Below are 60,948 nucleotides of genomic sequence, written 5' to 3'. Positions count from 1 at the left end.
CCCCTGCCCCCAGCCAACTCACCACTCCCCAATCTCCCAGAACACTTATCCCCATCCAACCTCTTCTGCTCCCCGCCCTCAACCACCCCAAGCCCCGGAATCCTCTACCTCTTATCCAACATCCTGTGCTACCTGCCACCTGACTGTATCCCTAGGATCACAGGTACTGGTGATACTGCACCTGCATTGACTGACCATAGCTGAAAATGCACCAATGGAAGCATTAGGGCTGGCAGTATAGCAATCATGCCACCCAGGCACTCGGCGGGAGGTGAGACTGTGCGGGGGAGGTTAGGCAGAAGTGGAGGGTCCGAGGGTAGCATCTTGCCACCCCGGCTGACAGCCTTGATCAGGAATTGGGCTGGTTCCTCCCGGCAAGGTTGTTCCTTTCCTCTCCCTAGTGGGGAACTCATGGGCTGGTCTTCATGTTATGATGGACAGGACATGACCAGCGGGCAGTAGTTTGACACACTCTGTGCTACATGGTCTATTGTGTTCTCCATTGATTACAAAACATTTTTTACCCTCCTTGAAGTTTGGCTTGCTTTGGAACAAGATCTGGGTTCTGTATTTGTTGGCAGCTTTGTTCAGGTGTTACCAATACAAATGTGCATATAAAGTGTAGGAATAAGAATATTTACTTAGATTGTCGCTGGCACCAAACTACTTGTTATTATCTAAATTTGACTTAATATATACACACACCTAATAAAATAATTAAATATTACCACATTCTTAGGCATTATATATTAAAATGCCTAATACTTTATAATAATAATATGAATTAAAGATAATTTCTTCCCAGTATACGAAAATAGCAGTGCATTATATCTATTAACAGCAAGTATAATATTAAAATTTCACTACTATGTATATACACACATATAAAATCAAATATATTCACATTTAAAATATATGATTAAAACATACTGTATAATTTCAACAATCACTATTATTACAAAATGATTATTATACTGATTAGCTATTTTTAATCAGTATACAAAATAGCAATGCATAATAGATATTACTAGCACATGCATTTTTAGTTTCACTAGTAAATATACCAAATAAATTAAAATTTCAAATATATTAGCAAATTTTGCGTGTGTGAGAGAGAAAGAGATAGTGACACACATACACGTGAGCATATTCTGATTTCAGTTCCAATATACGTATCCATTCTCTCTCTCTCACTCTTTCTTTCTCTCTTTGGATTTTACTATATAAAGCAGTTTTCACTCCTACAGAATTTTATAAGGATTAGACTTCTAATATAACAAAAACAATAATTATTTTAATCACATCACTGCCCCACAATTAATATGTATGAGTCCCTTAAAAATCAACCCTGTTACAACAATGCTAATATTGAATCATTGAATATGCAAAAGTCAGGAAACATTATGACCAATCAAGAGAAGCATGGGATGAGGTGAAGGAGGTTGCTTTTTACCATGTCTGATGTTTTTCAAATAACTAGAAGTGGGTTTTGGTAGGGTTACAGTAACAAAATGTCTCCAAGTTTGAACATTTAACTAAGTTGTCCTGCATAGTTTACCACACTTTCAACTTCAAAATGTTATAAAAATAAAGAGCAGTTTTTAAAGGATCAAACTATCAAATCCAAACCATTTTTCACAGCTATAGTCAAAGGCTACATCTATACTACAGTGATCTGTTGACAGGAGTTACTATCGGAAGAGATCTTCCGATGAAACCTCTGTTGACAGATCATGTCCACACACAAAAGCAGCAATCTACTCTGTCAACAGAAAAAGGCCAGACTGCCCAGCTACTCTCTCACCAGAGCAGCTAACCAGAAGCTCAGCAAACATGGCTGCCCTGTGAACAGGAAGCCCTGTCTGTCAAGAGAGGGCCTCCCAGAATGTCTACCCCGCTCTGTCAACAAAGGCATTATTCCTTACTGGGAAAAGGCAGAAGGCTGTCTGTAAAGTGCCGTGTTTTGTTGACAGTCTGCTGACAAAATGCATTTTGTGTGTGGACGTTCCCTGGGTTTTGTCAACAAAACATCCCCGACATTTTCTAGACAAAACTGTCTAGTGTAGACATAGCCAAAGGGTTTTATTCCAACTGAAAGATTCTCATTGATTTTGGTGAGGTTTGTATTAGGCCCACAGCCACAGAACCCTGAAAAATTGTAAGTTTCTACCAACTTCATTTTCAGAGAATACAAAAAGCCAAGATTTTTTATATGTAATTAAAATCTATTTCTGTCCCCCACTGTCAATCAAAAACTCAGGTGAACTACAGCTCTCTATGATACTGGGTTTTAAAGTTTGGATAAGATTCAAAGCAGCGAAACAGTTTGAATTATGTGATCCAAAATGTTCAAGAGGAATAAAGGCCAGTAAAATATCTCCTTTCATCATCGTGTATCTACATAGCAGCATTATTTCAAAATAAGCTATTCTGAGAGGCTGTGTCTATACTTGCATTCCTCTTTTGAAAGAGGAATGCAAATGAGGGAAATTGGAAATGCAAATGAGGCACTGATTTATATATCGCATGTTTCACGTGCATAATATATTTTTGGAAGAGATTCTTTCAAAAGAAAGAGGCAGTGTAGAAGGGGCTCTTTTGAAAATAAATGCCATCTTTGAAAGAACCCTTGTTCTTGAAACAAAATAGGAAGAAAGTTTTTTTCGAGATGGGGTTTGTTTTCGAAAGACCCCCATCTACATTAACTTTTTTTTGAAAGACTCTCTTTCAAAAAGAGATAATGCAAATGAAGCACAAGATATGTAAAGCAGAGCCTCATTTGAATGTTCAATTTCCCTCATTTGTGTTCCTCTTTTGAAAGACGAATGCAAGTATATACACAGCTGAAGAGATATTCCAGAATAGCTTATTTTGAAATGACACTTTTACACACAAAATGCATTGTGAAATAGTGCTTAGCTATTTCAAAATACATAGTGTAAACACAGAGACTGCATCTACACTTGCATTCCTCTTTTGAAAAAGGCATGCAAATGAGGGAAATCAAAATGCAAATGAGGTGCAGATTTACATCTCTGTCACCTCATTTGCATATCTTTCTTTTGAAAGAGCTTCTTTTGAAAGAAGAAAAGCAGTGCAGACACAGCTCTTCTGAAAGTAAACCCCAACTTTGAAAGAGCCCTCTTCCCCTTTTTATGGGAGGAAGGGTTCTTTCGAAGATGGGGTTTACTTTCAAAAAAGCAGTGTCTGCACTGCTTTTCTTCTTTCAAAAGAAGCTCTTGCAGTAGAAGGATATGCAAATGAGGTGCCAGATATATACATCTACCCCTCATTTACATTTTTGATTTCCCTCTTTTGCATGCTTCTTTTCAAAGAGGAACACAAGTGTAGAAGCAGCCATAGGCTGTGGTCACACTTGACCAAAACTCCGAAATGGCCATGCTAATGGCCAAATAGAAGAATACTAATGAGGTGCTGAACTGAATATTCAGCACCTCATTAGTATTCTCCGATTTGACCATTAACATGGCCATTTCGAAGTTTTGGCCAAGTGTGGCCGCAGCCATGGAGCCGATTTCAAAATAGAGCCATTGGACACACTAAGGCTCTGGCCACACTTGGCCAAAACTTTGAAATGGCCATGCAAATGGCCATTTCAAAGATTATTAATGAGGCGCTGAATTGAATATTCAGCACCTCATTAGCAATAAGACTCTTCCAGCCGCGGCACTTCGAAAGCACCACTTTCGAATGCGCGTGGCTCGGCGCGGCTACTCGGGGGTCCTTTTTGAAAGGACCCTGCACATTTTGAAATCCCCTTATTCCTCTCAGCTGAGGGGAACGAGGGGATTTTGAAATGCACGGGGTTCTTTCGAAAAAGACCCCGTGTAGCCACTCCGAGCCACACACACTTGAAAGTGGTGCTTTCGAAGCGCTGCGTTCAGACGCATCCTAATGCTAATGAGACACTGAATATTCAATTCAGCACCTCATTAGTAATCTTCAAAACGGCCATTTGCATGGCCATTTAGAAGTTTTGGCCAAGTGTGGCCACAGCCTAAGGCTATTACGAAATAAGTTCTCTTCCCTGTCTAAACAGCCCCTATTTTGAAATACCTATTTTAAAATAGGCACTATTCCTTATACAATGGGAGGTTTACTAATTTTGAAATAAGCCATCATCTATTTTGAAATTATTTTGAAATAGTGGTTATGTTTTATAGATGCTAGGAAAGTTATTTTGAAATAATTTTGCTGTGTAGACATGCCCTAAGAAATTACTGCAAAGAAACGCCTGATGTTTCTGCATGACATAGCAAGAGCAGTGGAAAGAGGAAAACGGTCTACTTCCTGACTCAGAAATCAAAGAAAATAGGGCAAGAAGATTTCAAATAATAAATAGTAAATAAAACCCGTACCAAGTTTAGTTTCATCTGCTCTGAACCAGGAAAGCACTTACGAACACAATGAACCCTAAACATTTACATAAGTACTTTGCTGGCTATACATGAATTTAAATGTGTTCAATACTGAGTACATGCCTAAATGTTTTTTTCAAGCAGGCAGAAGTGCTTAGAATTGTGCTTGTACCACTGTACGGCATTAAAGTTGTAGGCACTTTACTTGTTCGTAGTTGAAGGATAAGAATTCTATTTTTGTGTGTGTATATATTCTTTTAAGGTTAAATCCCAAAGCCTTTTACTTCTTTGCTTCCTTATTCAGGCAACTAAATTTCTTTCTCTCCCTCTTTTCTATAGTTTAATATATCCCAAAAGTTTGTATCACAATTTCAAACTGCAGCACAAGTGTTTTATATCTGAATATTGGCACCTGAAAATGAATTGCTGTAGGTTATTCACCATTAATCATTCTCTTGTTTAGAAATGTGCCAATCATTCAGTCAGGAAGCAGACTTAAACCATGTTACTTAGATAACCAAGTACATGCCACCAACAGTAAAGACTCAAAATGAACAGCTCAGGGACATGCTGAAAATCATTCATGAAAACAAATTCAGTGAACAGTTAAGAGTAAAGCAGGTTCAAAAATTCCTGTAACAATGACATTTCAGCAAAAAGCAAAAGTGAATTTTTTTTTCGTTCTGTGGGCTGTTTTTTGAGATCTAGTTAAAAGGCGCAACTGTGTTAGCATGCACATATTTTGAAGTGAATAATCCAACCACCTCTACTCCACCTGTACTCTAATCTCAGTAAAAGATCTGTAAGATCTGTTACACACAACATTAAAAATTAAAGCATACTAGGCAATCAGCATTCATTATGCTGTATTCTGCACCCATTGCCTCATTCATTTTACTTTGAATTAATACTTGTTTTAAATATTTAAATATCAATATACATATTTATAATTATGCATTATACAGCAGACTTTCTCTGTCTCCCCAGCTTTCATAACACTTCTTTGAAGATGCCCCAGCCGGCTTGGTGGAAACTGTTTCTGGTGTGTGCCGCTCCTTTCGGTGAGTTATAAATGGTAACTCCATCCTGGCTGTTCAGTGACCTGCTTGAGTTTGAATCCAAGTTTATGAGTTGGAGTTTAATCCTTTTACATTTTCTTTTTCTCAGCTGTTTCTCTTCCAATTAGTGAAACACCAGAGCTTGGCGCAAAAGCTGGAGAAGACATCACTTTTCATTGCAGATTCAAGACAACCCCAAGCTTTGAGCTGGGGAAAGTTCGTCTCTTCTGGCTCCTATTCACAAATGGAAGGAAAGAGAGAGTGCATAGTTACTATAATGGAGCAGATAGACCTGAAGATCAGGAAGAGGAGTTCAAAGGTCGAACTCAGCTCTTCCTTCAACAGCTTGGTCAAGGGGTGACTTCTCTGACTCTCAGCAACGTGAAACCTTCAGATAGTGGACTCTACAGGTGCATAATTGCAGATAGTCAGGATGCGACTATCAGAGAAACTCTTCTGCAAGTAGCAGGTAAATGTCATATGTTCAGGGGCTGGTGGGATATGTTGCTCTACATAGATTTCGTATTTGACAACAGGACAACGAACTAGCTTTGAAACTGAAATAAGCATAGATTTCAATGTTCTGTTCTAATCCTTATGTTTTGATGCCCTTTACCAAAGGCCTGTTCCTTTCATTTATTGCAAAGGGCTCTGTTGCAAAGCAAACAGCAGTGGGATAAGGGGCAACCCCTCTGCTACCTCTAGACAAATCAAATGCAGATTGGGGATCACTAACCAGAGGAGAGACTCAAGAATGACTATAAAAGGATATTATGCCCATAGAAATCTAATTTCCAAAACCAATCCATAGTAGAAAATATCTGCCGTACTTCCACTTCAACTGATCAAAAGATTTCTCAGCATCCAAAGAAAGCAGGACACAGGAGAAATTGCTAAAACTGCCATTATAAATCAAATTCAGAGTTCTTTGGCTCTTATTAGGTAAGTAGCTGCTAGCATTGAACCCAGAGTGGTCTGGGTGGACATATCAGGGCAAGATGAGATTCATTCTTTTGGCTTGTACCTGGGCATAATTTTTAGCTTCTACATTAATTAAATACATAAGTTTGAATGATACACGTTTTAAATATCTTTCCTTCTTGAGGAATGATGATGATATTTGCCTTTCATCATGAATTTGGAATCTCATTCCCCTGCACTATAACACGAAACAATGCTGTTAAAATAGGGACCAATGCTTGCTTTAGCGCTCCATAGTACGCTCTAGAAAATTCATATGAACCTAGAGCTTTATTGGATATTAAATTCTCAGTTACAGCTTCAACTTCCCCTGCTCCCATATTATCCTCTTAAAGCTGAGGTAGTATCATGCATCTCAGACTTCTGTTTATAGCATCAGGATTTGGATGATCTGAAGCATAGGAAGTATGGAAAAGTTAGCAGATGTTGGAGAAATTCTGGCTGATGCTAGTTATCAAAACATAATTTATTCTTATGTAGCGGGATGGCTGATTTTTCCTGTTTCTTTATTATATTGCTGTCTCAAAGCCTGTCAGCTTTATTTCCCTTTTCATAATATTTTTATTTACTGTACCTAAATATTTGCTCATCCACACCCCTTTGTAGCAGGTTAATCTTCCACTTTATTTAAATCATTTTATATGTATGCTTATAGAGTCTGCAGATTTATGTTGACATTCCAAGAAAGTGCAACAAATCCTTCTGCTATTAGCATACTCATGAGTGTTCCACTGTAGGTATGCTTGTGCCCCCTTGTGCCTTTGTTCTGGGATTTATCATAGTGGTGTCTGGCTAGTGCATGTGCTTTGTGCCTCATGCCATTGTAGAGTGGACCACCCTCCGGTCCTTCTCAGCTGCCTCAGCCTGAGACAGTGCTCCATCAGTTGCCCCCACTGAGATTACCTCAAATTCATTCCATTTCGGCTACGTCTACACGTGCACGATGTAGCGACATCGAAATAGTCTATTTCGATGAATAACGTCTACACGTCCTCCAGGGCCGGCAACGTCGACGTTCAACTTCGACGTTGGGCAGCATCACATCGAAATAGGCGCTGTGAGGGAACGTCTACACGCCAAAGTAGCACACATCGAAATAAGGGTGCCAGGAACAGCTGCAGACAGGGTCACAGGGCGGACTCAACAGCAAGCTGCTCCCTTAAAGGGTCCCTCCCAGACACAGTTGCACTAAACAACACAAGATCCACAGAGCCGACAACTGGTTGCAGACCCTGTGCATGCAGCATGGATCCCCAGCTGCAGCAGCAGCAGCCAGAAGCCCTGGGCTAAGGGCTGCTGCACATGGTGACCACAGAGCCCTGCAGGGGCTGGAGAGAGAGCGTCTCTCAACCCCTCAGCTGATGGCTGCCATGGTGGACCCCGCTATTTCGATGTTGTGGGACAGGGATCGTCTACATGTGCCCTACTTCGACGTTCAACTTCGAGGTAGGGCGCTATTCCCATCCCCTCATGGGGTTAGCGACTTCGATGTCTCGCCGCCTAACATCGATTTCAACTTCGAAATAGCACCCAACACGTGTAGCCGTGACAGGCGCTATTTTGAAGTTGGCGCCGCTACTTCGAAGTAGCGTGCACGTGTAGACGCGGCCTTCTTGTTGTAGTAGAGAGTCCCTAGTAGTTCATAGTATCAAGGTAATTAGTAAATATCCTTAGTTTCAACTTCCTAATTTCCAACTATTCATTACTGTATATTTAGGTAGGTATTAGTTAGCAGCTAAGGTAGTTCTTGTTCACTGGGAGGTTATGCTTGACTCTCCCAGTTTCAAACATTGTCTGTCATGTTGGAAGGCAACTCTGGTTAGTAATGGTCACCTCCAGTGCATTTGTTGCCTCACTATATCACACACTGCCCAGAAGTTTAATTTATGTCTGGCACTGAAATCCACAGTCAGAAAAAAAAGGAGATCATTATGAGGAGACAAAGTGTGGAGAGCTCACTATGCCCAGCTTCTGACCCAGGCCCAGGAACCACCCCATACATGGGTGTTCAAGCAAATAAACTGCCTCAGATATCTCTGAGTCACGCTCCATGGAGGAATCTAAGAGGAAGACACAAGTATCCTCTCGTGAGTCTTTAAAGACTGTGTCCTGAGTTTACCAGATGGGAATCTACCTCAAAAATCTGAGGTTGTTGGTTTCTTCAGCTACTTCAGAACTACGCATTCTCCAATATGGTACCTGCAAGATTGCTGGTTCCTCATGTACCAAGGGCATTGTTTGGCTGAAAGACAGAAAAGCGTTGGTCCTGGAGAGATCTTGCTACCATCAGCAGAGTGAAGCAGCAATGAGAGCTTTTGCTCTGCTGTCTCAGTACCCAAGAAGTCTACTTTGGCTCTGATTGCACTTCCCTCAGAGCAGCCAAAACTCCGTGCCATTATGCCTTTGATGACTAATACCTTAGTGCAGACCACAGATTCAGTACTGACAGCACGCATTGCACCTTTGGCTTTCCATGGGACTTGGTGGTATTAGAGATGCCCAAATCTCCGCTGCTCAGATCCTATGTATTTGTGGTAGAGGACATCAAGATCATTAGAAGCTCACCCAGTACCAAATATTTCACCTCAAATTTCTCCAGGCACTCCATCATTTTATAGTGAGTTTAAGGAAGAGGCTTCTAATGAAGGTCTTGTCTCAGTTTCCCAAACATCAACCCAGAGCTCTTACTCATATTTTTAAAGATGATCCTTACCAGAAACCTTTAATGAGCTTGTGACCATTCATGGCACATAATTGCAGTCATTACCCTGGTATGCACATTCACGGGTGCCCCAACCCATGCCTTATGCATCATCTCTTTGACCATACTGGGATCCTTGGGTAGCGTAATCTCAAAAATTGTACAGGGCTTTAAGCACCACTTGTAGCAAAGGTAAGCATCCTTCACTTCCTGCTCACACTGTATTTCCTGGCAATTATTATGGCAGGCCAGCTATGGCCAGAAATAGGCTGCCTTTCCTGAATGTGGGTGTTCTCTTGAATTGACTTCCATGGCTGCAGAAGTTTCATGAGATCTGTTCCTCAACTTGGGCCTACATAGAATATTCAAAATTCCACTTATCTCAAGCAAATCTTAGCCTCTAGATCAGCACATATACATCAGCTAAGATAAGAAGTTTAATTTTCAGGGTCCCCTTTGTTGAACTGTATCTGCTCACTGAGTTGTGCTGGAACGATAAAAGGGAAGTGGTTAGTCAAATGAATTGTCACCCATTTTAACTTATCAGAGAGGTAGCCATGTTATTCTGTATCTTCAAAAACAGCAAGAAGTCCTGTGGCACCTGGTAGACTAACAGATATTTTGGAGCATTAGCTTTCGTGGGCAAAGACCTGCTTCGTCATCTGATCGGGTATTTGCCCACGAAAGCTTATGCTCCAAAATATCTGTTAGTCTATCAGGTGCCACAGGACTTCTTGTTGCATTTTAAATTCGATTGCCCTGAAGAGTAAACAAAAAGTAGAGGTGGATTCTTCTCTATGGAATTGTATTTCCTTATTATGGAGATGGTAGAGGGTCTGGTATTGTAGTGTAACATTGGTAGCTTGCTGAATCATGTCTATGTTCTTGCCTTTCAGCACCATACGAATCCCCACAGATTACCGCCCTGTACCACAAAGAAGATCATGTTCTCCTCCAGTGCAAGTCACAGGGGGGCTACCCTGAGGCAAAATTAACATGGCAAGATTCGAATGGAAATGAATTGGAGCCATCGGGGCCTACAGAATTTCTGAGGATCAATGAGGGATACTTTCAGGCTCTCAGCAACCTGTCAGTGAACACTAATAATGATCTCATTGTCTGCTGTTCTGTTACCCACAAAGCCTTGAATCAACATGTGAGCAACTGCGAGAAGATTACAGGTAACTAAACAAATAAATCTTAACTTGGTAATGGCATTAGGAATAATTCCTTTGTGTATATTTATGTACATTTAGACATTCATACTGAGTTCATCACAGGGGTATATAAGTATTGCACAAAATTAAATATGGAAAATTGAACAGGGACGTATTTTTCTCTCCTTTTCTCCCCTCTTGATCACCATCTTTAATACTGATGTTTAACAAAAGCAGCAGATCTGTGTGGTGCTTTACAAAAGTTGTACAAATAAAGGTGAAGACACTGCACCAAAAAATTTATAATGTGAAGCCTTAGTCCTGCAAAAGGACCAGCTAGCTCTGATTGTTAGACCCATAAGTTAGTGAAATCCCTGCCATGTATAAGGGTCAATGTGACAGATTCACAGGCGAGGGGAGGGTTGGGTGCCAAATTGCACCATTAGGTGAGTAAGGCCAACATTTAGGTCTCACTGACAATCACAAAACCACTCAGCTGCCAGCTAACTCTGGAGGTGCCTGAAATCTCCCTGGCATATAAACTTCTGTCAGTGGACATGCACAAAGCCACCTGAATCCTGACAGCTGTTCTGCATCCAGCTAATGGCTATGCCTTTGCAGGATTCACAGACTAGGGATACGTCTACATTACAAGATGAATTTGAATTTCAGGCAGTTATCTCCAATGTACCAAGTGACTCTCTTCATTGTAAATACCATTAGCTCAATTTAGGGAGCATTAATGGTGATATAACATCAGTGAAACTGGCTGGGTGCAGCATCAAGTTCAAATTTAAAAGTTCGAATGAAGGCTGGTGTGGAAGAGCCATGTTTTTCAATTGAATTGATTAGCCTCCAGAGGCTGAGTGGCACTGCTGCACCTGGCTCCCTGCTGCACTTTGCTCCTGGCTCCCATGAGCCAGGCACAGCAGAGCTGTTCAGTTTCCCAGGTCCCCCAAGCTATGGGGACCCAGGAACCAGGCAGCAGCGTGAGCGCTGCCAGCAGTGGGGGTGCAGCAGGGCCGGGGGGAAGGCACAGAATGCGGCATTGAAGGAACTGTGGGATTGGTTCCCACAAGGCACTGTGCCAACAGTCAGTGTTTGGCCATTCAGCATGGCAGCACTAACTCAATTTTGTGGGAAGTGAGGATACTCAAAATCAAATTTTTAAAACCCAGTCTTATAAAATTGAATTTATTAAAATGTATGTAGCTTAATATTTCACACGTGAGGCATTTGGAGAAGCTGTGCTTATTAATGCACATAGAAGGCAATGGTGAGGAGGTGCTGGTGGTGATCTCCTTATACCCAATATGTCAGTGCCTAGGCTTCTTGAGTAGGATGTGAGAAATTCACATTTCAAAACCCTACTAACCTTGATTTGAAACAGGGATTGGTAAACTACATCACTGACAATTTTTAAGTGAAGAATGGAACTTTTTTTGTAAATGATCTTTTGGGGAAGTTCTCTGGCCTGTGTGGTGCAGGAGGTTGGATTAGATGATCCAAATTGCCCTTTCTGACTATAGAATCCATGAATCAGACAGAGAAAATGAGTTAGTTCTGGAGTTCTCTCTTCACCGCTGCACCCAGACATAGCCTTATACCCAGTCGGATTAAGTGGATGAAAGTTCTATCTGGCACTATCTGATGCATGGTTGTATAAAGTAGCTTGAGGCAGGAGAGTCCAAGAGTTATGTCCCAGATCTGCAGTCACACCACACTTGGAGGATTTTATTTCAGAACATCAGGTGTTTTTTATCTTGTGACCCATTAATTTTTTTTCCATTGTAGCCTACAACTCTGTCTCAACAGACGTCATGTTAGCATGTGGCCTGGTAATGGTTGCTGTGGTCTTGATACCAGCTGGATTAATTTACTGGAAGTTTAAATCAAAATTTAAGAAAGGTAAGTAACAGCAACACTATTAATTGACAGTACTGCACAGAATTTTGAGCAAAGCTAAGAACATGAGAACAACCACCCGGAGGTCAGACCAGTGATCTGTCTCACCCAGTATCCTGTCTTCAGACAATGACCAGTTTGAGATGCTGCAGAGTAAATAAACAGAACAGGGCAATTATCAAGTGACGAAACCTTTGGTGTCCAGTTCAAACATTTCACCTGTTATTTAAGGGTACAGGTATTAAGTGTGACATATATGACTGTAGGTATGCTTGAAAGAGAAGTGACTACTAAGATTATGGAGTCACAGAATCATAGAATCATAGGGCTGGAAGGGACCTCAGGAGGTCATCTAGTCCAGCCCCCTGCTTCAAGCAGGATCAACCCCTACTAAGTCATCCCAGCCAGGACCTTGTCCATCTGGGACTTAAAAACCTCAAGGGATGGAGAATCCACCACCTCTCTAGGCAACGCATTCCAATGTCTCACCACCCACCTGGTGAAGAAGTTTTTCCTAATATCTAACCTACACCTTTCCCTCTTCAACTTCTGACCATTACTCCTTGTTCTGCCATCTGACACCACTAAGAACAGTTTCTCGCCCTCCTCTTTAGAGCTCCCCTTCAGGAAGTTGAAGGCTGCTATTAAATCACCTCTAAGTCTTCTCTTCTGTAAGCTAAGCAAGCCCAAATCCCTCAGCCTATTCTCATAAGTCTTGTGCTCCAGACCCTTAATCATTTTTGTTGCCCCTCGCTGAACCTGCTCTAGCAAATCCACATCCTTTTTATACTGGGGGGCCCAAAACTGGACACAATATTCCAGATGTGGCCTCACCAGTGCCGAATAAAGAGGAGTAACTACTTCCCTAGATCTGCTTGAAATGCTCCTCCTAATGCACCCCAGTATGCTGTTAGCTTTCTTGGCTACAAGGGCACACTGTTTACTCATATCCAGCCTTTCATCCAACATAACCCCTAGGTCCCTTTCCATCGTACTGTTGCTGAGCCAGTCAGTCCCCAGCCTGTAACAATGTTTGGGATTCTTCCGCCCCAGGTGCAGGACTCTACACTTCTCCTTATTGAACCTCATCATATTTCTTTTGGCCCAGTCCTCCAATTTATCCAGGTCCTTCTGGATTCTCTCTCTATCCTCCAACGTATCTACCTCTCCCCCTAGCTTTGTGTCATCCGCAAACTTGCTGAGGGTGCAACCCAGTCCCTCATCCAGGTCATTAATAAAGATGTTGAATAACACCGGCACCAGAACCAAGCCTTGCGGCACTCTGCTTGAAACAGACCGCCATCCAGATATTGAGCCATTGACCACTACCCGTTGGGCCCGACCATCAAGCCAGCTTTCTATCCATCTTATAGTCCAAGGATCCAATCCATATTTCCTTAACTTATGGACAAGAATTTTGTGGGAGACTGTATCAAAAGCCTTGCTGAAGTCAAGGTATATCACATCCACTGACTTCCTCATGTCCACAGAGCTTGTTACATCGTCATACAAGCTGATCAGATTGGTGAGGCAGGACTTGCCCCCGGTGAATCCATGTTGTTTACTTTTGATCACTTTCCCCTCTTCCAAGTGCTTCAAAATGTATTCCTTGAGGATTCCCTCCATTATTTTCCCAGGGACTGAGGGAAGGCTGACGGGCCTATACTTCCCCGGATTGTCCTTCTTTCCTTTTTTAAAGATGGGCACTACGTTTGTCTTCTTCCAGTCATCCGGTATCTCCCCTGATCTCCAAGAGTCTTCAAGGATAATGGTCAAAGGTTCAGCAATGACCTCTGCCAATTCCCTCAGTACCCTGGGGTACATTAAATCCAGACCTATGGACTTGTGCACATCTAGTTTTTCTAGATAGCTCAGAGCTTGTTCCTTCCCAACAGATGGTTGCCCTCTACCTTCCCATACCGCATCATCTAGGACCATCATTGGGAAGTTGACTTTGTCTGTGAAGACTGAGGCAAAAAAAGCATTGAGTACTTCAGCTTTTCCTGCATCATCTGTCACTAGGTTACCTCACTCATCCAGTAATGGCCCCACACCTTCTCTGATAACCCATTTATTGTTCACATGCCTGTAGAAACCCTTCTTGTTACTCTTCATATCCCTTGCCACCTGCAGTTCAAACTGTGCTTTCGCTTTCCTGATTACTACCTGGCATTCTCCAGCCGTATGTTTATATACCTCCTTAATCAACTGTCCTCATTTCCATTTCTTGTATGCATCCTTTTTGAATTTAAGCTGACTAGGGATTTCCCTGTTAAGCCAAGCTGGTTGCCTACCATGTTTGCATTTCTTACTACGCAGTGGGATTGTTTGTTCCTGTGCCTTCAGTAAGGCTTCTTTAAAATACTGCCAGTTCTCTTCAACTCTTTTCCCCTTAATCTTCATTTCCCAAGGGATCCTGCTCATCCGGTCTCTTAGGGAGTCAAAGTCTGCTCTTCTGAAATCAAGGGTCTGTATGTTACTGCTCACCCTTCTTCCTTTCGTTCGGATCCTGAAATCTATGATCTCATGGTCGCTGCAGCCCAGGTTCCCTCCCACTTCTATTTCTTCTACTAGTTCTTCCCTGTTTGTGAGCAGCAGGTCAAGTTGCGCACGGCCCCTGGTCGGTTCCTTCAGCACTTGTACCAAGAAGTTATCTCCAGTAGTCTCCAAAAACTTCCTGGATTGTCTGTGTGCTGATGTATTGGTCTCCCAACAAATGTCCGGATGATTAAAGTCTCCCATGAGAACCAGAGCCTGTGATTTGGAAGCTTCACTAAGCTGCCTGAAGAAAGCCTCATCTATCTCCTCTCCCTGATCTGGCGGCCTATAACAGACACCAACTACAACATCACCTCTGTTACTTCCACCTCTAAGCTTAACCCAAAGACACTCAACTGGATTTTCTCCTTCCTCATACTGGAGCTCTGAGCAATCACACTGCTCCCTCACACAGAGCGCAACTCCTCCTCCTTCTCTCCCCGTCTGTCCTTCCTCAACAATTTATAACCTTCCATGACCGTGCTCCAGTTATGCGAATCGTCCCACCAAGTCTCCGTTATTCCAACCACCTCATACTTGTGTGACTGTGCCAGGGCCTCTAATTCTTCCTGTTTGTTCCCCAGGCTTCTGGCATTAGTGTACAAGCATCTTAGAGAAGGGGCCGATTGGCCCACTTTCTTCTCTTCACCCAGGAAACCCACCCACCCTTCCCCACTTACCTCCGGGCTTGTGTCACCTTTCCCCGACAAACCTAGTTTAAAGCCCTCCTCACTAGGTTTGCAAGCCTTCCCGCAAAGATGCTCTTCCCTCTTTTAGTGAGGTGGATCCCGTCTCTTCTCAGCAATCCCTGTTCACGAAACAGAATCCCATGGTCAAAGAAACCAAATCCTTCCCTGCTACACCACCTACGCAACCACGCATTTACCTCTGTGATTCGACAATCCCTCTGCGGACCCCTTCCTTCCACAGGGAGGATAGACGAGAAGACCACCTGTGCTCCGTATTCCTTGATCTGTCTCCCGAGGGTTACGTAGTCTGCCGTGATCTCATCAAAGTTGTTCTAGGCTGTATCATTGGTTCCTACGTGAAGTAGGAGGAAGGGGTAATAGTCTACCGGCTGGAGAATTTCTGGCAGCGACTCTGTAATATCCCAAATTCTAGCTCCAGGCAAACAGCAAACTTGCCTTGGATTCTAGGTCCGGGCGGCAGATGGATGCCTCCGTCCCTCTTAGGAGGGAGTCCCCGACCACCACCACTCGTCTTTTTCTCTTAGCGGTGGTGGTCATAGAACTCCCATCCCTAGGACTGCGCATCCCCTGCCTTCTAAACTGTGGGGACTCTTTCAGATACAATCCCTGGGAGGTATCAGCCCCAATTATCTCTGGGGTGTCACCTGTGGAGAGAGGCTCAAAGTGGTTGCTTAACTCCACTGGAATTGGAGCGACTGGAACTGGTTTTCTCCTCCTGGAGGTAACATGCTTCCAGTTCTCCTCCTTGTTTTGGGTAGCCTGCTGTTCCTGCAGTATCATCTGTTGCCTTCTATCCAGAAAGTCTTCACCCTTTCTGATGGACCTGAGGGTTGATATTTGTGCCTCAAGTCCTTTAACCTTCTCTCCCACATGCTTGTCAACAATTGATAAAAGGCATTTAAAACTCACACTTTAGGACTTCAATTGCTCCCTAATTATTTACAATCAAGAAAATTTGCAATTACCCACGTGTTACAGCAGCATTCTTACACATTTCTATGAAACATCTGGTGCTGTCACTACCAGAGACGGGGCACTGGACTAGATTGACCTGTTCCAGTTATGGCAAGTCCTATGTTCCTACAAAGCATGCAAAAATATATGTGCACTCAGAGAGCTGGCACATAGCGCCCTTGAAATGCAGGCAGGGGATCTAGCAGTAAGAGTGGCCTCACTGATGAGCCCTTTCTCATATCTAGGTGGGGACATGCATCTCCTCTGATCTGTTTTAAAAACCTAATAAACATTTCAGAAAAAAAAAGAATGCCAATTGGTTGACGTGTACAGTCCTATGTTGGTTATGTCACTGTGTAGACTGGACACACCACCCCACCCACCAAACTCTACCCTGCAGATGAAATTTTACTCCTAGTCTTTGAGACTGCATCTTCCAAACCATATTTTCATTCTCATCTACCTGCAGGCATGCCAATAGAGGAGGTGTAAAGGGGGCAGATGTTCCCAGGCCCAGAGATTCAAAGGGGCCCAAGGCGCCTTGTTACCGCTACTTCGACAGTAGCAGTGACTGGTGCTTCTGGTCCTTTAAACCACCACCAGAGCACTGGACAGCTGCTCTGTGTGGCTTTGAGAGCTGGTGGTGGGGCAGCACAGTGGCCCAGGAGATGCTGATGGCTGGATGCCCCAGCACCACCCCTTTCACCTGAGGCTCTGCCCCTTGCAGAGCAAAGAAACAGCCTTCCCACACCTTGCTACAGGGTCTGTGAAAGCTTTATGCCCCCTGTCTATCCTTTCCATCATCCTGAAATCAACTTAAAACTCAGTTACTTTAATCTTCTCCTTCCTTCCTTCCTTCCTTCCTTCTTGTTTCCCAAAAGGCTGTATCTTTTCCCTTGTCATCTGCACCAGCATCACCTAAACTATTTCCTCTACCTAAACAAATTTCACCCAGCTCAAACTGTGTCCCACTGCTATTGTGTAACTTCAAAATCCTTTCAAACAAAACCATTAGATCTTATTCTCTGAATTGTACAGTTTCATGACCCCCACTCCAAGTTTTCATGAAACTTGGGTGAGCCCTGCCCCTTTAATCCCTGCCCTACCACATCTATAGAGACTGTTGGTAGCATATAGTGTATGCAACACAGCCCACAGTCTTCAGAGACAAGTGCAAGTTTGTGAAATTTCCTTTCTAAGAACAACACAGAGGCTATGTCTGCACTAGCTCCCAGTTTTGAAGGGAGCATGGTAAGTAGGGTCTTGGGAGGTTTTTAAAGAAGTCCTGAGGTGCATATGCAGCACTTTATTAAGCTAATTCTCCCCCACAGCAACTTCAAAGTGTTGAAGTGTTTACTCCTCAGGAGTAAAGGGACTTCGAAATAGCCTGCGCACTTTGAAGTACTCGGGGGTTAGCTGTAGCTACATGCAAGTCGGCACTTCGATATTTAACACTTCAAAGTTGCTGCGGGGGGAGAATTAGCTTAATGAAGTGCTGCATGTGCACTGCAGCACTTCGTTAATAATCTCCCAACACCCTACTGACCATGCTCCCTTTGAAGTTGGGAGCTAGTGTAGACACAGCCAGAGAGAACACATGTTCCATGGATTGCCCAATCTCTGACTGATCACTATATCCCTCATTTCAGATCTACGTGGACCCCAATGTGAGGAAAATAAAGGGTTCTTGCAGCACCAATCTGATGGTAATTCTAATTATTTAGTCATATGAAGCTGGATTCTGTAAATCATTAGGGGCCATGTTTTCTGCTTTGCCCAGTTTATGTTGAGTGCAGTGGGGGTGGATGGGGGTTGGGGCGGGATACCTGATAGCTATAACTGGTTTTCTACCTGATTCCCAAGCCCAGTGTCTGGGTAGATTGTCCTGGGGCTGCTCTGAATTGTGCAACCTGGTACATTCAGACACACATAATCTCTTATGCCATGCCCATTGCCATTGTATCTGTCCTTCCCACCCCATCTGCCAGGACTGAGGGAGGATAGAGTAGGAATGCCTATGGCAGTGCTACTAAACATCTTGGGAAGTTGTCCACACAGGTGAGTCTCCCTCTGGGGAGTTATGGATGGTTTCAGCTCCATTTATGCTGTCTGAATGGAACGAACCAACTAATTTGAAAGATGTGATAGTACAGTGGTGTCCAATAGTAACTGAACGATTGCCACACCTGTGATTGTCATCCTTCGACATCTGCCACCGTCCCCTCCCCAGCTGTAACAATGCACTCCCCCTCCCCAGAGACAGGCACCACCAGACCTGCCTCCCCTCAACATACTGAATGTGGCAACTCACCAGAGTCGCTGTCACAGGAACTGCAGCAGCCACCCCAGGGCCTGAGCTTGGGCTGTGTGAGCCACTCTGAGGCCTGAGCTGTGGCCACAGGAGCCACCGCCTCTGTCTCCATGTGCTTGTCCCACCGAGTGGTGGGGCGCATGCAGGGAGTGGGCCATGGGCACTCATGCATGCAGTGTCAGAGCCTGGAATTGCCACACCACGGGGTCCTGTTTGCTACATGTGACAAGTGGTGAACATATTGGACACCTTGGTGATAGTGCATGAATTGTATGGTGTACCATTGATTTAACTGGTTGACAACTGTGTTCTTGATTTCAGCTCCATCTGGGTCAGAACTAGATGAGACAGAGAGTCTCCTACAAGGTTACTCTGAAGGTAAATCTATCTGTCTAGATAAGATATTTGTTTGTCCTCTGTTTCCACAGTATTTGCGTCCTGCACAATTTCTGATGTATTTATCATCCAAATGCCCTGGTGTGATAGGCACTGATATTACGCTCAGTGTACAAGCGGAAAATGAAGAAGAGAAAGACCATATTGTGTTTCTTGAAACTGGGGGTCCTGATCCCTCAGGGGGTACAAGGTGTCAGCATCCCCTCCAATTAAGCAAACAAGCTGTCAGCATCCAGCCCAAACTCTGCTTCACCTCTGACATTTATAATAGTGCTAAATATAGAAATGTGTTTTTATTTTAAAGGAAAGGGTTGACACTCAGAGGCTTGCTGTGTGAATAAGGTCACCAATACAAAAGTTTGAGAACCATTGCACTAAGTGAATTGCCCAAGGTCATAGAGGGAGTCTGTGGCAGGGAAATTATTTCAGATTTCCCAAATCTCAGGCTCATGTACTAACCCTTTCACCATCCCCAAAAACCTGCATTTTGTGTTATTCCTTGTAAGAAGAACATGATTAGAGTTTGCAAAAGACAAACAAATTTGTTCACATTTTATATTAATTTGCTTTAGCTGAGTTCATATGCTCTTTGAGTTTCCCTTCCTTAAATATTCATATGATAGTTTTATTATCACTAATGTTCACAGAAAGTGACTTTTAAGCTCATTCATTTGGATATTTCATTTGGGAAGCGTATTTTACTTGAGTTTCCCATGAACAGTTACCCTGGAAGCTGATTATGACTTATGTTCATACAATTAGAAAAAAAGATACAATATCACATGGCTGATACAGTCAGACAATCACAACTAAACAGAGCTTGAATAGTAGATAGCCAACTGAATGAGAGTGGCTGTGTCTACACTACAGCAATCCTTTGAAATAAGTTCTTCTGGAAGATCTCTTCTGAAAAAATGTCTTCCAAAAGATTTTATCCACACACAAAAAAGTGGATGGAAAGAACGACCTGCTCTTTCAAAAGAGAGTGCCCATATAGCCCCCGCTTTTTTGAAAGAACAGGTCAGGAATCGAAAAATCTGGAGCCATGAGAACTGCTATTTCAAAAGAAGGGCCCCCGTAGAGTCCACATATGCTTTTCCCAAAAGAATTTTTCAGAAAAAAGGTGCTCTTCCTCATCTGGGGCTGGGTACACGAGCTCTTTCCTTTCGAAAGGGGCAAGTTAATGAGCAGATTTGAAAGATGCTAATGAGGCGCTTCCATAAATATGCAGCGCCTCATTAGCATAATGGCAGCCGCAGCGATTCGAAAGTGCGGCTTTTCGAATTGCGCGTCGCCCGTGGAGATGGGACCTTCTGAAAGGACCTCCCCCAGTTTTCGAAAGCCCTTCTTCCGATCACCAGATAGGAAGAAGGGCTTTCGAAAACTGGGGGATCCTTTCGGAAGGCCCCGTCTCCATGGACGGTGCGCAATTCGAAAAGCCGCACGTTTGAATCACTGTGGCTGCCTTTATGCTAATGAGGTGCTGCATATTCATGGAAGCACCTCATTAGCATCTTTCTAACCCTCTCATTAACATGCCCCTTTCGAATGGAAAGGGCTCGCATAGACACAGGGTGGGAGAGGAAGAGGGACATTGGAAAAACTGCTGTGTTCTCTTGATTTAGTTTCAAAAGAGCGCATTTTGTGTGTAGACACTCTGCAGGATCTTTCAAAAGAGCCCCAGCTGTTTTGAAAGATTTTGCTAGTGTAGACATGGTTAGTAAGCCTACACAGAGACTTATTCCAAAATAAGCTATTCCAGAATATCTATTCTGAAATGTCTTATTTGAAATAAACATGTTACACACAAAAGCTGTGTTTACATAGTCCCTTCCTTTTGGAAGGAGCATGCAAATGTGGCTGATTGAAAATGCAAATGAAATGCAGATTTAAAAATCTCACACCTCATTTGCATACTCTCATGCAATTGTGTTTCCAAAAGTGATGTTTTTGGAAAAAAAAAACAAAAAGCAGCCATATAGGTGGGGTTCTTTTGAAAGCAAATCCCATTTTCTAAAGATTCCTTCCTATTTTGTTTCAGGAAGAAGGGATCTTTCAAAAATGAGGTTTGTTTTCAAAGGAATCATGTCTACATTCTTTCCCATAAGTTACAGAAGTACGGATTGGATACATGGACTGTGAGATGCATAGAAAACTGGCTTGATGGACAGGTCCAATGGGTAGTGGTCAATGGCTCAGTGTCTGGTTGGCAGTCAGTTTCAAGTGGCGTGCCCCAAGGATCAGTTGTAGGGCCAGTACTGTTCAACACCTTTATTAATGACCTGGATGAGGGGCAGCAAATTTGCAGATGACACTAAGGTAAGGGGTCAGGAAGATACATTGGAGGGTAGATATAGGGTCCAGAGTGACCAAGAGAAAATGGATGATTGGGCCAAAAGAAATCTGATGAAGTTCAACAAGAACAAGTGCAGAGTCCTGCACTTGGGACGATAGAATCCAAATCACTGTTACAGGCTGGGGACTGACTGGCCAAGCAGCAGTGCAGCACAAAAGGATTTGGGGATTACAGTGGATGAGAGGCTGGATATGAATAAACAGTGTGCCCTTGTAGCCAAGAAGGCTAATGGCATATTGGGGCGCATTTGGAGAAGCATTTCCAGCAGATCTAGAGAATGAAAGAAATGAAAGAATGAAAAAAATGCAAATAACAAAGAAAATTTGAAAAAAATCACCATATGATTATAGATATTCTGCCAATAGAAAATGCTAATTAAGTGGGTAATTAGTATTGAATTATCCAGTCAGTTCTGCCTGCAAGATACAGAATGGCTAGAGATATGTAGTATTGGTTCCATAAAGCTTACTGCTATATTCTTGATTTCAGGTTTGTGTGGCTATATACATTATGAAAATGAAGTCCCCTTACAAAGTGAACCACCAGGTAACTATCCTTAGATTAATTCAGTGTAGCTAAATGCTGTTACTGTCTAACACCATTCCCTACCAAGCAATGCTAAACAAAACCAATCTAGTTGACATTTCACATGCATTGCCTTATGCCAAAGTACATTTTGTTTCTCTGAGACTGTAGAAGGGAATTAAGAATTACATAATTTTAGCATGGGTTAGATATGGGCAATGCTTTTTTGTAAGAAAAGAGGATTTGGTACTCAGATGGTGCCCTGCCCCTGTTTCAGCCAATCCCATGACTGGAGCTGCTGTGGTGTCAGCACTCAGTACTGGTAAGTACCAGCACTCAAAAAGCACTTGACATAGGTATGACATATTCAAAAAGATCCAAGCAATATGTAGCTTTGGACAAACCACATCCTTCACAGGCCAGGTGTTCCTTCAGTTCAACTAACTGTCTTAATTTATTTACTGTGTGCCTTTTTTACCTTGCTGTTGCAGGAAAGCTACTCCCATAAAAATGCAAGGAAAAATAACAAAACAAAGAAATTTCAAGAAATATATACCCACATCCCTCTAATATTTTATTGGCAAAGTGTTGCGCCTCGTGAGATTTCATAGTGCAAACTGACTAACCTGTGAGAAATCTTTCAATGATCTTTTTGCTACAACAAAACTAACCTAAGATTCAGTAGTGCTCTAAATAATGTCTATTATTAATTATTATTATTTGTATTACCATATCCCCCAACCCAACCACAAAGCAAAACACCCCAAAACCCTGCCCCAAAGGGTTTATAAACTAAGTCTAAAATGAGACGAGATGGAAATAGAAAGACAGACATGGACCCCAATGAAACAATAAGGTTGTATTTATCATAAGAACATAAGAGCATAAGAACGGCCATACGGGGTCAGACCAAAGGTCCATCTAGCCCAGTATCCTGTCGGCCAACAGTAGCCAATGCCAGGTGCCCCAGAGGTGAACCGAAGACAATGATCAAGCGATTTGTCTCCTGCATCCATCTCCCGCCTTTGACAAAAGGCTAGGCACCATACCTTACCCCTTGCTAAGAGCCATCTATGGACCTAACCTCCAAACATTTATCGAGCTCTTTTTCAAACTCTGTTAGAGTCCTGGCCTTCACAGCATCCTTTGGTAAGGAGTTCCACAGGTTGACTGTGCGCTGTGTGAAGAAAAACTTTCTTTTATTAGTTTTGAACCTGCTACCCATTAATTTCATTTGGTGTCCTCTAGTTCTTATATTATGGGAAAAAGTAAATAACTTTTTTGTATTCACTTTCTCCACACCATTCATAATTTTATACACCTCTATCATATCACCCCTCAATCTCCTCTTTTCTAGACTGAAAAGTCCCAGTCTCTCTAGCCTGTCCTCCTATGGGACCCGTTCCAAACCCTTAATCATTTTAGTTGCCCTTTTCTGAACCTTTTCTAACACCAATATATCTTTTTTGAGGTGAGGAGACCACATCTGCATGCAGTACTCAAGATGTGGGCGTACCATAGTTTTATATAGGGGAAGTAAGATATTCTTCGTCTTATTTTCTATCCCTTTTTTAATTATTCCTAACATCCTATTTGCTTTACTGACTGTCACTGCACACTGCGTGGATGTTTTCAGAGAACTATCCACTATAATTCCAAGATCCCTCTCCTGATCTGCTGTAGCTAAATTTCCCCCCATCATATTATATGTATAATTGGAGTTATTTTTCCCAATGTGCATTACCTTACACTTACCCACATTAAATTTCATTTGCCATTTTGCTGCCCAATCACTCAGTTTGCTGAGATCTTTTTGAAGTTCTTCACAGTCTGCTTTGGTTTTGACTATCCTGAACAGTTTGGTGTCATCTGCAAACTTTGCCACCTCACTGCTTACCCCTTTCTCTAGATCATTGATGAATAAGTTGAACAAGATTGGTCCCAGGACTGACCCTTGGGGAACACCACTAGTTACCCCCTTCCATTGTGAAAATTTACCATTTATTCCTACCCTTTGTTTCCTGTCTTTTAACCAGTTCCCAGTCCATGAAAGGATCTTTCCTCCTATCCCATGACCACCTAATTTACATAAGAGCCTTTGATGAGGGACTGTTACAAAGGCTTTCTGGAAATCTAAGTATACTGTGTCTACTGGATCCCCCCTGTCCGCATGCTTGTTAACCCCTTCAAAGAACTCTAATGGATTAGTAAGACATGACTTCCCTTTACAGAAACCATGTTGACTTTTGCTCAACAAATCATGTTCTTCTATGTGTCTGACAATTTTATTCTTTACTATCGTTTCTACTAATTTGCCCGGTACTGACGTTAGACTTACTGGTCTATAATTGCCAGGGTCTCCTTTAGAGCCCTTTTTAAATATTGGTGTTATATTAGCTGTCTTCCAATCATTGGGTTGGAGCTGATTTAAAGGATAGGTTACAAACCACCATTAACAGTTCTGCAATTTCACATTTGAGTTATTTCAGAACCCTTGTATGAATACCATCCGGTCCCGGAGATTTGTGACTGTTTAGCTTATCAATTAGTTCCAAAACCTCCTCTAATGACACTTCAATCTGGGACAGTTTCTCAGATTTGTCACCTATAAAGGATGGCTCAGATTTGGGAATCTCTCTAACATTCTCAGCCACGAAGACTGAAGCAAAGAAATCATTTAGCTTTTCCGCAATGACATTATCTTCCATGATTGCTCCTTTTATGTCTCTATCGTCCAGGGGCCCCACTGCTTTTTTAGCAGGCTTCCTGCTTCTAATGTACTTAAAAAACATTTTACTATTGTTTTTTGAATTTATGGCTAACTGTTCCTCAAAATCTTTTTTAGCTTTTCTTATTATATTTTTACATTTAATTTGGCAGTGTTTATGTTCCTTTCTATTTTGATCACTAGGATTTGACTTCCACTTTTGAAAAGATGCCTTTTTATATCTCACTGCCTCTTTTACAAGGTTGTTAAGTCATGGTGGCTCTTTTTTAAGTCTCTTACTGTGTTTTTTAATTTGGGGTATACATTTAAGTTGGGCCTCTAATATGGTATCTTTGAAAAGTTTCCACGTAGCTTGCAGGGATTTTACTCTAGTTACTCTACCTTTTAATTTCTGTTTAACTAACCTCCCCATTTTTGTGTAATTCCCCTTTTTGAAATTAAATATCGGAGTGTTGGACTGTTGCGGTGTTCTTCCCAACACAGGAATATTAAATGTTATTATGTTATGGTCACTATTTGCAAGCGGTCCTGTAATAGTTACCTCTTGGACCAGATCCTGTGTTCCACTCAGTACTAAATCAAGAATTGCCTCTCCCCTTGTGGGTTCCTGTACCAGCTGCTCCAAGAAGCAGTCATTTAAGGCATCAAGAAATTTTGTCTCTGAATCCCTTCCTGAGGTGACAGGTACCCAGTCAATATGGGGATAATTGAAATCCCCCATTATTAGTGAGTTTTTTATTTTGATAGCCTCTCTTAGTCTCCCTTAGCATTTCAGCATCACTATCACTGTCCTGGTCAGGTCGATAATATATCCCTAGTGCTATATTCCCATCAGAGGAAGAAATTATTATCCATAGTGATTCTATGGAACATTTTGATTCATTTAGGATTTTTATTTCATTTGATTCTACATTATCTTTCACATACAGTACCACTCCGCCACCCGCTCGACCCATTCTGTCCTTCCAATATATTTTATATCCCGGTATGATATTGTCCCAATGATTATCCTTATTCCACCAGGTTTCCGTGCTGCCTATTATGTCAATCTCCTCCTTTGATATGAGGTACTCTAATTCACCCATCTTATTAGACAGACTTCTAGCATTTGTGTAGAAGCACTTAAAAAACTACCACTATTCATATGCCTGCCCTTCCCTGATGTATTGGATTCTTTTATATGTGATTTTTTCTCATCTGATCTGGCCCATACTTATCATCTCCCTTCTTCTCTTTCTGACTGAATTCTAGAGAATCTCTGTCCGATCCACGTGCTTGTCCACACCAATCGGCTTTCCCCCATCTCTTAGTTTAAACACTGCTCTACAACCTTTTTAATGTTCCATGCCAGCAGCCTGGATCCACCTTGGTTTAGGTGGAGCCCATCCTTCCTGTATAGGCTCCCCCATCCCAAAATTGTCCCCAGTTCCTAATAAATCTAAACCCTTCTTCCCATTGAGACTATGAAGTTCTGCCTGCCTACCTGGCCCTGCGCGTGGAACTGGAAGAGGCATGCAAATGCCTTTTGGAAAAGGCATGCAAATGTGACTGATTGGAAATGCAAATTAGGGCTGATGCAAATGAGGTTTATTTGAAAGAAAACCATGATTTCGAAAGCACCTTTCTTCCTATTTTTTTTCAGAAAGAAGGGTTTTTTCAAAATTGGGGTTTCCTTTCAAATGAACCTCGTCTACATAGCTGTTTTGGCTTTCGAAAACAGCTCTTCTGGAACAGCAAGTGCCGCCGTTATGTAAATGAGGTGCACAAGATGTAAATCAGAACCTCCTTTGCATTTCCAATTGGCCACATTTGCATGCACCTTCGAAAAGGGAGGGGCAGTATAGATGCAGCTTAAGTGACAGAGACCTATTCTTAATCAATAGACAAGTTCTGAGTTTGTGCAAATGTGTAAGAGAAAGAGAAAGCTGCCAGTTTCAGTGGTGAATATAAAGTTTTATTGCTTTTTTATTCCCTTAGCCCTTCAGAACCATCAAAGTTTTTGGAGTCAGAAATAGGTAGTCATGAGCCAAAACAACCAAAAAAACCACCAGGGTTCTCCCAGAGTCCAGGCTGAGCTTTTAGCACTGGCATTTTGAAAAATCTGTTGTTCCATTTGATTATAGGGTACAATAAATGTATAATGCAAAATGTCGCTTTCAAACAGTCTCTTCACATAGTGCAATCAAACTCAAGATATGCATCAGAAGTATGTTTAGGGAGTCAGACAACTCTACTAGAAAAGAGAAAGTTAGAGAGCAAGAATAAAATAAGCATTATTAGTAAATGTATCTATACCCTATTCTTTTTTCAGGGAAAGGGACACCACTTCACGAACTCCTAGAAAGGATGAAAATGGAGAAATATAGCAAGAGACAGCTTACCCTCAACCACGTCTTAGGAAGTGTCGAAGACCAGACACCTCGTGCATTAGAGGATTTACCTTGGCATTTTCTAAGAAAGGTCATAGCGCTGAATGGGACAGCCAGAAGTACAACCATAATGCCCAACACATCTGAGGAACTAGGAAGCAATCAAGAGAATGAACAGGGTATTGATGAATCAATTTTCTGTCCTAGTGACTTTGACACTACTGATTCTCTGCACCCCCTGGATGTTCTCTGTGCCGTTCTGTTTTGCTCAAACAGTTTCCTACAGCAGGAGCTACTGTCCAAAATGTCCATGTGCCAGTTTGCCCTGCCTCTGCTGCTGCCCGCCCTCGACACCCCCAGGTGCACCCTAATGCTGTGGGCCATGAAGGACATTGTGAGGAAGTGGAGGCCTCACTCCCTGGCAGAGAGCAGAGGGTTCAGGGAGGAGAGCCTTGTGCTCACCAAAATGCCGACCATTTCCTTTGTGCGGCTGGGGAGCTGCAGCCTCTCCAAGTCCCAGCTCCTCAACGAGGTTCTCAGCCCCTCCCAGCAGCACCACGATTTCTTCGTCCATCGGGACATGGAGTCTGGGAACATCCCTCGGGAAATGGCAGATGGGCTGGTTGAGATTGCCTGGTATTTCCCTGCTGGGAGGCAGAATTTGGATATTTTCCCAGAACCTGTCTCAGTTACAAACTTGCATGGAGATCTTGAGTCCCACTGGCCTCAGTTTCGCTTTTTAACAGAGGTCTCTTCTGCAGTATTCATCATTACAGAGAGCATAAGTGAAAAAGAATGCACACGGTTATCCAATCTGAAGGATCTGAACACTAAATTCTACTTCATTCTTACTCCTGTGGATGAGAAATGTTTTGAAACTCCCCCATTTCTTAAAAAGTTAGCCCCACTGCTAAACTTCAACACATCACACATATTGGTTAAAAAGAAAGCCACAAATAAGGCACAATTTGTGAGAAAGGTGCAATCCACCATAGGAAGCATAATGAGCTCCTCCCAGAAGAGAGTGAATGTGGAAGACATGGCCGTGACAGCACGTAAAGTAGGAATGCAAGTAGATGAGGACTGGGCCGAATGTCAGAAGGCAAAGGAGTGGATTGAAGAAATTACTGCAGAAATAAAAGATATTGCAAAGTACAAAAGGGAAATGCTCAGACTCCAGGGGAAACTCTGGAAAGATTTAGCTGAAGTGGAGAAACAGCTGTGCCAAGTGAATGGGCAAAATGACAGCCCTGTGGAGATCAGTCAAGGTGAACTGAAAAAGAAATGGTTGGAGCTACGCACAGAGCAGAATAAATGTGATTTTACTGATGGCCCAGCTAAATTTTCTGAAGGAGTTGTGCATCAAGCTGCAGTAGGGAAATGCTACTTCCTGAAGAGGTTTAAATTGAAGCTGGATTCCATTGTGAGGGGAAATCTTTATAAACTGCAGGAGGAATATGAGAAGGCATGTGATCCCATAAAACGAGCAGAATTAGATGAATCATTCTCTGCCAGCTCTTTAGGGGTAGAGCATTTCCTGCGTGAGTTGGGACAATTTTATGAGGCTGAATGTGCAATGGTCAAAGAAGGCAAAATGCTAGAAAGCCAAAGAAAATTCAACCAGTTTCCAAACATTGCGGCTGACCTGATGCGGGGAGGCTTGCCCATGGAGCTGCTCGATGGGGATGCAGCCAACATCCCCCTGCAGTGGGTGACAGATGTTCTGACTGAGCTCCACACCAAGCTGGGGGAAAGGTCCAGAATGCTGGTTCTATCAGTGCTGGGAGTGCAGGGCACTGGGAAATCCACCCTCCTCAACACCATGTTCGGGCTGCAGTTTGCAGTGAGCAGTGGCCAATGTACACGAGGAGCCTTCATGTCACTCACTGAAGTTACTGGAAACTTAAAGGAGGATCTTCATTGTGATTTCATTCTGGTGATAGATACACAAGGTTTAAAAGCTGCTCAGCTGGCCCACCTGGAGGATAGCTATCAACATGACAATGAACTGGCCACATTGGTGATTGGATTAAGTGACATAACCATCATTAATATTGTCATGAAAAACGCAACAGAAATGCAAGATATTCTGCAAATTGTGAGTCATGCATCTCGCAGGATGGAAGAAATAGGGCAGAAGCCTATCTGCCAATTTGTGCATCATAACATGAATGATGTCTCTGCAGAAGAACAGAACATGAGAGACAGGAAATATCTTGTGGAACAGCTGAATGAAATGAAAACACATACGAAAAAGAAAGAAAAAGAACTGAGAGAAGTGGCATCTTCTGATGTCATTGACTGTGTCCCAGGAAAGCACAGCTGGCACATTCCCAGCCTGTGGCACGGAGTCCCTCCAATGGCTCGAGTGAATATAGGGTACAGTGAGAGTGTAAGTGAACTGAAGAAACTCTTGGTTGATCATATGAAAATCCATTCACTTAAAAAGGTTCCCAAAGACATTCCACAATTTAATGAATGGATGACAAAGTTGTGGAACTTTGTGAAACATGGAAAATCCATATCCACCAAGAATCCTGTATCTGACCTCCTATAATCAACTGACTAAAAAGGATTCTGGGTAGCAACGGGACATTCCAGTTGGATTCATTTTAATGTTTTTCCATTTTTGGCACTCTTCCTTCCTACTCTTGAATTTTTATACTTTGAGAGAAATTCTTCCAGTATTTTTGTCTTGTGCTTATGACAAAGAATTAATTTGAAGCTTTTTACTCTAGGTTATCGTGTTATCCATACATTCATTCTGTAATCACATCTAGTCACTTTGGTTTCTGAAACATCTCAGAACTACATGCCTCTCTAAAATCTTAGGGTAAACCTTTGGCTCCACTCAAATCATCACCCCAAAAATCTTATCTCTCACAGAAGCTTATGTCCTCATAAATTTGTTAAAATGCTGTCAGTCTCTTTTTTTATTTTGAAACAGGCCAGCACTCCTACCCCTTTGAAATCTAGCTTTACTCTGGTTAGGATTAGTAATGATAGCAGTGCTGGAGACGTGGTATTACGGACATAAGTGTTTGGGTACGTCCCCAGTATCTCCATCCACTGGGCTTATACTGAGGCAGTAACGTGGTAAAGCCTGTGCTATTATGTCTTCACTGCGTTATATTATCATGCTTAGCACACTACAATAATACTTTCATCGCTGTGTAGAAATAACTTTAAATTATTGCTTGAGAACCTAAACTTGCATCCCTTTACTCCTCTAGAGACAAGACAAAATCTCTATGGAGGATTGTGTCAGGAGTGAGAATGTTGTATTAATAACAAATTTGGGTAATTACTGATTTAAATCTTTATTGTCCTAAAACAAAACACAGGTTGATTGTCTTCTCATGCCAGTTTCCTGCTAATGCATTTCCACTGACTCCACTGAAGCTACTACTGCTTTATGCCCAGACTTTCAACAGAGATGAAAAAACAGGAATGTCCCTTGTAATGTCCCTCTGGTAGTGGCAGTGGCTGGGGGACTGGGAAAAGCCTGAGACAAGATCTAGAGGTGGGCCTTGCTAAAGCTTCAAGGAGTCTGTCCTGGCCAGGGAAAGGACCCCACCCCATTTGATATGAGAGGAGAAAATGTCAGTGCCCCCTGCCAGCACTAGGTGCTGGGAAGCTGTCAGGGAGGCAGGAAAGTCCCTGCTGATCAGTGGATCTTGTTTGTGCCCCATGGCCTCGCCCTGGGGAGGGAGAGCTTAAATTATCTCTCAACTCTGCCTCCAAATTCCAGCCCTCTGACAAATTCTGAACCCCTCCTTCCCACGCCATCTTTGATTCACCCCCCTTCCCCCTGCCAACCCTTCTGGAACCTTCTGTGAGGTGACCGTTAAACCAGAGTAACTCTGGGCTGGCGCGGGGGGTGGGGGTGCGGAGAGTTCATGGGGTGACAGACAAAGTGACAGGGCCAGGGGGTGAAGGAAGGGCATGCTTCAGGGTCAGGGTGTGTGTAAACGAGGGGAAGAGATGGGATGTAGGGGTATGCGGGAGAGCAGCAGGGCGTGAGGATGAGAGACGGTCTGTTTGCAAGGAAGGGGAGTTCCCTGACTCAGGACCCTGGCAGCTGTCACTCTCCCCTGTGCCCCATAGAGGGTTGCCAAGCCTCCAGGACTGACCAGGAGTCTCCTGGAATCAGCACTGATCTCCTGGCAACCACTGAACTCAGACCTGGAGATTTTAATAAGACACTTTAAGAAAATGGCAGGGCGTCAGGTGAGGGGAATAAAAACCCTCCTGGAAGAGTGTCACTCAGAGCTGGCCACACAATTCTCAGCCCATCGGCCCCAGGCAGTGGCAGGACACTCAGGATGAGACTGTTTCTTATGCAGCCTCCACCCTGCTCAGCCCCTGCTGCAGGCGGCTGTTGTCCTGTCCCCCTCAGGCTGCTCTGGGGGAAGGAGGGAGCAACCCAAGAGAGGGAGGTTGGGGAGTCCCTGCCTCAACCACTCAGCAGCAGCAGCAGCAGCAGCAGCAGGAGAGGAGAATGACCCAGTGCTGAGACCCTAGGGGAGGTACATGGGAGCAATGGTGGGAGAAGGGCAGATGGACACTTGGTGAGAAGCTCATTCCTTAGCTCTGGTGTACCAGATGTGTCCAGATGTCACAGTGTGGGAACAGCTTCCCTCTGAGTCACCCTCCTGCAGGTCTAGCAGAGGCACTTGGCAGGGAAGAGCCCCCCAGGCCTGGGCTGAGGATAGATTCTTCGGGGAGAAGGGCCAGAAAGAGCTGGATGTGTCTTTTGATGGATTAGACAAGACCCCCCAAGATGAATTTTATAAAGCCCAACGGCCTTTCAATCTTGGTCCTTTGGGTTCTGGTCCTTCCCGTCATCTTCGCCAGCATCCCACACGCAGATAAGGGCACTCATGGTTGTGTTAGGCCCAGAGATGGATTTTGTAGCCGTGGTTATTCAATTGAACTAGACCTATACACTTTATTGCCCAGGCCGTGTCCCTGCACAGGGCTAGGACCTACCACGCGGTGTGAGGGGCAGCTGAGCATCTGGCACACAACTGCCCTGGCAGGAAGAATTGTGCAGGGATAGATGGTTGGTTCTGTGTGGTATTTATTAATGACCTGTCATAGAGAGTTGGGAAAAGTTGTGGATTCTCGGAGGGGGCTATAAGGGACTCCAGAAAGGGCTATATAAATAAGTCATTGGATGGCATAATAGGAGGCAATGTGCAGCATAGGAAGTGCAAGGTGCTGTATGTGGAAGGAACTATTGAAAGTGAGTGGCCTGGGGTAAGCCACTAAGCAGTTTAGATGATCAACTCTTTGGAGCAAGGAGCACCTCTGTTCTGTCCTAGCACCATGGAGCCCTGGTCCATTCCTGGAGCCTGTAGGTGTTACCACAGTTACACCTAACAACTGAATAACTGAGAGGAAACAGCATTTGAGAAAACAAAAAGCAGTCCTGTAACTCTCTAAAAACTAACGAAATACTTGATTAGGAATTTTCCAGATCTGAAGTGGGTCTGTCTCATGAAAGCTCATCACCTAATAAATTATTCTGTCCGTTTTTAAAGTTCTACAGGGCTGCTGGTTTGTTTTGTGAAGATACAGACTAACATGGCTACCTCTCTGTGACCATTCAGCATTTGCGAATACAGAAAAGACTCCTCCTTTAGGACACTAGAGGGAGCATTTGTCCTGTCCAGCCACAAGCTGTCCGAGAATACCACCGAGATGCCACTTTTATAACATGTTGGGATGATGGCATCACCTGCCACAGGTAGTCAGTACGGGATTTCCCCCTTGTCGCTTATTTGTATTTCCTCCCCTTACTAACGTTGGAGAGTCTTTTTCCTCTACAATCAGTATAGCGATGATAGCAACATATTCTTTTATACGTCAATCAGTAACAGAGAGGGAGCCGTGCTGGTCTATATACTATCAAAACAAAAAAGCAGTAAAGTAGCGCTTTAAAGACTAACAAAATAATTTATTAGGTGGGTCTGTCCCATGAAAGCTCTTATACGTCGGTTTGCTACCCTGCCCCTTTTGTGGTTAGGTATCACATTTGCCCTGTCTGTCCCACCTGGTTAGGTCAGCTCTTTCCAAGCTGTGGTACACCTGTTAAGTTTAAAAGGGAATGACCACAGGAAAGCCCCAATGTCAGCCTTCTTAAATGCATCCTCTGTACTGAAGGTCACAGATGTATATGGACCTTATGCATTAGTGTATCACCATCTGGGTGAAAGGTCCCAACCACTAACTTTGCCTTAGCCCAGTATACAGAATGTGACCTGCAGGTCCCTTGTGTTACAGCCAAAATGTACTCTAATATAAACAAATTATCGTAAAACAAATAAAGCAAGAAGAAATGTATTAGAAGAGATGTACAAACAGGCTAGTCTTACATGTATTTCATGAACTTACTATATATGACAGCTCATTGCCAGGACACTTGTGCGGTTGACTTACTTAGCTGCGGTCAGAATCTCCCCTTAAACATGTTGTTTTCAGCTCTGCAAATAGCTGGGGATTTCCAGTGGGTGGTTTACCTGGCAAAAGCTTATCTGTTCTGAGTTCAGAGCCCTCAGGCCTGATGCTGTGTCTCTGAAGCCAGTGTCTGACAGGAGGAACACCAGGAGGTTTCTTGCATTGGTGCTGCATATGAATGCAAAGCAATGAATATAATAAGGGCACGCTAGCCCACTGGGCTACACAGCTCAGGGCTCCTCAGAGCCTTCTCAAGGCACCAGCACTCCCTTGCTTGTGTCACTGGCCAGGCCTGGCTGCCCCTGTGACTTGGGACCAGCAGCTGTGGAAAGGGCAGGGGCTTCTCTCTGGGGCAGGATGGAGGGGTGGCTTGCCCCCAGGTGACGAACTTTCTGCTTTACTAACAGGCTTGCCAGGTCCCTGGGTAAGAGGGGGCAGGGGCCAAGCTTCAAGCTCCTGGGAGGGGTGGGACCTTGGGCAGAAGGGGTAAGGCTGGGGCACTGGCCCTCAGCACTGCCCAGACCATACCCAATCCCTTAGTCCTGTCTGGAGCACACCTCCCAGTGCTCCAGTGGTGATTTGAAGGGCCTGGGGCAGTGGCTGGGTCCCTTTCAATCACAAGGCCCCTGAGTAGTTGCCACCCTTGTCCCAGCTTGTCAGTGGGCCTGGTGAGAGGGCAGCACTGTGCATCTGGGGATGAGACCAGATTTCCTGGGCTTGGCTCTGTGCAGGGGGAGGGGTATTTGTGCATCTCTCCCATCCCTTCCCAAAGGTTTCCCTGGGGTCAGTATTATGTAAGTCACCGCTAGGGGGTGAGAGTTGGTTGCAGCCTGAGGGGCTCATCCTGTTTCACTGTGTTTTCTGTAGGGGAGTGGGAAACTGAGGCAGAGCTGCTGGCAGCTCCTTTTCCTCCCTGGAAAATTCCCCTGTAGCTTCTCAGCCTGACCTGTGTGTTACTGTGGTGAATCTGCTTGTTTGAGGTTGGGGGAAAAAGTACACAGCTAAAGTAACCAGAACTGATGAACTTCAGCCAGCAGAGACAGGCTGGCAGCCAAAAATAACAGAGAATGGGGGTCACGTCTGTAGGTGAGGCTTTGTGAAGGGCAGAACTAAGTCCCCTTATTAGCTTTGGGAAGGCTGGGAGGTCGGTGCACCTTGTTTGAAATAGGCAACAAGGTGAGGAGCTAGGGTGATTGACAAAGGGTAGCTCTCACAACCAGTCTTCCTACCAGTTTTGTTTCTGCAAATGGCGAGGGAACATTGCAAAAATAAACCCACCACCCAGGAAGACACTTTAGACTTTTATTTGGTTGTCTAAGGCCAGGTCTGCACTAGACCTTAACGTCGATCGTAGATATGCAATGCCAGCTACAGCAATTGGGTTGCTGGAATTGACTTACCTGCGATTGACTTACATGACCCTCCTCACAGAGGGAGGCCAATGGGAGACACTCTGCTGTCAACCTCCCTTATTCCTCACAAGATTGAGGTGCACTGGGGCTGACTGTCGACCCCTGATAGTTCAATTTCACATGTCCCCACTAGGTGCACCAAATCAAACCCTGGAAGATTGATCCTGCCTGGGTTGATCTGCTGGGTAGTGTAGCTGTACCCTAAGTAATAATTTTCTGTTGATTCTTATGTACATGTAAAAAAAGACCTAAACATCGCTGAGCACACAAGACAGAGAGCTATCAACAGACACTTTAATTTAATTACATCATTTGTTGGGATAAGACCAACCACCTGAGTACAATGGATAAATGCCATCGGTAGGATTTAAAATAAAAAATGGTATAGACAAAACATCTATGTTTAAATTACTGGCTTAGCTACTTATATATTATTATTTGTATTCTCAACCATGCCTCAAAGCCCCAGGCCCCAAGTCATGGCCTAAAACCCCTTGTGCTAGGGCCTGTACTGTCACAGAAAAAAAAGGATGACTTGCGACCCAAGAAGCTATCAAACTGAGTACAAAAGAAGATGGTGACAGACAGGTGAGGACAAGGAGGCATTTGTGGTACAATGTAAGTTTTTGTAATGTTCATATTACCATGTTTCTAATTAATACTAAGGATGCAGTAAAACCCAGCTTAAGTGCAGTAAGGGAGCAGTAAAAGCCAGCCTAATTTTCAAGTTTGAGCCTCTTGGATAGTCACAGAACATTTGTTTAGTAGAGAACCACTTAGCCACACTTTGAATATCAGCATCAAACTTTATTGAAAGATAAAAATGATGAGGTAAGCAAACAGGTCTGCAATTACCACATACTACAAAGCTACTGTTATAATTAAAGATGAAATAGTACATTAATGGCTGATTTGTCCACTCACAACAAACTATTGTGTTATAGTAGAGATTTCCTGAAGTTTAAGAAAACTAGTCCTTTTATACTGCATTATAATACAAATCAACATTAAACTGTCCTTTACCACAGTTTATAGTTTGCCATCTTTTTATTTGGTCTTGTACCTTGCATATTATTTAAACAGACATTTGCACCAATGCCCTTTCTATAATACTTCATACAGTTAGCATTTAACAGAATGGGGGTTCTCAGTCTTCATTGCACTGTGACCCCACTTTTGACAACAGAAATGACTACATGACCCTAGGAGGGAGGATCAAAGCCCAAGTGAGGTGGGAGTGAAGGGCTTATCACCTGAGCTCGGGTTTTGGCCATAGATGGATGGGCTTGAACTTCAGCCCCAGCCCCAAGGAGTCTAACATTTGGCCAACCTTACCCAGAAGCAGCATATGCAGTTGCACAGGGCACCTGAAAATCTGGGGGACCCCTGGGTCTTCATCTCCGTGCACCTCTTCCTAGCCATGCTCTGTGGCTCTCCTTCCTCCACAGAGCACCCAGTTAACTTATCAGTGTAAAAGCCTGTCACAGACATTGGCAGCACATTGAACCTGTGACAGGTCTTGCAAGTTGTAATGAACCCATTTAACAGGCATTTACCAGCCCCAGGGATGTGGAGTTTGTGCCTGCATTTACTGTGTTAGCCGAGGGGACCTTAGTTTAACATTTGCTTTAAAATATTTCCTGAAGATGATAAAATCATATCTCTAACAAATCATCATCGCCATCCTGGCTGCCCTCAGGCAAAGGGGCACCAGTTTAATACTACTATGTAGGGTCCAATAAATCCTAAGAACAGCCCTGGTCATGACCCCCTTTGGGTTCCTGACCCACAGTTTGAGAAATTCTGCAATAGAACATTCACTGTTCTGAAAAAACACTCATTAAAAACCTTGAATAACGCAGTTATAACAAAACCTTAGAGTAACCTAACTCCACACCATGTGTCTGTTAAATCTTATTTTCCCATTTCACTCTGGTTCCAACTTACCTCAGACTTTTTCATTATAGCAACTTAAATTTCCCATACTCCTCTAAACTTAGGTTTTGGGCCTACGTTATTCTAATGTCTACTTATTTCTTAAGGCAAACCATTTTGCCAGCTGCAACAAGGATATCCCAAGACTCACTCAGGCAGCTGCCAAGAGAACTGTAGTGTCTCAAAAGCATGTTTTATTGCTTTTTTGGTATTATTGTCCCTCCAATTTCACTTACGTATTATATGTTTTTGCTTTGCTTGAGAGATGGCTCAAGTTAAGCTTCTCCATTGGTGCCAAATGACTTGGAAATTCTCAGCACAGCTTCAAGCTCACTGATAGAGGGCAACTGCCCTGGGGCCCAGGCATCATGTAGGCTGTTGAGGTCCTACCTCTTCCTCCTCAGGTCCCACACCTTTAAGGATTATGGACACAGAGCCACACCCCCATTTTGCCCAGGGGGCCACCGAGATGCGCCAGTCAGAACACAGCAGTTGAAGTGGCCATTTAGAATAAAGAGATTTTGCATATTAATTCAATAAAAACAACTGTACTGTGATTGCACAAAGCCCTCAGACCATTTGGCTAGGGATGATTCTCAGCAAGAGCACCGGGACTTGCATATTGCATGGCTATCAAAATTATTAGTCAGCGATTATTCCGCAAGCTCTGAACTAATCTACATTCAAGGAACTGCTTAAATTAGAAACCATCCAGTTATGTTAGGGAGAAATTTCCCCTGGATATCAGCTTTCTTATAATTTCTATTGGATAGTTTCTTGAATTGTCACTGAGACACCTTGTAATGGTCATTGTCAGAGACCAGGTACCGGTCTGACACAAGAAAGGAGGGAGGTGGGGAACCAGGCTAGCTAGACCATTTGTCTGATTCACTGCAGCAGACAGATGGGGTTCCCAGGCTGGTTGGACTAGGGCAACGGGAGACAGGGTTCTGAGATAGAGGGAGTCAAACCTGAGACCTTTGGAGCTCAGTGCATAAACCTCTACAGTTTGAGCTAAAATCTCAAAGCTGGCTCTCAGCTAAGATTACAGAGGAGACACATTCTTTCTGTGTAAGTGACCTAAGCGCCACTACATGGGACAGTGACTCAGTATGGGTTACACTTGCAAGCCCCCTCACCTTGGTATCCCCCACAAGCGTTATAAGTATACCTCATGTCATTAGTTAAATCATGGATAAAAATATTGAACAGAACAGAACCCAGGACTGATTCCCGTGGGACCCACTCAATATAGCCTTCCAGCTTCACTGGAACCGGGGATAACTGCTCTATGGGAATACTTTTCCACCCAGTTACGAACCCCCCTCAGAGTAGCGTTATCTACATAGTATATCCTTAGATTGTTTATGAGACATTCATGTGAGACTGTATCAAAAACCTCATGGAAGTCAAAATATACATCTGTTTGTTTTCTGCCATCCACAAGGCTTTTACCCTGTCAAAGACAGCTATTCGATAGGTTCGACATGACTTGCTCATGACAAATCTATGCTTACTGCTACCTGTCACCTAGCTAACTTCTAGATGACTGCAGATCAATTATTTGCTCCATTCTCTTTCCATGTTCTGTAATTAACCCAAGTGGGCTGTAATTCCCAGGTTGTCCTCCTTTTTTTATGGATTGGAACTATATTTGTCCATGCCTAGTACCCTGGAATCTCTCCTGTTTTCCATGTCTGGTGCCTCAGATGTCTCCTCACTCAGTTCCTTGAGTGTTCTAGAATTATTTCATCACATCCTGGTGACTTAAAAATATCTAATCTGTCTAAGTAATTTTTAATTTGTTCTTTCTCTATTTCAGCCTCAGATTCTTTCTTTTTTTCACAGGCATGCATGATGGTAGCTGTCCATTCTGTGCTAAACTTTTTGGTGAAAACTTAAACCAAAATGTCATTTAGAACTTCTGGCATTTCCACATTTTCTTTTATGGGTCCCCCTGCCATGGTGTACACAAGTATTCCCTATTCTTAGTCTTCCGCTTGCTTCTAAAGTAATTGTAAAAAGGTTTTTTCTTTACCTTTATGTTTCTATTCTTGGCCTTGCTGATATTATGCATACCTGCATGTGTAACTGATATTCATCCTTTGTAAATTTCTACTTTTTAGGACTCTTTTTTTGAGTTTCAGATAATTGACAATCTCCTGGCTAAGCCAAGGTGGCTTCCTGCTATATTTCCTGTCTTTCCTTTGGATAATCGCTGAACTTCTGGAAGACAAATGTCCAGTAATCAGAAGCATTCATGCTGGGATGGGGCTGAATGCATCTGTCTCAGTGATGGTGAAAGTAATCTTTGAAGGGATGAAATGTCTCTGGTGTATCTGGAATACACAACTGGAATGCTCAATCTTTTGTGATGCCTGGTCTCCAAAGTTCGGTCAATGTGCTTCAGGGGACGTTATCAGATGGCCACTGCCGCCCAGTGTGAAACACTCTGCAAGATTTCATCCCAGGGCTTCACTGAGAAACTGGAGAGTTTGGCTTCAATTTCTAATCTGTCAGACTGGGAGAAGATTTGTTGTTCAAGTTCTGGAAGGAAGATTCAAATGTTATCAGAAAACACGCTCATTGATGACACTCTTATAAATATACACCAGCTAAGTTATCTCTGGAAATGACCACAGCCTGCTGCAGCCCTTTGCAGAAGTTTCTCTAAAAAGGCAGACAGTGCTTTGTCATTTTCATTTCTGGAGTTTTTCAAAACTTCCTTGATTTGATTTATTATTGTAGAGAGAATTTATTTAATCTCCCATACTAGTTGATCAGACACCTCTGTATCCAGGATTTGACAAACTGTTCTTAGTATTTCACGTGGTTATCAAAGTTAATCTTTTGTGAAAGCTTGTTTAGCACAGAGAACTGGAACAAACTTCACTGATGAATTCAATGGTCTGGTTGCCATTGAGAAAGTTGTCCACTGTTACTAATTCAAAACATTTGCTAATCAGGGCACGTTTGAGACACTGATCACAGAACTCACTGGGCCTTGTCTGGCTATCAACTTTTTCCAAGGAACGATCTGTAAATATGGAGAAATACTGAAGTTTCAGCTGCCCCAGATGTTGCTGAAGGGCATTTTCCCCATTAACGTCCTCATGCAGCTTCAGAGAAGTGGGGACTTCTTCCCCCAAAATGTGAAGCTTCAGGTCAACTACAGATAAAGGAGTAATGTCAACTTTTTAAACACCGTCCTGTTTTAACTTCTCATTAACCATGTGTAGCAGTTCTCCAGAACAAGTTTTCCATAGTCTATTTTGGCTTTAACATTTTTTCAGTGTAATTCTTGAATTCATCCATTCACGATTTAGCAGGCTCTTCTGTTTTGTAATGGCAGCCATATTAAGAAGTCTTGATCTGCTTAAACCAATCCTATGTCTAAGAATTCTCTTTTCACTGAGACTTCATTCCAGAACATCATCAGCTTTTTCATATTGTAGAATCTGACTGACACCACACATACAGGTTACAGGATCTTTCCTTGCTAAAGATCCATTATCTTGATCAACCTTGAGGTTTAACTCCAACAAAGTTCTTCATTTCAAAGTCTATTTTTTACTTCTTATTGTCTATTTTGTATTCAATTCTGGTATTCAGCCAGAGCCTGCAAGCTTTCCTTGCATTTGTCTGGCAGGATCTAGTGTAGATAATAATTGTAATTGCTTTCATGCAATTACTGATGAAACATAGTAACTTGAAGTTCATGTCTGAGGCCATTTGCACTCCTTTTCTCCCGAACGATAAAAAGGAGGATTTTCTCTGTACCAAGTGTAAGCTGGTAGCCATTTTAGAAGAGAAGGTTAAAGGACTTGAGGCACAAATATCAACCCTCAGGTCCATCAGAAAGGGTGAAGACTTTCTGGATAGAAGGCAACAGATGATACTGCAGGAACAGCAGGCTACCCAAAACAAGGAGGAGAACTGGAAGCATGTTACCTCCAGGAGGTGAAAACCAGTTCCAGTCACTCCAGTTCCAGTGGAGTTAAGTAACAGCTTTGAGCCTCTCTCCACAGGTGATACAGCAGAGATAATTGGGGCTGATACATCCCAGGGATTGTATCTGAAAGAGTCCCCACAGTTCAGAAGGCCTGGGATGCGCAGTCCTAGGGATGGGAGTTCTATGACCACCACCCCTAAGAGAAAAAGACGAGTGGTGGTGGTCGGGGACTCCCTCCTAAGAGGGACGGAGGCATCCATCTGCCGCCTGGACCTAGAATCCCAGCAAGTTTGCTGTTTGCCTGGAGCTAGAATTTGGGATATTACAGAGTCGCTGACAAAAATTCTTCAACCAGTAGACTATTACCCCTTCCTCCTACTTCACGTAGGAACCAATGATACAGCCAAGAACAACTTTGGTGAGATCACGGCAGACTACGTAACCCTCGGGAGACAGATCAAGGAATACGGAGCACAGGTGGTCTTCTCGTCTATCCTCCCTGTGGAAGGAAGGGGTCCACGGAGGGATCGTCGAATCACAGAGGTAAATGCGTGGTTGCGTAGGTGGTGTAGCAGGGAAGGATTTGGTTTCTTTGACCATGGGATTCTGTTTCATGAACAGGGATTGCTGAGAAGAGATGGGATCCACCTCACTAAAAGAGGGAAGAGCATCTTTGCGGGCAGGCTTGCAAACCTAGTGAGGAGGGCTTTAAACTAGGTTTGTCGGGGGAAGGTGACACAAGCCCGGAGGTAAGTGGGGAAGGGTGGGTGGGTTTCCTGGGTGAAGAGGAGAAAGTGGGCCAATCGGCCCCTTCTCTAAGATGCTTGTACACTAATGCCAGAAGCCTGAGGAACAAACAGGAAGAATTAGAGGCCCTGGCACAGTCACACAAGTACGAGGTGGCTGGAATAACGGAGACTTGGTGGGACGATTCGCATAACTGGAGCACGGTCATGGAAGGTTATAAATTGTTCAGGAAGGACAGACAGGGGAGAAGAGGGGGAGGATTTGCGCTCTGTGTGAGGGAGCAGTATGATTGCTCAGAGCTCCAGTGTGAGGAAGGAGAAAATCCAGTTGAGTATCTTTGGGTTAAGCTTAGAGGTGGAAGTAACAGAGGGGATGTTGTAGTTGGTGGCTACGTCTACACGTGAAACCTACATCGAAGTAGCCTATTTCGATGTGGCGACATCGAAATAGTCTATTTCGATGAATAACGTCTACACGTCCTCCAGGGCTGGCAACGTCTATGTTCAACATCGACGTTGGGCAGCACCACATCGAAATAGGCGCAGCGAGGGAACGTCTACACGTCAAAGTAGCACACATCGAAATAAGGGTGCCAGGCACAGCTGCAGACAGGGTCACAGGGCGGACTCAACAGCCAGCTGCTCCCTTAAAGGGCCCCTCCCAGACACACTTGCACTAAACAGCACAAGATACACAGAGCCGACAACTGGTTGCAGACCCTGTGCATGCAGCATGAATCCCCTGCTGCAGCAGCAGCAGCCAGAAGCCCTGGGCTAAGGGCTGCTGCACACGGTGACCATAGAGCCCCGCACAGGCTGGAGAGGCAGCGTCTCTCAACCCCCCAGCTGATGGCTGCCATGGAGGACCCCACAATTTCGACGTTGAGGGACGCGGATCGTCTACACGGTCCCTACTTCGACGTTGAACGTCGAAGTAGGGCGCTATTCTGATCCCCTCATGAGGTTAGCGACTTCGACGTCTCGCTGCCTAACGTCGAACTTAACTTCGAAATAGCACCCGACGCGTGTAGCCGTGACGGGCGCTATTTCGAAGTTAGTGCCGCTACTTCGAAGTAGCGTGCACTTGTAGACACAGCTGGTGTCTGTTATAGGCTGCCAGATCAGGGAGAGGAGATAGATGAGGCTTTCTTCAGGCGGCTTAGTGAAGCTTCCAAATCACAGGTCCTGGTTCTCATGGGAGACTTTAATCATCCGGACATTTGTGGGGAGACCAATACAGCAGCACACAGACAATCCAGGAAGTTTTTGGAAATTATTGGGGACAACTTCTTGGTACAAGTGCTGAAGGAACCGACCAGGGGCCGTGTGCAACTTGACCTGTTGCTCACAAACAGGGAAGAACTAGTAGAAGAAATAGAAGGGGGCGGAAACCTGGGCTGCAGCGACCATGAGATCATAGATTTCAGGATCCGGACGAAAGGAAGAAGCGTGAGCAGTAACATACAGACCCTTGATTTCAGAAGAGCAGACTTTGACTCTCTAAAGCTGCGTCTACACGTGCACGCTACTTCGAAGTAGCGGCACCAACTTCGACATTAGGCGGCGAGACGTCGAAGTCGCTAACCTCATGAGGAGATAGGAATAGCGCCCTACTTCAACGTTCAACGTTGAAGTAGGGACCGTGTAGACGATCCGCGTCCCGCAACGTCGAAATTGCTGGGTCCTCCATGGCGGCCATCAGCTGGGGGGTTGAAAGATGCTCTCTCTCCAGCCCCTGCGGGGCTCTATGGTCACCGTGGGCAGCAGCCCTTAGCCCAGGGCTCCTGGCTGCTTCTGCGGCAGCTGGGGATCTATGCTGCAGGCACAGGGTCTGCAACCAGTTGTCAGCTCTGTGTATCTTGTGTTGTTTAGTGCAACTGTGTCTGGGAGGGGCCCTTTAAGGGAGCGGCTTGCTGTTGAGTCCGCCCTGTGACCCTGTCTGCAGCTGTGCCTGGCATCCCTATTTTGATGTGTGCTACTCTGACGTGTAGACGTTCCCTCGCTGCGCCTATTTCGATGTTGGGCTGAGCAACGTCGAAGTTGAACATCGACGTTGCCAGCCCTGGAGGACGTGTAGACGTTATTCATCGAAATAGACTATTTCGATGTCGCTACATCGAAATAAGCTATTTCGATGTTGGCTGCACGTGTAGACGTAGCCTAAGAGACTGGATGAGCAGGATCCCTTGGGAAACAAAGATGAAGGGGAAAAGAGTTGAAGAGAACTGGAAGTATTTTAAAGAGGTCTTACTGAAGGCACAGGAACAAACAATCCTGCTGCGTAGTAAGAAACACAAACATGGTGCGAATCTTTAAAAAAGGAAAGAAGGACAATCCAGGGAACTATAGACCCATCAGCCTTACCTCAATCCCTGGGAAATAATGGAGGGAATCCTCAAGGAATCCATTTTGAAGCACTTGGAAGAGGGGAAAGTGATCAAAAGTAGCCAACATGGATTAACCAGGGGCAAGTCCTGCCTCACCAATCTGATCAGCTTCTATGATGACGTAAGAAGCTCTGTGGACATGAGGAAGTCAGTGGATGTGATATACCTTGACTTCAGCAAGGCTTTTGATACTGTCTCCCACAACATTCTTGTCCATAAGTTAAGGAAATATGGATTGGATCCTTGGACTATAAGATGGATAGAAAGCTGGCTTGATAGTCAGGCCCAACGGGTAGTGGTCAATGGCTCAATATCTGGATGGCAGTCGGTTTCAAGCGGAGTGCCGCAAGGCTCGGTTCTGGTGCCGGTGTTATTCAACATCTTTATTAATGACCTGGATGAGGAACTGGGTTGCACCCTCAGCAAGTTTGCGGATGACACAAAGCTAGGGGGAGAGGTAGGTACGTTGGAGGGTAGAGAGAGAATCCAGAGGGACCTGGATAAATTGGAGGACTGGGCCAAAAAATATCTGATGCGGTTCAATAAGGAGATGTGTAGAGTCCTGCACCTGGGGAAGAAGAATCCCAAACATTGTTACAGGCTGGAGACTGACTGGCTCAGCAGCAGTGCGATGGAAAGGGACCTAGGGGTTACGGTGGATGAAAGGCTGCACATGAGTAAACAGTGTGCCCTTGTAGCCAAGCATGTTAATGGCATACTAGGGTGCATTAGGAGGAGCATTTCGAGCAGATCTAGGGAAGCAGTTATTCCTCTTTATTCGGCACTGGTGAGGCCACATCTGGAATATTGTGTCCAGTTTTGGGCCCCCCAGTATAAAAAGGATGTGGATTTGCTAGAGCAGGTTCAGCGAAGGGCAACAAAAATGATTAAGGGTCTGGAGCACAAGACCTATGAGGAGAGGCTGAGGGATTTGGGCTTGTTTAGTTTACAGAAGAGAAGACTTAGAGATGATTTAGTAGCAGCCTTCAACTTCTTTAAGGGGAGCTCTAAAGAGGAGGGTGAGAAATTGTTCTCGGTGGTGTCAGATGGCAGAACAAGGAGTAATGGTCAGAAGTTGAAGAAGGAAAGGTGTAGGTTAGATATTAGGAAAAACTCCTTCCCCAGGCGGGTGGTGAAGCACTGGAATGTGTTGCCTAGAGAGGTGGTGGATTCTCCATCCCTTGAGGTTTTTAAATCCTGGCTGGACAAGGTCCTGGCTGGGATGACCGAGTGGGGGGTTGATCCTGCTTGAAGCAGGGGGCTGGACTAGATGACCTCCTGAGGTCCCTTCCAACCCTGTGATTCCGTGATTCTGTGAAACAAAAGTTTGGATTTGTGACCGGACACTCCAAAGAGCCATAGTGGAAAAATTTTCGGTTCGTGATCACACAAAACGTTCCGTTTCCAGCATAGGCCACCCCTTGTTCTGGTGTTTTTCAGTGAGTTAGTTGCACTGTGCACTTAGCTGACTGGTTATGTAACTCTCCCTGTAGACCGCAGAGGAAAGTATCTGGTTTGAACACATTACACCTCCAGGTGAACTGAGGTCCCTTTTTGGAACAACAAGCCGTCTGAGACACTCTCCATGTCTGCGCGTCCGAGTGGTACATTACCAGGGGAGACACATTCACACGCTCTTTGTAGACGTCATCTTCGAGGTGACCTAATGACTGAACTGCTGCCAACCAATCATAAACATCCCTGATGGGGTCGAACACAGGCAGCGAGACCGTGAATGATACATACAAGGATTGTGTTACAACACAGGATTTTTGGATGGAACAAATGTCCCGATTGGGGTGTGGGGTCACAGAGCCAATCTGTTTCATAATACCAAATGAGGTCCAAGGACAAATGTCCAGACAAACAACTCGCTCTTTTCTCTGTTTTTGAAAACACTGTGGACAATACCAATTTAATACCTGTTCCTCCCTAATTAAATTTGGAACTTTCCCCTGCATAAGGGCATCCAATATCTGAGTAATGGTGTTAATTACATATTCCCCATAAGCAGAGCATATAATTTCTTTTCCTAAGGCCAAATCTTGTTCCTTATTGTTATTTCTAAAAATTGACTGGTTAAGTTGATGTTGGGTTTTATTAAAAAGTCGGGCTATATATTTAAGATTGAAAAGAGTGAATTGTTCTTCCTGGGATAATTCTTTGATACCCTGGGTCATAGGTTGGCTTCCTTTTGAAGGACATGATTTAGGTGCTTACGAATTTTCCAAAGGTTTATACGGTTCCAAATTGACATGCCAGAGCCAAATAATCCAGGGTCAGTACCTAGTGCCCCAAGGGAGTCCACACTGAGTTTGTGTCTGGATATAAGGGACTTTAAAGGTGGATCATCAGGGCTGGTTATTGTTAGATCTTTTACCCACTGCTGCTAAGTAGTAATTTTGTCTATTAGGAGTACTGACCGCTAACGTATAGTTGTCAATGCTGATTGACGGGGATTCAGCAACATCCTGACTGAATACGTTTGTCTTCTTTAGGCTGATGGTAAGCCCAAAGTCCTTGCACGCTTTGGAGAACTGATCCAGCAGTTTTTGAAACTGGTCTTCTGTGTGAGACACTACAGCAGCATCGTCTGCGAACAGCATGCCTCTGATGAGGACTTCCCGCACCTTAGACTTAGCTTTCAGCCTTGCAAGGTTAAACAGTTTCCCATCAGATCTTGTGTGCAGCAAGATGCCCTCTGTTGAAGATCCAAAGACATGCTTCAGGAGGAGTGCGAAGAAGATCCCAAACAACGTCGGAGCAAGCACACATCCTTGTTTGACGCCGCTCCTGATCCTGAAAGCATCCAATAATGTGCCGTCATATTGGATGGTTCCTCTCATGTCTTTGTGGAATGACTGGATCATCTTCAGTAACCATGGAAGACAGCCTTAGAATATCATGGAAGGACAGAGTGACCAACACCGCCATCCTTGAGCAAGCTGGAATCCCAACCATGCACACCCTCCTCAGGCAGCGTCGGCTCCGCTGGCTTGGCCACGTCCACAGGATGAATGATGGAAGGATTCCAAAAGACATCCTGTATGGTGAGCTAGCCTCTGGCAAAAGACCTCCCGGACGCCCCCAGTTGCGCTACAAAGATGTCTGCAAGAGAGACCTCAGAGAGGTAGATATCGAGCTGGACAACTGGGAAGAACTAGCAGACGACCGCAGCAGATGGAGGCAGGGGTTACACAAGGGCCTTCAGAAGGGTGAGATGAGGATCAGACAGCTAGCAGAGGAGAAGCGAGCACACAGAAAGCACACTAAGGACTTGCCAGACACCCACCACATCTGCAAGAGATGCGGCAAGGACTGTCACTCTCGTGTGGGTCTTCATAGTCACAGTATCAAAACAAAAAGCAGTCAAGTAGCACTTTAAAGACTAGCAAAATGGTTTATTAGCTGAGCTTTCGTGGGACAGACCCAACATGACTTATGAAGAAAGGCTGAAAGAATTGGGCTTGTTTAGCTTGGAAAAAAGAAGATTGAGGGGCGACATGATAGCGGTTTTCAGATATCTTAAAGGGTGTCATAAGGAGGAGGGAGAAAACTTGTTCTTCTTGGCCTCTGAGGAGAGAACAAGAGGCAATGGACTTAAACTGCAGCAAGGGAAGTTTAGGTTGGACATTTGGAAAAAGTTCCTAACTGTCAGGGTGGTCAAGTACTGGAATAAGTTGCCAAGGGAGGTTGTGGAATCTCCCTCGCTGGAGATATTTAAAAACAGATTAGATAGATGTCTATCAGGGATGGTGTAGATAGTGGTCGGTCCTGCCATCGGGGCAGGGGACTGGACTCGATGGGCTCTCAAGGCCCCTTCCGGTCCTAGTGTTCTATGATTCTATGATTATGACTGCATTAGTTAAGGGACGTGAGTGAATGCTTCTGTGATGACCTACCCCGTGGCTTACGCCCAAGGGGACTGACAGTCTTGTCATACCCCTGGGCAAAGTGTGCACGTGTGAGGGGGCAGCTCTGAGCTCTGGAAGTGGCAGGGCCTCAGATGGAAGGGGCAGGGCTGGGGAGACCCAGCCATCAGAGCCACCCAGAAGCCAGCCCTGAGAGCTGCCCAGAGGACACTACCAGGCAGTCTGGTGGCAATTTAAAGGGCTCAGGACAATTTCCCACCCCATCAATGAGCCCACTCCTGCACCAGTGTGGAACAGCATGGTGGGGCTGAGGAGCTGGGGAAGAACTTGCAATGAATACTCACTCATTGACAGGCTACACTTGTTTTGGTTTTTCCTGTACGTTGCATGTTTTCAGTCGCATACACAAAGTTAAATATCAGAGTAAAGAAGTGAAGTCAATAACACACAGACTTAGTTAACTAGACAAATTCATGGAGATTAGATCCACCAGTGGCTATTAGCCATGTTGGTAGGAATGATGTCCCTCCCATCTCTTTGTCAGAGGCTGGAAATGGATGTCAGGAAGGGGATCGCTTTGGTGATTATCTGTTCTGTTCACTCCCTTGGGGAAAGCTGGCATTGGCCTCTGCTGGAAGACAGGACACTAGGCTGGATGGACCTTTGGTCTGATCAAGTGTGGCTGTTCTTTTGTTCTTGTGCTCTTCGCTTGCCCTGGACATCAAACCCTATAGATCAGGTGATTTAATGGTTCCTGCTGATCTTAATATCTGAGTCCTACTTAACTAAAAACTCCAAGAAGAGTTAAAGGGTCTCATTAAAATTTTTCTACATGTACTTTTCCAATGCAATGTAATATTCAGCTGCTCCTTTGGCTATTATTTCCAGGGGGAAATACTTGAAAAGCCTCTGAGAGCTCATTACCAACTGCGGTGATTTCTCACCAGCATCTAACTTGCTCCAAAGATTTCTGCTATAACTTTGCCATCAGAAACAGAGACGTTTTCCACTCCAAGACTCCTGACGGATGATAGATTTTTACAGAGCACAGTATGGAGACAGGCAGAAAGTCAGAGCTGGCTTCTGCTGCTTTCTGAGGTATTCAGAGAAGAAAGAAACAATTTGCATTCATGGGTCAACTCTTCTCTCTAGTCCAGCTCCCCATGACCACCATCATCAAAGCACCTGGGGAGAGGCCAGTGAGACATAACAGTCTGCAAGGGACATCTAAGGGCAGGTTTGTGTAAAATTTACCGATGAGGGGGCTTTTGCTGAAATGATTTTCTGATCTGATCTTCAGGAACACCCATGGAAAACATTCCATGTTGCAATTGCTTTAGTCTTTTAAAGATGAGCATGTAGAAATGGGAGGGATGAATCCAGATAACACTGGAATTTGCAGACACAGGCAGGGTAAGTTTTGTAGCATGCTCAGCCCTTTTTTTCTTGTACAGCTGTAGAATGCAAACAAAGGAAAGTTTCATTAAGAATCTAGTCCGTCTCTCTGCCCCAAGTTTTCTCTTCCTGAAACCAGGTGGACAAGATTCTGAAATGCCCCTCTTGGTAAATTGGGACTAGGGCCACACAAATAAGAGCTTTTTGGGTTGCTGGCAATGTAAAGCAAATTTTAAGAGTTTTGGCTCATGCCAACCCCCCAACCTTTTCAGAATGCTTGGGAAATAACAATCTGGAAAAAAAATCACATTGTATCAAATACAGTTTTGTTCAGCCCCCTCACCCCAGCTGAATGCTTCTGAATGCTTTTCCTTTTTACCTTTACAAGCAATTTAGGGGCCAGCATCATTTTGAACTGAACAATCTCAACATTCCACTTTAGAAAACATCAAAAGGAGGCTACGTCAGGGGCTGAGGAAGGAAGCGTTAATCAGCCCCCACTCCAGCACCGATCAAGGGGAATGGATTGGAGCTGATAGAACAGCCTTGTGTTTGCCTGGTAACAAGCCACAGCTGCTAACCTGATGAGCCAGGGCCTGTAAAGGCTGGGAGGAAGGAATCCTAGGAAAAAGAAAGGGGAAAGTGATAAAACTAGGAGTGGAGGGTTGGGGGCTTTTTGTGCTGTTGGCAGCACCAAGGCTTGGCTATGAAAAACCAGTACATAGATGGTAAAGTGATGGTGGGAAACAGTGGTAGATGTAGACCCCTGATCGGTGTTTGCCTCAACCAGAGGTATCCCCAATTCATTTGTGAGGGAAACAGGGGCAGGAATCAGGGAGGTGCAGCTTCTCCTGCACTCTAGAAATATTCTGGGACTTTTCCTCCCAGTTCTTAAAATTTTAGCCGAGACAAAGCAGTGTCACCAACCTGTGCCAGGCTTGGCTGTCCCTGAAGCTGCATATCTTGGGTGAAAGTTCCCATTGTGTCAGGCAGACAAAGGTTAGTCATGCCAGCGTTCTGTGGATTGCAGAATTGTAAGGTGCCTGCCTAAGAGAGCATATAGTGTAGGGGTATTTGTACACTTACATCAGGTATGCCTGATACATCAAGCTTCATACTGGATTGCATTTTGCAGATGCCCTAAAAGTAGGGCATAAGCAGATGAGACAGAGAAGCAGCTAAAACACTGGGCATTTTATTAACTGCTCTGGGGTCATCAACTAATTTTAGTGCTGAGGAAAAAATCAGAGTTTGAGGACTTGTGTTTCTGCCTATATGTGCAGAATAATTTGAGATTACCCAGTCTCCCAATTAAAGAGAAGCCTTATTTCTGAGCTGGAAATACCACATCTGTGGATATCCAGGGTCTCTGGCCTTTTTGATGGTTGGCCTCGTTGCCTAGACACATACCGTCCCAGTTGGTGATCTGTGTGATTGGGGAACCAGTTTATTTCCTACTGGTTAGCAATAAGCCTGTGAGCCTGGTTCTTCCGCAATTGGCATTTTCCAGAGTCATTTTTCTCATTACAAAGTGGGTGTGAAGGGCTACCCATGTGCAGGGCAAGAATGAATTAGGCCCCAACTCTGGCTGTTGTTTCCATAGTGCCTAGAAGTCCTAAGCACAAATTTGGGTCTACGTTGAAGCTAGCACCATAAATACACCAATAGATACACTGATTGCTTTACCCTAGACCAAGTTAGAAAGAGACCGTAACCCTCCATCCATACTTAAAGCTATAATTTCCCCTGCTCAAGCAGCTCTCCATTAAGCTACCACAAGTAGGAAGACCTGTGTAACTGCGTTATCAAAGGTTTCAGCTGTGGTTGTTCAGCTGAGCTGTGTCCAGTGCAGCTTTCCTTAAAGCTGGTGGGTATGTGCTCTCTATATGGGTAGTGTCTATGTTGCTGGTCCAACTACCACTGCATTATTTAGACTTGTGCTAGAGCTGGTGTGAAAGAATGCATACGTAAGCCGGAAAATCAGAGAATTAAAGGGACCTCGAGTGGTCAACTAGTCCAGCCCCTGCCCTTCATGGCAGAATCCAGTGCCATCTAGTCCCTCCCCGACAGGTGTTTGTCTAACCTGCTCTTAACCATCTGCAATGATGGAGATTCCACAACTTCCATGGGCAATTTATTCCAGTGCTTAACTTCCCTGATGGCGAGGAAGCTTCTCCTAATGTCCAACCTAAACCTCACTTGCTGCAGTTTAAGCGCATTGCTTCTTGCCCTATCATGAGAGGTTAAGGTGAAAAATTTTTCTTCTCCACCTTGTAGCCCCTTTTAGGCTCTTGAAAACTGCTACCATATCCCCTCTATTTTTTTTCCAGACCAAGAAACCCCAGTTCTTTCACAGGCATGTTTTCTAGGTATTTAATATTTTTTCTTGCACTTCTGTGGACTTGGTCCAGTTGGGCCACATTTGAATCACACTTAAGCTACATCTTCCCTCACAGGCAATCTGTAAATTTTAACATTTCACCCTGAAATTTTTCTCCCTACTCTTGCTACAAGGGGCACCGAAGATCAATGCAATATAAGTGCTGAGGGGGCAGGGGAAGAGGAAGAATCCCCCCATTTTAGTGACTATCTGAGTGTGATTTTGTATATTGTCAGGTTCAGCATTTCCCTAGTATGGTGAGTTAAGCTTTGTTTGGACTGAAATTTTGGGCCATGAAGTAAACAGAACTGAAAGCCAATTAATTTGAGTTGCGTAACACTACAGTAAATGCTGATCTTGATATATCAAATATTTGCTCCTGGTCTTGTTTCACTGGGCTGTGGCACAACAAGAAACCAATGTTTGTAGAACATCTAGATTTGGGCTTGTAGCGTTTAACATCTAATAATTGGCAATCAATTAATATGAGTTATGGCACGACCAAAATTTATTTTGTGTGCTAAGAGATGCCTACGGGGAAGGTTTTTTGGCTATATCATAAGCTGATTGAAATTAGTAGTTATACTTGTACAACCTCAAATGCAGAAATAATGTGAATGCCATCTTTGGTTATTGCTGTAGCACTGGAGAAGGGTGTTCGGCTAAATTAAATATGCCACACTCAGGGCAGATTAAGTCCTAGTCTGGGCACAGCTTTGCTGCTGATAGAACAACTGGGGTAGGTCAGTCAACAAAAGTTGTTGGCCAGGCACACACAATGGGAGACTGTACCCTGGAAAGCAGCATTTGTGTAAAGGATTTCATGGTTACGGTGATTGAGCAGAGCTAGGGATGTGGAGCTGTTTTTAGAGTGAAGATAATGAGCTGGGTCTCCCATTGCTCCTGTCCGCTCCTCTCATGAGCCCCTAGACCTGGGACTTGGCTCTGGGAGGAGAGGGGAAATGCAGATGGGGGTGTGGGGGGGGTAAGGTGGCCAAGGATGGATTCACAGCTAGGACTGGGGCAGGCACCTGAAGCCCTGGAAACTAATGCACCCCCTGATTGCAGAACCCAGAGCGCTGGTGGTGGACACCCCTTGAAAAACCTGGGGTGTTGCAGCATCTCCTGAATCCCTAGTCCCCACGTCCATGAAGTGTAGTGATTATAGCAAGGACTTCCACAGGTAGGAAATAGTAGGTCCTAAAAGGTTCTTTACTCTACCAGAGACAGGCATGACAAGCCTCGTGTTCTGGAAGCTAAAGCCAGACAAATTCAACTTAGAAATAAGGTGCGTTTTTTTTTTCCAGTAGCGGGTGATTAGCCACTGAACTGAGGGGCAAAGAGGGTTCTGCATCTCATGTCTTCAGATCAGCATTGGAGGGCATTCTGGAAAATATGCTTTTAGTTAAACACAAGCCATTGGGTATAATTCTTGGGTGTGTGACTGAAATATAATGGCTTGTGTTATACAGGCGTTCAGACTACATTGTGTAAAGTCCCTTCTGGCTTTAAAATCTATTCTTTTACACGTTTAGTATGAAGTGATATTTTTTAAAGAGGTAGTTACATTATTACAACACCTTCTCGGGAAACAGTAATGCAGAGGTGTTTATAAGGGTGCAGCCTATTCTCTGTCCTGTATAGGAATAAGTTATACCGATACATGGTACAACTGTGTCCACCCTTGGGGATTGTACTAGTGGAAGCATCACCAGTCTTTTCATGTACACCAGGACTAGGAGTGCTCACAAGAAGGTGGGTGGGGTTAGAGCTGTGTCAGTGTAACTGTTCAATTTTTCCCATGAAGACCAAGCCTTAGGGTGTCTCATTTGTGTGGGTCACACAGCAAAAGGGGTGCAAAGGACATTTTTTTTTCAGAATAAGGGAAAATTATTGTAATGCCCCCTGCAAAATGGCTGGGAAGCCAGGGTCAGGCCTTATGTCTGTGTAACTTGTTTGCTAGTGGATTAGGTATTTATTTGATGCTATCCCAATAATTTGTCACTGAAGCATTTGCTTTACCAGGAGGGGAAAGTCTCTCCTGGGGTCACTTTCTTAAAGACACAGAGCCATCCTGTCCACAGGACAAATTGGAGCGACTGCCCCAGGCCTGTGGTTTTGGAGGTCCTGTGATAGCTGGTGGGAGGGTCTGGGGATTATGGGCCCTGGTGTGGGGAACAGCAGGGGTCAGTCTCCCCCATTCACCACAGGGGTGGGTCGGAAGCCGGCTCTGCTCCACTGCTCTTGGCTTCTGCATGGTGACCCCCGCCACCAGCTAGGCCTCCCCATAATCTCTGGAGGCAGGTTGCTTTGAGGGTGCAGTAAGCGGGGGAGCTTGGGGAAGGCTGGAGTGACTCTACTGATTGCTGGCCCAGTGCCTGAGGCGTTTGAAATCATAAAAATAATTGATGTTGTAAAGGTGACTCCCCAGACGAGGGACAGGGCAGGGTTTGAAGCTGCTTCTGGGTGGAAGGATGACCCCGTGGCTGGAACACTTGCTGGCGACCAAGAAAAGTCAGGTTTGAGCCCATGCTTTATCACAGATACCCTGTGTGATCTTAAACAAGTCCCGATGCTAAAATGCATGAGGGGTTGTTGGAGGGCTCATCCCTTTGCCCTCCCATTTTCCCTGGTTCTTCTCGGGCAAGGAACAGCTGTGCCCAAAGTCCAGAGACTCAAACAATTCAGTGTTTACTGGGGATAACTTGCAGAAAACATGAATCCAGTTTTCTTTTCCCAGCTTATGTCCAGTTTGCCCTGAATTTACGTACTAATATTCTCAGCTATATCTTCACCAATCATTTTACTGAAATTTAACTAACCAGTCCTAGCTTTTTGTAATGTGATTATCTGACCAATTATATCCCACCACCTTGATTGGCTTACACCCCATAAAATTAATTACATCGCAGTCAAAAACAATAAAGGCAGAGACCATACAGATAAACCATAGGAAAGGGGACCATAATGACAAAACAATAAATCGATGAAGATTTCACAAGTCCAACTGTTAATCAATGGGTCATTGACAGACTCAGCCTTAAGTATTCTTTAAATCTTCTAGGTACGTCCCTTTATCTGAAGGTGACCGATTGGATCACCTTTCTAACAGCCCCAAATTGCTTTATGTCCTCATGACTGGTTTGGGATGTGTGAAGATGTGGCCATACACTCCCCAGCTTATGGCTGTCCCTGATGCTTAGCCAAGGCCTCATTTTAAATAAGTCCTCAAACCTGGCCTGAACGGAGATCTCAACTATTTTATGCATTAAAAGGGCAATTTCCCCACCTTTGATATTTGCAGGAATGAGACAAATCTGACTTAATTTGCTTCATTAACTGGTTCTATTACGGACAGGTAACCCTCCCCCCGCTCATATAAAACCTGGATTCTGTTTTTTTCCTCTCTATTTTTCATCTGAGGAAGTGAGTTTTGCCAATGAAAGCTCCTGATCTAATACATTTGTTAGTCCCTAAGGTGCCTCAAGGCTTCCTGTTATTTCTCAAAATATCATTGTGACAGAAGGCCCATATACAGGTAGACTTTAATTTTGTTTTCTTCTTTGGTACCTGTATAACTAGCTAAATACATTAAAAAAAACAAAACAAAACATCTGAACTCTTAGGCTATGGTTATCCTACAGCGACCTGTTGGCAGAAGTCACTGTTGGAAGAGATTTCCCAACAAAACTTCTGTTGACAGAGAGCAGCCACACATTCAAGCCAATCAGGAGCGTGCTTGGCTCTGTCAATAGAGCAGCCAGACTGTTGGCCCTCACTCTCTTGACAAAACAGGCACCCAGAAGCACAGCAGACAGGGCTGCCCGTTGTTGTGGATGCCCTGTCTGGTGAGAGAGGCCTCCCCCCATGAGCGTCCACCTTTTTTTGTTGATAGAATCTCTTGACAGCAGCGTTATGGGTCATGGCTGGGAGGCAGAACGCTGCCAGCCAAAGTGCTGAGTTTTTGTGTGCAGTCATTCTACCAGTTTTGTCAACAGTTTTGTCAACAAAACTGGTGGGTTTTTTTCAGTAAAACTCGCGAGTATAACCATAACCTTAAAGTATAGGCCTGAATATATCCTAACAAGGAACCTTTATTGTAGAGATCAGCTTCTCCATGGACTAAATAATGGGTGACATGTTAGTAGTCTTTAAAATTACACTCCTGTTTGTGCTTATTACTCCACCATGAAGACAGGGCCAAAATCTGGGTATGCCACTTCTCCTCTTATAAAAGGGTGTTATCAATTCACTGCCTCCTGGGGGGTCTTGTGAGTATAAGCAACTTTTGATTTACTCACACAACAATCATGGGAGTCACAAATACCATGGATGGGTAGATATCAATTTTATACCAGCGGAAGTCCTGGCTAGAAGCTTCAAGAAAATGTCAGAAACATTTTTTCTTGTCAGAGCTGTAGAGATCAAAACCAGCCCAGTCAAATTGCTTTAGATATATGCTTGTCATCCAAAGAAGTCAACTCTGGCTGGATAGTTAGGTACTGAGGAAGTCTTCTTGAAGAACACTTAAGTGTCTAGGCTTACAGTGGAATTTATTTCGCTATGTCAGTGATGGAGTTTCACTCGTTGTCTATTAAAGGAGCCAACTTCAGCCTTTAGGTGTCCGCACATAAATCATACAGAATGAAACTTGAAATGAAGGAAATCTCAGCTCAGAATAGGTGCCCCACAAAATAATACATTGACTGAGCAAAGAGAGTCCCTGCATGTGACTCAATAACATTCGTCTGTAATGCAATAAGCTCTCACAACTGCATCCAACCAATAACAAATTTTCAGGAAATGGTTTAGATGTCCATAGATGCTATTCACTGGGGTGAAAATCTGAAAAGCCTGAGTGTAATTAAAACTTCTATCTGGTCACTTCAGAATATGGAGATGACAGTCATTTTTGAGAAAGTGGGATTCTCCTCCAACTCTAACCAGCTGTCCCTCAACAAACTATCCACTTTACACTCAACTAAGCCCCCTCCTGCATTATATCCAGCTACCACATCAGTCTGGCCAGAATCGTATTTATTTTGGTGAAAATTGAATAGCCAAAACAACCTGATTTTAGGGGAAAGTAAAGTCAACTCTTTAGCTAAGCTTGATCTTACCTTCATCTTGATCAATATCTACCTGTTGGGTTTATCAAGCTTGATAGTCATGTAACAATTGGTCATGGTGTCTCTGTTACTGATATAATTCCTTATTTTGGCAGGTAAATTAGCGCTATCTCACGCAGCCAGAGCACATGGAGCATATAAACAATGTGACTGAATTTGTCCTCTTGGGCCTCTCCCAGAATCAGAAGCTGCAGGAAATGTTTTTTGTGCTGTTTTTATTCTTCTATTTAGCCATTGTTCTGGGAAACCTCCTCATTGTTTTTACCATCATCAGCAGTCAGCGTCTGAGCTCCCCCATGTATTTCTTCCTGAGCTACCTGTCCTTCGTGGATGTCTGCTACTCTTCTGTCATGGTTCCCAAAATGATCGCTGACTTCCTCACGGAGGAGAAAATTATCTCCTTCATTGGCTGCATAGCACAGTTGTTCGGAGTCCATTTCTTCGGGTGTACGGAGATCTTCATCCTCACGGTGATGGCCTATGATCGCTATGCTGCCATATGCAAGCCCCTCCACTACACAACCCTCATGACCAGGCACATGTGTGGCCAGATGGTTGTGGCCTGTTGGCTGGGGGGCTTTGTGCATTCCATAATACAGACGCTTGTAACCACCCAGTTACCCTTCTGCGGGCCAAATGAGATTGATCATTATTTCTGTGATGTGCACCCTTTGCTACAACTGGCTTGCGCCGACACCTATGTTGCCGGCATTGCAGTTGTTGCCAATAGTGGGATGATTGCTTTGGGCTCTTTCCTTCTCCTAGTTACATCCTACGTGGTGATCTTAAACTCCTTGAGGACACATTCCTCGGAAGGGCGTCGTAAAGCGCTCTCCACCTGCAGCTCCCATATCGCCGTCGTGATCCTGTTTTTTGGGCCTTGCACATTCACTTATATCCGACCTTCTAGTCACTTGTCAGAGGACAAGATGGTGGCAGTCTTCTACACTGTCATCACCCCCATGCTGAATCCACTGATCTACACCCTCAGAAATGAAGAGATGAAAGGTGCCATAAGGAAATTATGGAGCAGAATAAAGATGTCAGATGGGGGCTCAAAAGGGTGATTTGTGGCATCGTGGTAGTTCTACAAACCAGGGTAAAATAGTGGTCATATTCATGAGAGATTGTAGATCAATATTTGTCTTTTGCTTTCAGTTCTTCTGTCAAAATTCCCTTTGTTTTCCCGTGAATGCAAAATACCAACAAACCTCCTTCAGCTATAGCAATGGTTTTATTTTAAGGCTGGTAATGTTAAGACACTAAACTTCCAATTAATAAACTATAGAGACTCCAGGAATCATTCTGTGACAGTGAATATTGAAAACACTCAAACACAGATCACTGTAAGCCCCTTGAGGCAGCATCTGTTTTTTTTTATTCCTTGTCCTTAAAGCATCTTTTGAACTGGGGCACTGGCCTACAGCAGGGTTTGTGGGTGCTACCATTATATCAATAAAGAATAAAATAATAAAAGGAAAATTGGGAAAGAATTTCAAGACCAGCATTCATTCAATCACAAATCTGCCCTGGCTATACCACCTTCTTTCTAATAGAATGTTATATATATTAATTTAGTCCACCCAGTGGAAAACCAACAACGGACACGCTTCTACCTGATGTATAAACCATCATATTGTACCCTGTTATTGTACAGCCATGATCATTTTAAAAGAGAATGAAACTAACCAGATATGAATGGAGAGTTAACACAAAAATGAAGTAGCCATCTTCCTTTGTAATAGGCTGGCTTCATTTCTGGGGGAAGGAAAGGAAGAAAGGAGCAACATCATTACCATGTGCAAAAGCTGAGGAGCAGTGCTGGTCCCCTTAAGTGAGTGCAAGTAGAAGATCCAGTCCTACTGAGAAATAAGGAGCATGGGGCTATTTTTGAAAATCAAAAGTTTGAAACTTTACACGTAAGACGTGCCATACTGGATCAGCCCAAAGGTCCATCTAGCCAAGTATCCTGTCTTCAGATATAAGCCAAAGCCAGGTGCTTCATGGGGAGTGGGTCAAACAGGTAATCATTAAATGATCTCCTCCCTGCCACCCATTCTTAGCTTCGGGCAAACAGAAGCGAGGGACACCATCCCTGCCCTTCCTGGATAATATCCATTGATGAACATAACCTCCCTGAACTTAGATCTTTTTTTAGAACCTTGTTATAATATTGGCCTTAGCTGCACCCTCAGGCAAATGGTTCCTGGTGATGACTGTAAGTTTTATGAAGAAATACTTCCTTTTTTTTTTGTTTTTAAACCTGCTGCCTATTCATTTCTTTGGGTACATCCTTAGTTAAGAGAAGGGGTTAAAAACACTTTCTTATTTACTTTCTACACCAGTCATGATTTTATAGACCTCTGTCATAGAGGTCTATAGACCTTAGTTTTCTTTTTCAAGCCAAAAAGTTCCAGTTTTATTAATCTCTCTTCCCATGGAATTCTGTACCACTAATAATTTGTGTTGCCCTTTTCTGTACCCTTTCTAATTCTAACATGTCCTTTTTATGATTAAGTGACCAGATCGGCATGCAGAATTTGAGATGTGGGTGTACTGTGAATTTATATAAAGACTATATGATATTTTTGGTGTTTTCCTAATGATTCCCCATATTCTTTTGACATAGTTTGTCTATCTCTGCACACTGAGTAGATGTTCTCAGAGAACTATCCACAATGTGACTGCAAGATCTCTTTCAAGGGTGGTAACAGATAATTTAGATCCCCTCATTTTGTGTGTACAGTTGGGATTGCTTTTCCACTGCACATTACTTTGCACTTATCAACCTTGAATTTCAGTTGCCATTTGTTGCCCAGTCACTCAGTTTTGTGAGATTTTTGTGACTCTTCACAGTCAACTTTTGACCTTACATTTTCTATCATCTGCAGATTTTGCCACCTCACTGTTTACCCTTTTTCCTGTAACATTTTTGAATATGTTGAACAGCACTGGTCCCAGTACAGCTCCTTGGGGAGCTCCATTATTTACCTCTCTTTATTTAAAATGGACAATTTATTCCTAAATTTCTTTGATTCCTATCTTTTAACTAGTTCTGATCCATGAGAGGACCTTCCCTCTTATTCTCTGATTACTTATTTTAGTTATGACCTTTTGGTGTGGAACTCTGTCAACGACTTTGTTAAAGTTCAAGAACACTTTATGTCAACTGGATTACCTTTGTCCACATGTTTTGTTGACTACTTCAGAGAATTCTATTAGATTGGTAAAGCATTATTTTTCTTAACAGAAAGCATGTTGACTCTTCCCCCGGTATATTAGTCTCATATATGTGCCTGACCATTCTGTTCTTTACTATAGTTTCAACAAATTTGTCTGGTAATGAAGTTAGGCTTTCTGGCCTGTAATTTCTAAGATCGTCTCTGGAGACATTTTTGTAAATAATGGTGATATGTAAATCTATCCTTCAGTCAATTGGTACAGAGGATGATGGTTTGCATACCATAAGTTAGTGGTTCTGCAATTTCAATCATCCAGTGTCCCACTGAATGTTTGATAAGCTTTCTGCTTCTGGTGTACTTATACAAATTACTGTTTTTTTGTGTCCTTTGCTTTAAATTTCTTTGTGGACTATGTAATTGTATTTTTACATTTTCTTTGCCAGAAGTTATGTGGCTTTCTATTTTCTTTGGTATAATTTGACTACTGATTTTTAAAGGATACTTTTTTGCCTCTACCTACCTCTTTTACTCTTTAACCATGGCATCATTTTTTTCATCCTGTTATTGTTTTCGTCTTTCGTTTGGAATATATGTTTGATATATGTCTCTGTTACAAGATTTAAAATAGGTTCCATGCACTTTACGGGCATTTCACTCTTCTGACTGATCCTTTTTAATTTCTAGATAACTATCCTTTTCCCTTTTGAAGTTAAATGCTACTGTGTTGTGTTTCTTTGGTATTTCCTCTTCTATAAGGATGTTACATTTACTTATGTGATGATCTGTATTACCAAGACACTCATCTCTTGGATCAGATCCTGGGCTTCCTTTAGGACTGAAGACTAATTGCCTCTCTTCTTCTGGGTTCCTGGTCTAGCTACTCCAAGAGATTATCATTAACGGTGTCTAGAAATTTTATCTCTGCATCCCATTCTGAAGTGATGTGGTTCCCTGTAAAGATGGAGCTTACTGAAATAGATGTACTTCTGAGCAGCATTAGCAAAAGCATCGTATGTTAGATCTGTCCG

At 43.7% G+C, this 60,948-nt stretch overlaps 2 protein-coding genes across 2 annotated transcripts; both read left to right on the top strand.

The window, feature by feature from the left end:
- Positions 1-246: 246 nt before the first annotated feature.
- LOC142015199 (up-regulator of cell proliferation-like) lies at positions 247-29,653 on the top strand. The gene is given in 8 exon segments (XM_074998614.1): positions 247-271; positions 5,547-5,906; positions 10,016-10,300; positions 12,071-12,184; positions 19,016-19,072; positions 21,936-21,992; positions 27,011-29,603; positions 29,605-29,653. Coding segments are annotated over 8 exon segments (3,540 nt in total).
- Positions 29,654-56,866: 27,213 nt separating this feature from the next.
- Positions 56,867-57,805, top strand: LOC142015001 (olfactory receptor 4S2-like). Its single transcript, XM_074998342.1, has one exon. The coding sequence runs from the start codon at positions 56,867-56,869 to the stop codon at positions 57,803-57,805; it is 939 nt and encodes a 312-aa protein (XP_074854443.1).
- The last annotated feature ends 3,143 nt before the right edge of the window (positions 57,806-60,948 follow it).

This window comes from Carettochelys insculpta, chromosome 6 (genome assembly GCF_033958435.1).
Source record: "Carettochelys insculpta isolate YL-2023 chromosome 6, ASM3395843v1, whole genome shotgun sequence".
Lineage (NCBI taxonomy): Eukaryota > Metazoa > Chordata > Testudines > Carettochelyidae > Carettochelys > Carettochelys insculpta.
This window is presented reverse-complemented; position numbering and strand designations above follow the sequence as displayed.

Bases quoted from the DNA above. Each gene is read 5' to 3' on its own strand.
- LOC142015001 (XM_074998342.1), top strand. From the start codon at position 56,867: ATGGAGCATATAAACAATGTGACTGAATTTGTCCTCTTGGGCCTCTCC.